This window comes from Coturnix japonica, chromosome 9, assembly GCF_054131305.1.
Source record: "Coturnix japonica strain WE chromosome 9, WE-NBRP24, whole genome shotgun sequence".
NCBI lineage: Eukaryota > Metazoa > Chordata > Aves > Galliformes > Phasianidae > Coturnix > Coturnix japonica.
The window spans coordinates 20,919,188-20,986,684 of NC_140671.1; the positions used below are offsets into that span (position 1 = coordinate 20,919,188).

At 49.4% G+C, this 67,497-nt stretch overlaps 7 protein-coding genes across 14 annotated transcripts in view; all 7 read left to right on the forward strand.

Moving 5' to 3' along the window:
* The window catches only part of LOC146759798 (E3 ubiquitin-protein ligase PHF7-like), a 2,893-nt gene extending 1,063 nt beyond the window's left edge, over positions 1 to 1,830 (forward strand). Inside the window, exons 5-9 of the mRNA XM_085509879.1 lie at positions 1 to 133; positions 235 to 341; positions 565 to 678; positions 804 to 922; positions 1,055 to 1,830. The exon at positions 1 to 133 is cut by the window's left edge and continues 30 nt beyond it. Of these exons, the coding sequence (XP_085366005.1) occupies positions 1 to 133; positions 235 to 341; positions 565 to 678; positions 804 to 922; positions 1,055 to 1,773 (1,192 nt within the window). The 3' untranslated portion in view covers positions 1,774 to 1,830. The remainder of the gene's footprint in view (positions 134 to 234; positions 342 to 564; positions 679 to 803; positions 923 to 1,054) is intronic.
* Positions 1,831 to 9,961: 8,131 nt separating this feature from the next.
* On the forward strand, positions 9,962 to 13,003 carry LOC146759799 (E3 ubiquitin-protein ligase PHF7-like). Of its 4 annotated transcripts, XM_085509312.1 has the most exons (9): positions 9,962 to 10,044; positions 10,372 to 10,463; positions 10,559 to 10,660; positions 10,837 to 10,961; positions 11,149 to 11,311; positions 11,408 to 11,514; positions 11,738 to 11,851; positions 11,977 to 12,095; positions 12,228 to 13,003. In XM_085509312.1, exons 1-9 carry the CDS (start codon positions 9,993 to 9,995, stop codon positions 12,944 to 12,946), a joined length of 1,593 nt encoding a protein of 530 aa, XP_085365438.1. In that variant the 5' UTR covers positions 9,962 to 9,992; the 3' UTR covers positions 12,947 to 13,003. The 4 variants fall into 4 exon arrangements, with proteins under 4 accessions (XP_085365438.1, XP_085365437.1, XP_085365436.1 ...); XM_085509311.1 differs by having other exon boundaries at positions 11,149 to 11,514; XM_085509310.1 differs by having other exon boundaries at positions 10,372 to 10,660; positions 11,149 to 11,514.
* Positions 13,004 to 18,658: 5,655 nt separating this feature from the next.
* Positions 18,659 to 21,700, forward strand: LOC146759800 (E3 ubiquitin-protein ligase PHF7-like). Of its 2 annotated transcripts, XM_085509314.1 has the most exons (9): positions 18,659 to 18,741; positions 19,069 to 19,160; positions 19,256 to 19,357; positions 19,534 to 19,658; positions 19,846 to 20,008; positions 20,105 to 20,211; positions 20,435 to 20,548; positions 20,674 to 20,792; positions 20,925 to 21,700. In XM_085509314.1, exons 1-9 carry the CDS (start codon positions 18,690 to 18,692, stop codon positions 21,641 to 21,643), a joined length of 1,593 nt encoding a protein of 530 aa, XP_085365440.1. In that variant the 5' UTR covers positions 18,659 to 18,689; the 3' UTR covers positions 21,644 to 21,700. The 2 variants fall into 2 exon arrangements, with proteins under 2 accessions (XP_085365440.1, XP_085365439.1); XM_085509313.1 differs by having other exon boundaries at positions 19,846 to 20,211.
* A 17,653-nt stretch (positions 21,701 to 39,353) lies between these two features.
* LOC146759801 (uncharacterized) lies at positions 39,354 to 42,956 on the forward strand. Its single transcript, XM_085509881.1, has 11 exons — positions 39,354 to 39,426; positions 39,653 to 39,761; positions 39,873 to 39,997; positions 40,106 to 40,416; positions 40,512 to 40,613; positions 40,790 to 40,914; positions 41,102 to 41,264; positions 41,361 to 41,467; positions 41,691 to 41,804; positions 41,930 to 42,048; positions 42,181 to 42,956. The coding sequence occupies exons 1-11, from the start codon at positions 39,354 to 39,356 to the stop codon at positions 42,897 to 42,899; spliced, it is 2,067 nt and encodes a 688-aa protein (XP_085366007.1). The 3' UTR covers positions 42,900 to 42,956.
* A 1,746-nt stretch (positions 42,957 to 44,702) lies between these two features.
* Positions 44,703 to 46,568, forward strand: LOC146759802 (uncharacterized). Its single transcript, XM_085509315.1, has 5 exons — positions 44,703 to 44,876; positions 44,973 to 45,079; positions 45,303 to 45,416; positions 45,542 to 45,660; positions 45,793 to 46,568. The coding sequence occupies exons 1-5, from the start codon at positions 44,790 to 44,792 to the stop codon at positions 46,509 to 46,511; spliced, it is 1,146 nt and encodes a 381-aa protein (XP_085365441.1). The 5' UTR covers positions 44,703 to 44,789; the 3' UTR covers positions 46,512 to 46,568.
* Positions 46,569 to 52,220: 5,652 nt separating this feature from the next.
* LOC146759803 (E3 ubiquitin-protein ligase PHF7-like) lies at positions 52,221 to 55,262 on the forward strand. 4 transcript variants are annotated; one of them, XM_085509319.1, is made up of 9 exons: positions 52,221 to 52,303; positions 52,631 to 52,722; positions 52,818 to 52,919; positions 53,096 to 53,220; positions 53,408 to 53,570; positions 53,667 to 53,773; positions 53,997 to 54,110; positions 54,236 to 54,354; positions 54,487 to 55,262. In XM_085509319.1, the coding sequence occupies exons 1-9, from the start codon at positions 52,252 to 52,254 to the stop codon at positions 55,203 to 55,205; spliced, it is 1,593 nt and encodes a 530-aa protein (XP_085365445.1). In that variant the 5' UTR covers positions 52,221 to 52,251; the 3' UTR covers positions 55,206 to 55,262. The 4 variants fall into 4 exon arrangements, with proteins under 4 accessions (XP_085365445.1, XP_085365444.1, XP_085365443.1 ...); XM_085509318.1 differs by having other exon boundaries at positions 53,408 to 53,773; XM_085509317.1 differs by having other exon boundaries at positions 52,631 to 52,919; positions 53,408 to 53,773.
* A 330-nt stretch (positions 55,263 to 55,592) lies between these two features.
* Positions 55,593 to 58,874, forward strand: LOC146759804 (uncharacterized). The gene is made up of 10 exons (XM_085509882.1): positions 55,593 to 55,696; positions 55,791 to 55,915; positions 56,023 to 56,333; positions 56,429 to 56,530; positions 56,707 to 56,831; positions 57,020 to 57,182; positions 57,279 to 57,385; positions 57,609 to 57,722; positions 57,848 to 57,966; positions 58,099 to 58,874. Exons 1-10 carry the CDS (start codon positions 55,593 to 55,595, stop codon positions 58,815 to 58,817), a joined length of 1,989 nt encoding a protein of 662 aa, XP_085366008.1. The 3' UTR covers positions 58,818 to 58,874.
* Positions 58,875 to 67,497: the final 8,623 nt, after the last annotated feature.

The window sequence follows — 67,497 nt, forward strand, 5'->3', positions numbered from 1 at the left end:
GGCTGCGGAGGCGGCTCCAGAGCAGAATACCAACTGCATTATCTGCATGGAGCCAGTGGAGGACAAGAAGTCCTACCTCACACTGGTGTGCCCAGCCTGCAAGCACGCCTGGTTCCACCGGGCCTGCATCCAGGTAGGAGCCCTCTCCTCAAACAGCGGGCAAGAAGCAGCGGGCTGCCAACAGCACCCGAGCCTGCTCCCACTCCCACTGACTGTGTTTCTGCTATGATACAGGGACAGGCCATCCGTGCAGGCGTCAACTGCTTTCAGTGCCCCCTCTGCAGAGATACGGATGCCTTTCTATCCGACATGCTTGTCATGGGCATCCGAATCCCACTCAGGTTGGTGTTTTCTTGCCGGCTCTTGAAACATGAGGGTACCAGAGCTCTGCCTGCCCATGGAGTGCTCAGGCAGGCCGGGTCCCTGGCTGCCCATGAACCCTGGCTGCCCTCAGCCTCACAGAGAAGCTGGAAATGGGATTGGGGTAGAAGAACAGTTCTGCTCTGGGTCAACCTTAGTCCAGGGGCAGCGGGATCTAATCACGTATTCTCCATTCTCTGGCAGTGGGCCAATGTGGGAGGATGACAACGCATACGCATCGCTGGGATTGAGACACGAGCGCTGCGATGCCAGTGATTGCATTTACCCACTAGGCAGGGAGCAGGCAGAGGGAGAGGGGTGAGTTACCTCAGCAGCCCTCTGGGGCTACGCATGGGATCTCAGCCTCACCACAGGCTGTAGGAACAAGCATCCTTGGCTCAGCTGCCTTTGTCCTCACAGACACAACCCGTTTGTTTCTCCAGGCCCTGGGAGCTGCTCCTGTGCAGCTCTTGTGCTGCGGAAGGCACTCACCGGCACTGCTCCTACCTGAGCAACGACGCAGATGCTTGGGAGTGCAAAGCCTGTGCTGGTGTGGGCACCGGTAAGAAGCAAATAGCCAGGCGGGGGGCAGGCAAGGCCTGAAAGTGGGTATGTGGGGCAGCCTGGCCAAAGTCTCTCTGGCCACACCAGGGCAAGAGGTTCATCCTGCTGACTTTCCTGCCTCTGCTTACAGCCTCGAGTGTCAACTCAGAGGTCACCGTCCCCAGCACTGACAGCCAGCGTGGACTGCTGCCATCCCACGAATCCACATTACCGGTGAGCAGCAGCTCCAGCATTGACAGCCAGGCAGCAACAGGGCCTGTTCACAGTTCTCAGGTTCCTGAGAGCGGCAGCCAGTCCAGCCTGCCCGGGACAGCCCAAATGGATGAAGACATCCATAATCATCCCCGAGGTTACCATGGGAGCAGCCATGCTGACAGATGCCCCACAACATCATTCAGGCAGAGGGCATCACGGTCCTCAAGGGCTTCCCTGGCAGTTGGCTGCCGCAGGTCCAGACTGGGAGAGCGGACTCGGACACGAAGCCGCTCTCCAATACATTCTCAGGCCCTGGATTCCCACAGCCATCCCCAGAGGCTCTCCAGGAGGAGCCAGGCACCAGCTGCAAGGGCTGAGAGTGGCTCCCAACACTACACCAGAAGGGGAGCACTGTGGCCATCAGCGGATTCCCCAGCGGCTGGTCGCAGAGGACAGACCAGGCAGCAGGCCCAGACACGAAGCCGCTCCCCTGTGGAACATCGGCCTGCAGAATCCCGGGGCCAGCTCCATAGACACCACAGGAGCCAGTCCAGGCGACGAGGGCCAGCCCAGGTGCAAAGCCGCACCTGGGGACGTCAGGCTGAGAATGCCCACAGCCAGCCCCAAAGATGCCGCAGAAGTAGGCAAACGTGATCCCCTTGTGCTAACTCTGGTCCTCAGAGGCCAGCTCAATAAAAATTGAAGATCTCATAGACATTTCTCAGTGTGGTTATTCTATGCTTTTCACAAGGTAGTTTGCATCTGGGACTGGAAGCACAGGGTTGTCTTCTCCCAGGCACCTATCCCCCCATACCTTCCTTCCCATCCCTGGGTCTAGGCAGTGCTGGGTTCCAGCCCCAGCTCCACTGGGGCTCAGTATCTCCAGTGCCCACAAGCCAAGGCAGTTCTAGCAGGGGCAGCCCTGTTCTGGTGGTGCTTCTTGCCTTGGGGCTGTCACTGCAATCAGAGCATGCAAGTTAACTCCCCCACCAGCCAGCTGCGGGCTGAGCCAGGGCCTGCCTGGGCTCCCCTCCTGCATTGCTGCAATGCCAGCAGCTCTGAGTGGTGGTTCTGCTTTGGGGATGCTACAGCGCGTCGAGTGTCTGAAACACTAAGTTCTGTCCCAAAGATCTTTTATGCTTCCCATATGAGTCCCGTAGGCCTGCTTCAGGTACTCGAACATTGCTGAGTTCCACCCGACCAGCCTGTCCTTCAAGGCGAGGACATATATCCTTGGTGAAAGCACTATTCAGGAAGACCAGAAGCAGTGAATTCCAGTTATGTAAGCACGTATATCAGAAAATATTTATTGCATTTAGCACCAGAATTATGACTGATGTCAATTTAAATAAATGCAGAGCTCAGAGACTGGATTTAGCAACTATCTTTTGATTCTGATGAATGCATCTCATACAGTATATTTCTGATATCTTCTACACATACCTCTTCTTTTTCTTGTTTCATACAGGCTTGCTTCCATATTTCTTCAAATCATTCATCTGAAATGTTTGCACCAATGTTTTGAAGTATTTGTGCAACCTACAAAATAGTACGACTCCAGTTATTCTGATTAGTAATTTCTTTACACTGTAAAGTCTAGTTTTCACATACATTTGCATTGCACATCCTGGATCCTTAACCAAAGATGTTCCCATTTCAGTGAAATGGAATCTTATTCTAATGAAAACAATGGTGTACAAAACTCTTAATAAAGTTGATATAATTTTAATGTTGAAAAATCAAATACAAATACTACTGTACAGAGGATAAATGACTGTAAGTTCTCATAACTTTATTTATCAGTACTAAATTATTAAAATGTAACTGTGTCCTAATTCATCAACAGCCATAAAATAATCACTGACTAAACCCTACATTATCAAATGCACACGTAGTTTAATCTGGCTTTTACTATCAACATGATCATGTTGGCTATCAATTACATGCTATTACTCAGTCAAATAATTTCAGTCCTTTATTATAGACTGTTGAATTCCACTGAAGGAAACAGCATGTTTTTAAACACCGTTCTTTTGTAACGGGAAGAGTAACATTACAAAACTGCTTTACAGTCTGAATTCCCATTAATTACTACATGCCTATTCACAAACTGATATTATGACATGATTTTGAGTTTTCATATAATAATTTTGTTAGCTCCTAAATGTTTCAAGATATTAATGATCCATGTCAATACAAATCAAAGAACATCACCAACACTGAAGCAATCTATTTCATGAGTATTGGATGATTTAATGTACTCAGAGATAGTTCTGTACTGCACTCTGTATAGCCTGTATAGTCTGCAACAGGGGATGACATCTCAGGCCACACTATAACTCCAGAGATCTATCTGGTGCTTGACAGGTTTAATGGACTTTGCAGTGAAGCATAAATTCTATTTACTGTTTGCTATATTCTGCACACATGGATTTCCTTCTTGAGAGCTATGTTACAAAATGGTAAATGCTCATTAAAATGTTATTTTAAGTATATTTATGGAACACGAGACTAAATCTTTTACATCCCCACCACTAATTTGCAAGATTCTTTTATGTAAAATATATACACAAGTTCCAGATCTACTTTCAAATGACTGGATATTTATCTATTAAAATGGCTAGGAGAGTTTGTTAATGTTTCTTTTTCCATTTCAGTTCGGAATTTTACATTTTCCTATCACTGGCTCATAAATCATATCACAAGTAATCAAGTGATCTATTTTTCATTAAAAAATTCAGAGAAACAAAATAGAAAAACCATAAGCAACATCAAGTAAGGGGCAACACTGTTTTAGCATTTATGCTGGATGAACTTTGTGTTGGGAAACAGGAGTGCTAGCAGCCCCCAAAGATATCAACTAAAAAATGCTTGTAAATTGCTATTAACAAAACCTGGCAATTCAAGGGAAGACATTCCCCAGCGGCTGGTCGCAGAAGACAGACCAGGCAGCAGGCCCAGACACGAAGCCGCTCCCCTGTGGAACGTCGGCCTGCAGAATCCCGGGGTCAGCTCCATAGACACCACAGGAGCCAGTCCAGGCGACGAGGGCCAGCCCAGGTGCAAAGCCGCACCTGGGGACGTCAGGCTGAGAATGCCCACAGCCAGCCCCAAAGATGCCGCAGAAGTAGGCGAACGTGACCAACACATGTTAGCTCTGGTCCTCAGAGGCCAGCACAATAAAAACTGAAGATCTTATACACATTTCTCAGTGAGGTTCTTGTACGCTTTTCACAAGGTAGCATGTGCCTGGGGCTGGAAGCACAGGGTTGTGTTCTCCCAGGCACCTATCCCCCCATACCTTCCTTCCCATCCCTGGGTCTAGGCAGTGCTGGGTTCCAGCCCCAGCTCCACTGGGGCTCAGTATCTCCAGTGCCCACAGGTCAAGGCCGTGATAGAAGGGGCAGCTCTGTTCTGGTGGTGCTTCTGGCCTTGGGGCTGTCACTGCATTCATGGCATGAAAGTTGCCTCCCACACCACCCCACCAGCCAGCTGTGGGCTTGGCCAGTGCCTGCCTGTACTCTACTCATGCAATGGCATTGCTGCAATGGCAGCAGGTCTGAGTGGTGGTTCTGCTTTGGGGATGCTACAGTGTGTCGAGTGCCTGAACCACTAAGTTCTGTACCAAAGTCATTTTTATGCTTCCCATATGAGTCCTTTAGGCTTGCTTCAGGTACACCCGGGCTCCATCTCCAGGCAGAGGAGCCAGTTTATTCTCAGCCTTTTGGCAGAGAGGAGGTGTTGCAGCCTCTGATGATCTTCGTGGCCCTCTTCCAATGTCCTTGTGATGGATGCCCCGGAACTGGGTGCAGTATACCCACAAGAGCGGAGTAGAGGAGCAGAATCCTCTACTACTCTGTTGTTCCTGTATGAACACTACAGCTGATAACACTTCTTGTATATACAATGGCCACCCATCACCTTCTTGATGCAGCTGTCTGCAGAAATATCCCATGGGCCTGAAATATCTTCCATGAGCCAGTGTGTTCTTTTAGCACGTCCAGAACAGGGTGACACCTTCCGTGCACGTGTCAGTCAAAAGGCTTTTCGAGATTTGAAACGTTAGAGCTGCTTTCAATTGAATAAAGGCAGTTTGCCGTTCTAGGTTCCATTCCAAGAATTCTCCTTCTCCTTTATCGGCTTAAGCTCACAAAGGTTTAATGCTCAGTCCGTAACTTGTTATTCTTCATCTACACCATCCTGCTACACCTATCTTAAGAAAGCGTGCCATTCCTGTTTTGAGTTTGGCTCTGTTGGCTGATGCATTGCCTCCTTTCTCTCAGTCCCCAGGTTTTGGTTTCCTTGAGTGATGATACAACATACATACACCACAGGCTGGGATTTCTTCTTTGGTGAAGAAGAATTGTTTTGGGCTGCATATAATACACGTAATGTATCCAGTGTACTCAACCAACAGATTCTTTATGTTTTCATTGAAATACCTTCAAAAGAGAGAGCAACAAAAGATATAATAATAGTGGGAGACAATAACCTGTTCCTTGTGAAACTAATGCATCGGTCTACTTTGATGGAAGTGGTTACTTGTGTCTGTCTATGACGAAGTGATGGCATTGATTGACGAAGGGAAGGCGACCGATGTAATTTACCTGGACTTGAGCAAGGCCTTTAACACGGTTCCCTCACTGAATCCTCATCTCCAATTTGGAGGGATGTGGATTTGATGGGAGAATCACTTGATGGATAAGAAAGTGGTTGAAAGGCTGCAGACAGAGGGTGGTGATCAATGGCTCTATGTCCAGGTGGGGGCCAGTAACAAGTTGCATCCCCCAGGGATCTGTCCTGAGACCGGTTTTCTTTAACATCTCTATCAATGACATCTACGATGGAATGGAGTGCGCTCACAGCAAGTTTGCTGATGACACCAAGCTGAGCGATGTGGTGGACATGGAGGAAGGAAGGGATGCCATTCAGAGGGATCTTGACAGGCTTGAAAGGTGGGCCCGGGTAAACCTAATGAGGTTCTACATGGCAAAGTGCAAAGTTCTCCACTTGGGCTGGAAGAACCCCAGACACCTGTAAAGACTGGGGGGAGCAGTCCTTGAGAGCAGCTCGGCAGAGAAAGACCTGGGGGTCCTGATAGATGAGAAAATTAACATGAGTCAGCAGTGTGCTCTTGCAGTTTGGAAAGCAAATGGGATCCTAGGCTCCATCAGGAGAGGGGTGGCCAGCAGGGATAGGGAGGAGATTGTCCCTCTATACTCTGCTCTTGTGAGGCCCCATCTGCAATACTGTGTCCAGGTATGGAGCTCTCAGTACAAGAAAGACATAGAGCTGTTGGAGAGGGTCCAGAGGAGGGCCATGAGGATGGTCAGGGGGCTGGAGCACCTGTCCTATGAGGACAGGCTGAGGGAGCTGGGCTTGTTCAGCCTGGAGAAAAGAAGACTGCAGGGTGACCTCACTGCAGCCTTTCAGTACCTGAAGGGTACCTATAAACAGGGAGGGAGTAAACTCTTTGAAAGGACTGATAATAGTAGGACAAGGGGAAATGGTTTTAAGTGGAAAAATGGAGGATTTAGGTTGGATGTTAGGGGTAAGTTCTTTACTAGGAGAGTGGTGAGGTCCTGGAAAAGGCTTCCCAGGGATGTTGTGGATGACCCGTCGGTGGAGGTGTTCAAGGCCAGGTTGGATGGGGCCTTGGGCAACCTAATCTAGTAAACATGGAAGATTGGTGGCCCTGCCGGGCAGGGGTGTTGGAGTTTCATGATCCTTGAAGTCCCTTCCAACCCGGGTCATTCTGTGATTCTATTACAGTTCTTAGGGAGGTCTCAAGGAGTTGTTGGTCAGAGATCTTTGATGAGATTTTACTCTCTCTGTGGCTCATTCTTGAAAATAGATCCAAATGTATGCACGGCCAAAGAGCGATGACACATACAAGGCACGACTGGGAAGCCAGAGATTGTTTCTCTGGTAGGATGGGGCTTATAGGAACCTGGTAAAGAGACGCAATCAATTGTTTGATTTGAATATCTGATGGCAACTCCCTACATTCCATTTGAGAATGTCTTTAAGTCAACTGACAATGGAGACACAAATACTCCAAAAACATCAGTTATTTTTTAGGCACTCCTGAAAACCATTCCCAAATTGCTTAATTAAAATGGAATGCACAGGTGCGTATGTTTTGCTATTCACAGGACTGTGTTTATCCAGTGTATCAGAATTCATAAAATGATTTGCCATGATTTGAGTTAGCACTACGCTGCACCCTACTCACGCCCTGGTTGCAGCCCAGGCAGAACTGATCACACGTCAATGTTTAGACACAGGTGAACAGTTAGTGCTCTAAATGAAAGCTCTCCCAGGCTTTTCTGACCACATGGCCTGTGTTTCTATAGCACCTTCTAATATTCTTTAAAATATCTGATCTATTTTTCTTCACTGTCAATGTGAACACTATCAAAGTGAACGCTACCAACTAATAGCTGCCATAGACAATGGGAGTCCTCAGCAATGCTACTGGGCATTTAGATTTGTATTTCATTCATGGATTCTTAACAGAGGCTACATCATGACAACACTACAGGTCCAACACCCATGACTAAGTACCACAATGTGAAGCACCGCAACCTGTGGATTTTTAAGCACATCTAGTAACTTACCCTAGCCAGTTCTCTGCTATCACTTTGCTGACAAGAACTAACAGAACATTCAAAACATTGCTAGATGTCATTCCATTCAACGATAATAACACCGAAAATGTCTTAAAATTAATTAAAAGAAAAAAATAAATTAATAAAGGGGCTAGACCTAATGTGTTAGGAGCTGTATTTCAGGGAAAACAAACAAACAAATAAATAAATAAATAAATAAATGCAACAACAACAACAACAAAAGTAGAAAATATTGTAAGAATGCTGCATCCTCTTTTCTTCCTTCGGAAACTCACCGTAATGATGGCAGAAATAATCATATAGACACGAGGTGAAGGGGTGATTCTGAGAGATCAAAACCAGCACATTCTGGTTATGTAAGCACATCTTTCTAAAAATGATCAAAATAGGCAATTCCCAGCAATCTTAACTTACTGGGAAGAAAAAGAGAATATGGTCTTTAATCCTTTAACGACATACAGTTATGTTACCTGTGCAGCACCTATAGAGGCAAGGTCTACGTTTGCTTGTATTACACAGATTTCCATGGAACACGGTTGACCAGATCTTTCAGCATCCCAAAAACGAGTCATTGCACAGAGGCGCTGTTCCACTGGACAACAGTAAAGGGAATAACTGAGTCCAGCAGCTGCTTTACACAGCACAAGTCTCGGTCAAATCTGTCGTATCTATGTAATGCGTATCTACGCAATACTCACGTGCAGAAAATACCAAACAGAAACATAAAATTAGTAACACAGAACTTTGTATATTCAAAGCTTCAGCCCTAACTTTAACAGGTGCTCTCCACTACTGAAATTCGGTATTCCCGGCAAGGCGTTGGGAGAGAATAAAAGTCTTACAGGAAGGAAGCTCTTCCAACTCTGTCACTGGAAACTCAACACATTTCAAATCAAATAAAATCAAGAGGAGCTCTACTCCTTAAGTGGAACCAAGTAAAAACACATTATTTATAAAATATACCATTCCTTGGGTGAAACAGGTGGTGACTAGTGATGAAAAAAGAGAGTGTGCAAAGTGTCTGAATGGGCCGGGTCTTTTAGCCACTGTCTATTTTTACTAAAAGTCTAAGAAGGATATTTGACCAAATAATTTTAGAACTCACTATTTTGTTTTGTTATTACCAAAACAGGCAACTTTGTCAAGATTTCCTGATTACTTGTTCCATCTAAGAACTCTAAGTCAAGTTCTTCCCAGTCTCTCTGACCTTATAACACAGCCGCTATGTATAGAAAATGCACTCAACAGCAAAATATGAGTGTTTCTTCTCAGAAAGCTTAACTTTTCATTCACAGTGAACGTTGCTCTCCTCCTTTTCAAGAAAAGTTTGCCTTGGGCATTGCCCTTGCCCACAAGAAACACAGAAGTCGTGAGCTTGCATCTCTGAAGCTTATTAACCTATCATAAATTCATAAAGATAGAAAGTGTCAACAGTGAAATCAGAATATGTCCGCTGCAAGCCCAAAGCACTGAACAAAGGGAAGCAAATGACTGGGAAACTGCACAGACCTAACTGGCTGTGTCGCAGCAATTAAGACTTTCTGAGGTCTTGCATGCGTATTGCAATGGCAATCAAATACACAACAAGTAGACTTTGCTGCTGTGTGCAGCCATAATCCTTTCAAGCATGCGTGTCCACCATTTAAGCCACGCAAGGACCTGCCAAATCCATAATGAGTGAAGAAGAATGGCCTTTGACCACATGTAAAATACATGTCAGAGGTAGGTTACAGAAGAAAAGATATGTTGTTATTTTTTTAATGTGATTTTTATTAAAACATTCTGGATATGTCAGGAGGGTGCGTGAGTCACACAGTTCCTGTAGCAGCACAAACACATTTGGGCCCATCGGAGAAGAAATCAGGGAGAAGCCCAGCCCTTTAGTCTAGACACAGCCGACAGTGTCCTGCTTGGGTTCTGAGGGCCTTCACCTTCACCCCCCGGGCAGCGGCGACTCTGTCACAGTGGGTGGCAGGGAGCGGCCACTGTGACCCAGGCGCCTGCAAACAGAACAACCGTGGCCAAGCTCAGGCCCTGATTCAGTGCGACTTGGTGAGGTGCGGAGAGGGCAGGGACGAAGGGGCTGCCTGAGGCTGACAGTGGGAGGAGGGCTCCCACCCCTCAGAGGACTGAGCTGTAAACTCACCTTCATCCTGCTTCTCCCTCAGAGTTGGCAGAGGTGCGTGCGGAGGAGAAAGCCCAGCGCTGCCGGAGCTGAAACTCTGCAAGTGCTCGCTGACGATGCGCGCCACGTTCTCATGGATTCGGGACGCTCCCCGCTTGTGGGAACCTGGTGAGAGACAAGTATCCCTGTTAGCAGCAACCACGCTGCCAGGCACAGGCCTTATGATGCTCAGCCTGTGGCTAAGCGGGTAGGCAGGTGTGCTCTGGGACTCCCCAGCCACTGCAGGCAGGGCCCCTCTGCTCCTTGGCCTTGGGGGACCCGCTTGGCCTGTGGCTGCCTGCTGGGACCAATGGGCTCTCAATGCTCCGTTTCCCTGCACTGCCTTCAGCCCCATCCCTTATCCAGCAGGGCAGGCACAGTGCAGGCCCCTGGGGACAGCCCTCAGGGACACCTGGCCCTGCACCGTGCTCACTGCTTTTGCTCTCTCCTCTCCAGCATGCATGCTGTGCGGCCAGACCTATGCCGATCCGGACATCTGTGGGCCCAAGCAGCTGGAGTTTGGGATATGTGCTCATGTGTTCTGTATGGTGAGTTCCCCCGGGGCTCCCTCCTTTCGCCTTCCTCCAAGCAATGCTTCCTTCCTTTCTGTCCTCACACCATCCTGCTCTTTTCTCTTGAACAGGCATTTTCCAACGGCCTTTTCCAGCAGGCAAGAATTGTCGACAGAACGGCAGAGGTGACCCCAGAAGACGTCCAACGCGTAATCCAGGAAGCGGAGCACAAGGTGAGGACCTGACTGGAGCAGGCTGGTTTGGGCCAGGAGAGGCTCCTCAAGCTTAGCCTGGTCCTGAGAAAGCCTTCCCGGCCTGCATCCTGTGTCCTGAGCCCTGCCCAGAGGCAGGAGGTCCAGCAGCAAAGGCCCTGAGCTTGCTCCTGATGACGCTGCTCTGCTCCTTCCAGCACTGCTTCATTTGTGGCGAACTGGGGGCCCCCATCACCTGTGCAGAGACGGGCTGTGAACAGAGTTTCCATCTGTCCTGTACCCGGCAGGGTGAATGTGTCACCCAGTACTTTGGAGAGTACAGGTAAGGGCTGCCAGGCCTCACCTGAGCCTACAACCCCTGCTTTCAATACAAGCCAAGAAAGTGAGGAACCTGCTGTGACACCTCTCAGCAGCCTGCAGAGCCAGGGCCAAGGCCCAGGGCTCCTTCCTGTTCTTCTGCCCCACTTGCAGCTCTCCTCACCTTGCTTGTCCCTTCTGTCTTCCCCCAGTTCATTCTGCCAGCAGCACAGCCCTAAGCAGGCTGCGGAGGCGGCTCCAGAGCAGAATACCAACTGCATTATCTGCATGGAGCCAGTGGAGGACAAGAAGTCCTACCTCACCCTGGTGTGCCCAGCCTGCAAGCACGCCTGGTTCCACCGGGCCTGCATCCAGGTAGGAGCCCTCTCCTCAAACAGCGGGCAAGAAGCAGCGGGCTGCCAACAGCACCCGAGCCTGCTCCCACTCCCACTGACTGTGTTTCTGCTACAGGGACAGGCCATCCGTGCAGGCGTCAACTGCTTTCAGTGCCCCCTCTGCAGAGATACGGATGCCTTTCTATCCGACATGCTTGTCATGGGCATCCGAATCCCACTCAGGTTGGTGTTTTTCTTCTGGCTCTTGAGACATGAGGGCACCAGAGCTGCACCTGCCCAGGGAGTGCTCACGCAGGCAAAGCCCTAGGCTGCCCATGAACCCTGGCTGCCCTCAGTCTTACAGAGAAGCTGGAAATGGGATTGGGGTAGAAGAACAGTGCTGCTCTGGGTCAGCCTTAGTCCAGGGGCAGTGGGAGCTCATCACGTATTCTCCATTCTCTGGCAGCGGGCCAACGTGGGAGGATGACAACGCATACGCATCGCTGGGATTGAGACACGAGCGCTGCGATGCCAGTGATTGCCTTTACCCACTAGGCAGGGAGCAGGCAGAGGGAGAGGGGTGAGTTACCTCAGCAGCCCTCTGGGGCTACACATGGGATCTCAGCCTCACCACAGGCTATCGGAACGAGCATCCTTGGCTCAGCTGCCTTTGTCCTCACAGACACAACCCGTTTGTTTCTCCAGGCCCTGGGAGCTGCTCCTGTGCAGCTCTTGTGCTGCGGAAGGCACTCACCGGCGCTGCTCCTACCTGAGCAATGACGCAGATGCTTGGGAGTGCAAAGCCTGTGCTGGTGTGGGCACCGGTAAGAAGCAAATAGCCAGGCGGGGGGCAGGCAAGGCCTGACAGTGGGTGCATGGGGCAGCCTGGCCAGAGACTCTCTGGCCACAACAGGGCAAGAGGTCCATCCTGCTGACTTTCCTGCCTCTGCTTACAGCCTCCAGTGTAAACTCAGAGGTCACCGGCCCCAGCACTCTCAGCCAGCGTGGACTGCTGCCATCCCACGACACCACAGTTCCTGAGAGCAGCAGCTCCAGCACTGCCAGCCAGGCAGCAACAGGGCCTGTTCACAGTTCCCAGGTGCCTGAGAGCGGCAGCCAGTCCAGCCAGCCCGGGACAGCCCAAATGGATGAAGACATCCATAATCATCCCCGAGGTTGCCATGGGAGCAGCCATGCTGACAGATGCCCCACAACATCATCCAGGCAGAGGGCATCACTTTCTTCAAGGGCTTCCCTGGCAGTTGGCAGCTGCAGGTCCAGACTGGGTGAGCGGACTCGGACACGAAGCCGCACTCCAATACAATCTCAGGTCCTGGATTCCCACAGCCATCCCCGGAGGCTCTCCCGGAGGAGCCAGGCACCAGCTGCAAGGGCTGAGAGTGGCTTGCAACACTACACCAGAAGGGGAGCACTGCGGCCATCAGGGGATTCCCCAGCGGCTGGTCGCAGAAGACAGACCAGGCAGCAGGCCCAGACACGAAGCCGCTCCCCTGTGGAACGTCGGCCTGCAGAATCCCGGGGCCAGCTCCATAGACACCACAGGAGCCAGTCCAGGCGACGAGGGCCAGCCCAGGTGCAAAGCCGCACCTGGGGACGTCAGGCTGAGAATGCCCACAGCCAACCCCAAAGATGCCACAGAAGTAGGCGAACATGACCAACACATGTTAGCTCTGGTCCTCAGAGGCCAGCACAATAAAAACTGAAGATCTTATACACATTTCTCAGTGAGGTTCTTGTACGCTTTTCACAAGGTAGCATGTGCCTGGGGCTGGAAGCACAGGGTTGTGTTCTCCCAGGCACCTATCCCCCCATACCTTCCTTCCCATCCCTGGGTCTAGGCAGTGCTGGGTTCCAGCCCCAGCTCCACTGGGGCTCAGTATCTCCAGTGCCCACAGGTCAAGGCCGTGATAGAAGGGGCAGCTCTGTTCTGGTGGTGCTTCTGGCCTTGGGGCTGTCACTGCATTCATGGCATGAAAGTTGCCTCCCACACCACCCCACCAGCCAGCTGTGGGCTTGGCCAGTGCCTGCCTGTACTCTACTCATGCAATGGCATTGCTGCAATGGCAGCAGGTCTGAGTGGTGGTTCTGCTTTGGGGATGCTACGGTGTGTCGAGTGCCTGAACCACTAAGTTCTGTACCAAAGTCATTTTTATGCTTCCCATATGAGTCCTTTAGGCTTGCTTCAGGTACACCCGGGCTCCGTCTCCAGGCAGAGGAGCCAGTTTATTCTCAGCCTTTTGGCAGAGAGGAGGTGTTGCAGCCTCTGATGATCTTCGTGGCCCTCTTCCAATGTCCTTGTGATGGATGCCCCGGAACTGGGTGCAGTATACCCACAAGAGCGGAGTAGAGGAGCAGAATCCTCTACTACTCTGTTGTTCCTGTATGAACACTACAGCTGATAACACTTCTTGTATATACAATGGCCACCCATCACCTTCTTGATGCAGCTGTCTGCAGAAATATCCCATGGGCCTGAAATATCTTCCATGAGCCAGTGTGTTCTTTTAGCACGTCCAGAACAGGGTGACACCTTCCGTGCACGTGTCAGTCAAAAGGCTTTTCGAGATTTGAAACGTTAGAGCTGCTTTCAATTGAATAAAGGCAGTTTGCCGTTATAGGTTCCATTCCAAGAATTCTCCTTCTCCTTTATTGGCTTAAGCTCACAAAGGTTTAATGCTCAGTCCGTAACTTGTTATTCTTCATCTACACCATCCTGCTACACCTATCTTAAGAAAGCGTGCCATTCCTGTTTTGAGTTTGGCTCTGTTGGTTGATGCATTGCCTCCTTTCTCTCAGTCCCCAGGTTTTGGTTTCCTTGAGTGATGATACAACATACATACACCACAGGCTGGGATTTCTTCTTTGGTGAAGAAGAATTGTTTTGGGCTGCATATAATACACGTAATGTATCCAGTGTACTCAACCAACAGATTCTTTATGTTTTCATTGAAATACCTTCAAAAGAGAGAGCAACAAAAGATATAATAATAGTGGGAGACAATAACCTGTTCCTTGTGAAACTAATGCATCGGTCTACTTTGATGGAAGTGGTTACTTGTGTCTGTCTATGACGAAGTGATGGCATTGACTGACGAAGGGAAGGCGACCGATGTAATTTACCTGGACTTGAGCAAGGCCTTTAACACGGTTCCCTCACTGAATCCTCATCTCCAATTTGGAGGGATGTGGATTTGATGGGAGAATCACTTGATGGATAAGAAAGTGGTTGAAAGGCTGCAGACAGAGGGTGGTGATCAATGGCTCTATGTCCAGGTGGGGGCCAGTAACAAGTTGCATCCCCCAGGGATCTGTCCTGAGACCGGTTTTCTTTAACATCTCTATCAATGACATCTACGATGGAATGGAGTGCGCTCACAGCAAGTTTGCTGATGACACCAAGCTGAGCGATGTGGTGGACATGGAGGAAGGAAGGGATGCCATTCAGAGGGATCTTGACAGGCTTGAAAGGTGGGCCCGGGTAAACCTAATGAGGTTCTACATGGCAAAGTGCAAAGTTCTCCACTTGGGCTGGAAGAACCCCAGACACCTGTAAAGACTGGGGGGAGCAGTCCTTGAGAGCAGCTCGGCAGAGAAAGACCTGGGGGTCCTGATAGATGAGAAAATTAACATGAGTCAGCAGTGTGCTCTTGCAGTTTGGAAAGCAAATGGGATCCTAGGCTCCATCAGGAGAGGGGTGGCCAGCAGGGATAGGGAGGTGATTGTCCCTCTCTACTCTGCTCTTGTGAGGCCCCATCTGCAATACTGTGTCCAGGTATGGAGCTCTCAGTACAAGAAAGACATAGAGCTGTTGGAGAGGGTCCAGAGGAGGGCCATGAGGATGGTCAGGGGGCTGGAGCACCTGTCCTATGAGGACAGGCTGAGGGAGCTGGGCTTGTTCAGCCTGGAGAAAAGAAGACTGCAGGGTGACCTCACTGCAGCCTTTCAGTACCTGAAGGGTACCTATAAACAGGGAGGGAGAAAACTCTTTGAAAGGACTGATAATAGTAGGACAAGGGGAAATGGTTTTAAGTGGAAAAAGGGAAGATTTAGGTTGGATGTTAGGGGTAAGTTCTTTACTAGGAGAGTGGTGAGGTCCTGGAAAAGGCTTCCCAGGGATGTTGTGGATGACCCGTCGGTGGAGGTGTTCAAGGCCAGGTTGGATGGGGCCTTGGGCAACCTAATCTAGTAAACATGGAAGATTGGTGGCCCTGCCGGGCAGGGGTGTTGGAGTTTCATGATCCTTGAAGTCCCTTCCAACCCGGGTCATTCTGTGATTCTATTACAGTTCTTAGGGAGGTCTCAAGGAGTTGTTGGTCAGAGATCTTTGATGAGATTTTACTCTCTCTGTGGCTCATTCTTGAAAATAGATCCAAATGTATGCACGGCCAAAGAGCGATGACACATACAAGGCACGACTGGGAAGCCAGAGATTGTTTCTCTGGTAGGATGGGGCTTATAGGAACCTGGTAAAGAGACGCAATCAATTGTTTGATTTGAATATCTGATGGCAACTCCCTACATTCCATTTGAGAATGTCTTTAAGTCAACTGACAATGGAGACACAAATACTCCAAAAACATCAGTTATTTTTTAGGCACTCCTGAAAACCATTCCCAAATTGCTTAATTAAAATGGAATGCACAGGTGCGTATGTTTTGCTATTCACAGGACTGTGTTTATCCAGTGTATCAGAATTCATAAAATGATTTGCCATGATTTGAGTTAGCACTACGCTGCACCCTACTCACGCCCTGGTTGCAGCCCAGGCAGAACTGATCACACGTCAATGTTTAGACACAGGTGAACAGTTAGTGCTCTAAATGAAAGCTCTCCCAGGCTTTTCTGACCACATGGCCTGTGTTTCTATAGCACCTTCTAATATTCTTTAAAATATCTGATCTATTTTTCTTCACTGTCAATGTGAACACTATCAAAGTGAACGCTACCAACTAATAGCTGCCATAGACAATGGGAGTCCTCAGCAATGCTACTGGGCATTTAGATTTGTATTTCATTCATGGATTCTTAACAGAGGCTACATCATGACAACACTACAGGTCCAACACCCATGACTAAGTACCACAATGTGAAGCACCGCAACCTGTGGATTTTTAAGCACATCTAGTAACTTACCCTAGCCAGTTCTCTGCTATCACTTTGCTGACAAGAACTAACAGAACATTCAAAACAGTGCTAGATGTCATTCCATTCAACGATAATAACACCGAAAATGTCTTAAAATTAATTAAAAGAAAAAAATAAATTAATAAAGGGGCTAGACCTAATGTGTTAGGAGCTGTATTTCAGGGAAAACAAACAAACAAACAAACAAACAAATAAATAAATAAATACAACAACAACAACAACAACAAAAAAAGTAGAAAATATTGTAAGAATGCTGCATCCTCTTTTCTTCCTTCGGAAACTCACCGTAATGATGGCAGAAATAATCATATAGACACGAGGTGAAGGGGTGATTCTGAGAGATCAAAACCAGCACATTCTGGTTATGTAAGCACATCTTTCTAAAAAATGATCAAAATAGGCAATTCCCAGCAATCTTAACTTACTGGGAAGAAAAAGAGAATATGGTCTTTAATCCTTTAACGACATACAGTTATGTTACCTGTGCAGCACCTATAGAGGCAAGGTCTACGTTTGCTTGTATTACACAGATTTCCATGGAACACGGTTGACCAGATCTTTCAGCATCCCAAAAACGAGTCATTGCACAGAGGCGCTGTTCCACTGGACAACAGTAAAGGGAATAACTGAGTCCAGCAGCTGCTTTACACAGCACAAGTCTCGGTCAAATCTGTCGTATCTATGTAATGCGTATCTACGCAATACTCACGTGCAGAAAATACCAAACAGAAACATAAAATTAGTAACACAGAACTTTGTATATTCAAAGCTTCAGCCCTAACTTTAACAGGTGCTCTCCACTACTGAAATTCGGTATTCCCGGCAAGGCGTTGGGAGAGAATAAAAGTCTTACAGGAAGGAAGCTCTTCCAACTCTGTCACTGGAAACTCAACACATTTCAAATCAAATAAAATCAAGAGGAGCTCTACTCCTTAAGTGGAACCAAGTAAAAACACATTATTTATAAAATATACCATTCCTTGGGTGAAACAGGTGGTGACTAGTGATGAAAAAAGAGAGTGTGCAAAGTGTCTGAATGGGCCGGGTCTTTTAGCCACTGTCTATTTTTACTAAAAGTCTAAGAAGGATATTTGACCAAATAATTTTAGAACTCACTATTTTGTTTTGTTATTACCAAAACAGGCAACTTTGTCAAGATTTCCTGATTACTTGTTCCATCTAAGAACTCTAAGTCAAGTTCTTCCCAGTCTCTCTGACCTTATAACACAGCCGCTATGTATAGAAAATGCACTCAACAGCAAAATATGAGTGTTTCTTCTCAGAAAGCTTAACTTTTCATTCACAGTGAACGTTGCTCTCCTCCTTTTCAAGAAAAGTTTGCCTTGGGCATTGCCCTTGCCCACAAGAAACACAGAAGTCGTGAGCTTGCATCTCTGAAGCTTATTAACCTATCATAAATTCATAAAGATAGAAAGTGTCAACAGTGAAATCAGAATATGTCCGCTGCAAGCCCAAAGCACTGAACAAAGGGAAGCAAATGACTGGGAAACTGCACAGACCTAACTGGCTGTGTCGCAGCAATTAAGACTTTCTGAGGTCTTGCATGCGTATTGCAATGGCAATCAAATACACAACAAGTAGACTTTGCTGCTGTGTGCAGCCATAATCCTTTCAAGCATGCGTGTCCACCATTTAAGCCATGCAAGGACCTGCCAAATCCATAATGAGTGAAGAAGAATGGCCTTTGACCACATGTAAAATACATGTCAGAGGTAGGTTACAGAAGAAAAGATATGTTGTTATTTTTTTAATGTGATTTTTATTAAAACATTCTGGATATGTCAGGAGGGTGCGTGAGTCACACAGTTCCTGTAGCAGCACAAACACATTTGGGCCCATCGGAGAAGAAATCAGGGAGAAGCCCAGCCCTTTAGTCTAGACACAGCCGACAGTGTCCTGCTTGGGTTCTGAGGGCCTTCACCTTCACCCCCCGGGCAGCGGCGACTCTGTCACAGTGGGTGGCAGGGAGCGGCCACTGTGACCCAGGCGCCTGCAAACAGAACAACCGTGGCCAAGCTCAGGCCCTGATTCAGTGCGACTTGGTGAGGTGCGGAGAGGGCAGGGACGAAGGGGCTGCCTGAGGCTGACAGTGGGAGGAGGGCTCCCACCTCTCAGAGGACTGAGCTGTAAACTCACCTTCATCCTGCTTCTCCCTCAGAGTTGGCAGAGGTGCGTGCGGAGGAGAAAGCCCAGCGCTGCCGGAGCTGAAACTCTGCAAGTGCTCGCTGACGATGCGCGCCACGTTCTCATGGATTCGGGACGCTCCCCGCTTGTGGGAACCTGGTGAGAGACAAGTATCCCTGTTAGCAGCAACCACGCTGCCAGGCACAGGCCTTATGATGCTCAGCCTGTGGCTAAGCGGGTAGGCAGGTGTGCTCTGGGACTCCCCAGCCACTGCAGGCAGGGCCCCTCTGCTCCTTGGCCTTGGGGGACCCGCTTGGCCTGTGGCTGCCTGCTGGGACCAATGGGCTCTCAATGCTCCGTTTCCCTGCACTGCCTTCAGCCCCATCCCTTATCCAGCAGGGCAGGCACAGTGCAGGCCCCTGGGGACAGCCCTCAGGGACACCTGGCCCTGCACCGTGCTCACTGCTTTTGCTCTCTCCTCTCCAGCATGCATGCTGTGCGGCCAGACCTATGCCGATCCGGACATCTGTGGGCCCAAGCAGCTGGAGTTTGGGATATGTGCTCATGTGTTCTGTATGGTGAGTTCCCCCGGGGCTCCCTCCTTTCGCCTTCCTCCAAGCAATGCTTCCTTCCTTTCTGTCCTCACACCATCCTGCTCTTTTCTCTTGAACAGGCATTTTCCAACGGCCTTTTCCAGCAGGCAAGAATTGTCGACAGAACGGCAGAGGTGACCCCAGAAGACGTCCAACGCGTAATCCAGGAAGCGGAGCACAAGGTGAGGACCTGACTGGAGCAGGCTGGTTTGGGCCAGGAGAGGCTCCTCAAGCTTAGCCTGGTCCTGAGGAAGCCTTCCCGGCCTGCATCCTGTGTCCTGAGCCCTGCCCAGAGGCAGGAGGTCCAGCAGCAAAGGCCCTGAGCTTGCTCCTGATGACGCTGCTCTGCTCCTTCCAGCACTGCTTCATTTGTGGCGAACTGGGGGCCCCCATCACCTGTGCAGAGACGGGCTGTGAACAGAGTTTCCATCTGTCCTGTACCCGGCAGGGTGAATGTGTCACCCAGTACTTTGGAGAGTACAGGTAAGGGCTGCCAGGCCTCACCTGAGCCTACAACCCCTGCTTTCAATACAAGCCAAGAAAGTGAGGAACCTGCTGTGACACCTCTCAGCAGCCTGCAGAGCCAGGGCCAAGGCCCAGGGCTCCTTCCTGTTCTTCTGCCCCACTTGCAGCTCTCCTCACCTTGCTTGTCCCTTCTGTCTTCCCCCAGTTCATTCTGCCAGCAGCACAGCCCTAAGCAGGCTGCGGAGGCGGCTCCAGAGCAGAATACCAACTGCATTATCTGCATGGAGCCAGTGGAGGACAAGAAGTCCTACCTCACCCTGGTGTGCCCAGCCTGCAAGCACGCCTGGTTCCACCGGGCCTGCATCCAGGTAGGAGCCCTCTCCTCAAACAGCGGGCAAGAAGCAGCGGGCTGCCAACAGCACCCGAGCCTGCTCCCACTCCCACTGACTGTGTTTCTGCTACAGGGACAGGCCATCCGTGCAGGCGTCAACTGCTTTCAGTGCCCCCTCTGCAGAGATACGGATGCCTTTCTATCCGACATGCTTGTCATGGGCATCCGAATCCCACTCAGGTTGGTGTTTTTCTTCTGGCTCTTGAGACATGAGGGCACCAGAGCTGCACCTGCCCAGGGAGTGCTCACGCAGGCAAAGCCCTAGGCTGCCCATGAACTCTGGCTGCCCTCAGTCTTACAGAGAAGCTGGAAATGGGATTGGGGTAGAAGAACAGTGCTGCTCTGGGTCAGCCTTAGTCCAGGGGCAGTGGGAGCTCATCACGTATTCTCCATTCTCTGGCAGCGGGCCAACGTGGGAGGATGACAACGCATACGCATCGCTGGGATTGAGACACGAGCGCTGCGATGCCAGTGATTGCCTTTACCCACTAGGCAGGGAGCAGGCAGAGGGAGAGGGGTGAGTTACCTCAGCAGCCCTCTGGGGCTACACATGGGATCTCAGCCTCACCACAGGCTATTGGAACGAGCATCCTTGGCTCAGCTGCCTTTGTCCTCACAGACACAACCCGTTTGTTTCTCCAGGCCCTGGGAGCTGCTCCTGTGCAGCTCTTGTGCTGCGGAAGGCACTCACCGGCGCTGCTCCTACCTGAGCAATGACGCAGATGCTTGGGAGTGCAAAGCCTGTGCTGGTGTGGGCACCGGTAAGAAGCAAATAGCCAGGCGGGGGGCAGGCAAGGCCTGACAGTGGGTGCATGGGGCAGCCTGGCCAGAGACTCTCTGGCCACAACAGGGCAAGAGGTCCATCCTGCTGACTTTCCTGCCTCTGCTTACAGCCTCCAGTGTAAACTCAGAGGTCACCGGCCCCAGCACTCTCAGCCAGCGTGGACTGCTGCCATCCCACGACTCCACAGTTCCTGAGAGCAGCAGCTCCAGCACTGCCAGCCAGGCAGCAACAGGGCCTGTTCACAGTTCCCAGGTGCCTGAGAGCGGCAGCCAGTCCAGCCAGCCCGGGACAGCCCAAATGGATGAAGACATCCATAATCATCCCCGAGGTTGCCATGGGAGCAGCCATGCTGACAGATGCCCCACAACATCATCCAGGCAGAGGGCATCACGGTCCTCAAGGGCTTCCCTGGCAGTTGGCAGCTGCAGGTCCAGACTGGGTGAGCGGACTCGGACACGAAGCCGCACTCCAATACAATCTCAGGTCCTGGATTCCCACAGCCATCCCCGGAGGCTCTCCCGGAGGAGCCAGGCACCAGCTACAAGGGCTGAGAGTGGCTCCCAACACTACACCAGAAGGGGAGCACTGCGGCCATCAGGGGATTCCCCAGCGGCTGGTCGCAGAAGACAGACCAGGCAGCAGGCCCAGACACGAAGCCGCTCCCCTGTGGAACGTCGGCCTGCAGAATCCCGGGGCCAGCTCCATAGACACCACAGGAGCCAGTCCAGGCGACGAGGGCCAGCCCAGGTGCAAAGCCGCACCTGGGGACGTCAGGCTGAGAATGCCCACAGCCAACCCCAAAGATGCCACAGAAGTAGGCGAACATGACCAACACATGTTAGCTCTGGTCCTCAGAGGCCAGCACAATAAAAACTGAAGATCTTATACACATTTCTCAGTGAGGTTCTTGTACGCTTTTCACAAGGTAGCATGTGCCTGGGGCTGGAAGCACAGGGTTGTGTTCTCCCAGGCACCTATCCCCCCATACCTTCCTTCCCATCCCTGGGTCTAGGCAGTGCTGGGTTCCAGCCCCAGCTCCACTGGGGCTCAGTATCTCCAGTGCCCACAGGTCAAGGCCGTGATAGAAGGGGCAGCTCTGTTCTGGTGGTGCTTCTGGCCTTGGGGCTGTCACTGCATTCATGGCATGAAAGTTGCCTCCCACACCACCCCACCAGCCAGCTGTGGGCTTGGCCAGTGCCTGCCTGTACTCTACTCATGCAATGGCATTGCTGCAATGGCAGCAGGTCTGAGTGGTGGTTCTGCTTTGGGGATGCTACGGTGTGTCGAGTGCCTGAACCACTAAGTTCTGTACCAAAGTCATTTTTATGCTTCCCATATGAGTCCTTTAGGCTTGCTTCAGGTACACCCGGGCTCCGTCTCCAGGCAGAGGAGCCAGTTTATTCTCAGCCTTTTGGCAGAGAGGAGGTGTTGCAGCCTCTGATGATCTTCGTGGCCCTCTTCCAATGTCCTTGTGATGGATGCCCCGGAACTGGGTGCAGTATACCCACAAGAGCGGAGTAGAGGAGCAGAATCCTCTACTACTCTGTTGTTCCTGTATGAACACTACAGCTGATAACACTTCTTGTATATACAATGGCCACCCATCACCTTCTTGATGCAGCTGTCTGCAGAAATATCCCATGGGCCTGAAATATCTTCCATGAGCCAGTGTGTTCTTTTAGCACGTCCAGAACAGGGTGACACCTTCCGTGCACGTGTCAGTCAAAAGGCTTTTCGAGATTTGAAACGTTAGAGCTGCTTTCAATTGAATAAAGGCAGTTTGCCGTTATAGGTTCCATTCCAAGAATTCTCCTTCTCCTTTATTGGCTTAAGCTCACAAAGGTTTAATGCTCAGTCCGTAACTTGTTATTCTTCATCTACACCATCCTGCTACACCTATCTTAAGAAAGCGTGCCATTCCTGTTTTGAGTTTGGCTCTGTTGGTTGATGCATTGCCTCCTTTCTCTCAGTCCCCAGGTTTTGGTTTCCTTGAGTGATGATACAACATACATACACCACAGGCTGGGATTTCTTCTTTGGTGAAGAAGAATTGTTTTGGGCTGCATATAATACACGTAATGTATCCAGTGTACTCAACCAACAGATTCTTTATGTTTTCATTGAAATACCTTCAAAAGAGAGAGCAACAAAAGATATAATAATAGTGGGAGACAATAACCTGTTCCTTGTGAAACTAATGCATCGGTCTACTTTGATGGAAGTGGTTACTTGTGTCTGTCTATGACGAAGTGATGGCATTGACTGACGAAGGGAAGGCGACCGATGTAATTTACCTGGACTTGAGCAAGGCCTTTAACACGGTTCCCTCACTGAATCCTCATCTCCAATTTGGAGGGATGTGGATTTGATGGGAGAATCACTTGATGGATAAGAAAGTGGTTGAAAGGCTGCAGACAGAGGGTGGTGATCAATGGCTCTATGTCCAGGTGGGGGCCAGTAACAAGTTGCATCCCCCAGGGATCTGTCCTGAGACCGGTTTTCTTTAACATCTCTATCAATGACATCTACGATGGAATGGAGTGCGCTCACAGCAAGTTTGCTGATGACACCAAGCTGAGCGATGTGGTGGACATGGAGGAAGGAAGGGATGCCATTCAGAGGGATCTTGACAGGCTTGAAAGGTGGGCCCGGGTAAACCTAATGAGGTTCTACATGGCAAAGTGCAAAGTTCTCCACTTGGGCTGGAAGAACCCCAGACACCTGTAAAGACTGGGGGGAGCAGTCCTTGAGAGCAGCTCGGCAGAGAAAGACCTGGGGGTCCTGATAGATGAGAAAATTAACATGAGTCAGCAGTGTGCTCTTGCAGTTTGGAAAGCAAATGGGATCCTAGGCTCCATCAGGAGAGGGGTGGCCAGCAGGGATAGGGAGGTGATTGTCCCTCTCTACTCTGCTCTTGTGAGGCCCCATCTGCAATACTGTGTCCAGGTATGGAGCTCTCAGTACAAGAAAGACATAGAGCTGTTGGAGAGGGTCCAGAGGAGGGCCATGAGGATGGTCAGGGGGCTGGAGCACCTGTCCTATGAGGACAGGCTGAGGGAGCTGGGCTTGTTCAGCCTGGAGAAAAGAAGACTGCAGGGTGACCTCACTGCAGCCTTTCAGTACCTGAAGGGTACCTATAAACAGGGAGGGAGAAAACTCTTTGAAAGGACTGATAATAGTAGGACAAGGGGAAATGGTTTTAAGTGGAAAAAGGGAAGATTTAGGTTGGATGTTAGGGGTAAGTTCTTTACTAGGAGAGTGGTGAGGTCCTGGAAAAGGCTTCCCAGGGATGTTGTGGATGACCCGTCGGTGGAGGTGTTCAAGGCCAGGTTGGATGGGGCCTTGGGCAACCTAATCTAGTAAACATGGAAGATTGGTGGCCCTGCCGGGCAGGGGTGTTGGAGTTTCATGATCCTTGAAGTCCCTTCCAACCCGGGTCATTCTGTGATTCTATTACAGTTCTTAGGGAGGTCTCAAGGAGTTGTTGGTCAGAGATCTTTGATGAGATTTTACTCTCTCTGTGGCTCATTCTTGAAAATAGATCCAAATGTATGCACGGCCAAAGAGCGATGACACATACAAGGCACGACTGGGAAGCCAGAGATTGTTTCTCTGGTAGGATGGGGCTTATAGGAACCTGGTAAAGAGACGCAATCAATTGTTTGATTTGAATATCTGATGGCAACTCCCTACATTCCATTTGAGAATGTCTTTAAGTCAACTGACAATGGAGACACAAATACTCCAAAAACATCAGTTATTTTTTAGGCACTCCTGAAAACCATTCCCAAATTGCTTAATTAAAATGGAATGCACAGGTGCGTATGTTTTGCTATTCACAGGACTGTGTTTATCCAGTGTATCAGAATTCATAAAATGATTTGCCATGATTTGAGTTAGCACTACGCTGCACCCTACTCACGCCCTGGTTGCAGCCCAGGCAGAACTGATCACACGTCAATGTTTAGACACAGGTGAACAGTTAGTGCTCTAAATGAAAGCTCTCCCAGGCTTTTCTGACCACATGGCCTGTGTTTCTATAGCACCTTCTAATATTCTTTAAAATATCTGATCTATTTTTCTTCACTGTCAATGTGAACACTATCAAAGTGAACGCTACCAACTAATAGCTGCCATAGACAATGGGAGTCCTCAGCAATGCTACTGGGCATTTAGATTTGTATTTCATTCATGGATTCTTAACAGAGGCTACATCATGACAACACTACAGGTCCAACACCCATGACTAAGTACCACAATGTGAAGCACCGCAACCTGTGGATTTTTAAGCACATCTAGTAACTTACCCTAGCCAGTTCTCTGCTATCACTTTGCTGACAAGAACTAACAGAACATTCAAAACAGTGCTAGATGTCATTCCATTCAACGATAATAACACCGAAAATGTCTTAAAATTAATTAAAAGAAAAAAATAAATTAATAAAGGGGCTAGACCTAATGTGTTAGGAGCTGTATTTCAGGGAAAACAAACAAACAAACAAACAAACAAATAAATAAATAAATACAACAACAACAACAACAAAAAAAAAAGTAGAAAATATTGTAAGAATGCTGCATCCTCTTTTCTTCCTTCGGAAACTCACCGTAATGATGGCAGAAATAATCATATAGACACGAGGTGAAGGGGTGATTCTGAGAGATCAAAACCAGCACATTCTGGTTATGTAAGCACATCTTTCTAAAAAATGATCAAAATAGGCAATTCCCAGCAATCTTAACTTACTGGGAAGAAAAAGAGAATATGGTCTTTAATCCTTTAACGACATACAGTTATGTTACCTGTGCAGCACCTATAGAGGCAAGGTCTACGTTTGCTTGTATTACACAGATTTCCATGGAACACGGTTGACCAGTGTCACGGGTTACTTAGATTTACCTATGCCCGTGACAGGGGAAGCCACCCCGTGGGCCCCCCTCCCGGGGCCCGGAAAGGAGGGGGAAAAAGGGAGTGGGATAAAACAGCGACAATCTAAGGAGGAAAAACTTATTTTACTAAATATGATACCGAAATACAAGATAACACAATATAATATAATTGAGGCTAACAAATTGAACGAAACAGAGAGAGAGAGTCCCCGAAAACCGAGAGGCCTACTGTGAACTCTAGGCGACACGGCTGGAACGCTTCCCACTCTCCGAGAAGTTCGAGAGAAGAAGGAGGGCACTCCAGCCTGGGAACGAGATTATACAGCGTCCTGGTCCCGTGACTTATCATTAACCCTGTTGTTCTCTGGGATATGTAGTCTTCTTCTGTGGACTGCACATCCAATAGAAGTATCCATACTTTACATGATGTTATGATGTGGAATACTGATACTGATAGCAAAATTACAAAACCATGACATTCCACCCCTTATTCTACATTATTACATCATGGTAAATATATATATACATATATATACACGTATGTAAAATTATGATAGCTAAACAGTAGAATTACATGTAACATAACTAAATGTACAACTATAATAACTAAAATACACTACACATGCAAACATATATACATATAAATACATAAAATTATTGACTGCACTCCCCCAGCATCAAATTCCCTTGTGGCACACATTGAACATCCCCATCCTTCTGCATTACCCACCAAGTGCACCCAGGTCCCTGGGCAAAGACAGTTCCACGGATAGGTTTGCCCTTTCCAGAAGCTGGAAGGACCCAAACAGCTTTTCCCAACATGTTCTTTACATGTACAACAGGGACCTTATCTCCTTCTACAGTGTGTAGGGGGCTAGATTGACTAGGACCATCACGATTGACAGATCCTCTAGTATTCACCAACCAAGTGGCTTCTGCCAGATTCTTCTCCCAGTGCTTAAATGTTCCGCCACCCATTGCTTTCAACATAGTTTTCAACAACCCATTATATCGTTCAATTTTACCAGAAGCTGGTGCATGGTAGGGAATATGATAAATCCACTCAATGCCATGATCTTTGGCCCAAGTATTTATAAGGGAATTTTTAAAATGTGTCCCATTATCAGATTCAATTCTTTCTGGGGTGCCATGTCGCCACAGGACTTGTTTCTCAAGACCTAATATGGTGTTTCGAGCAGTTGCATGGGGTACTGCGTATGTTTCAAGCCACCCAGTGGTTGCCTCTACCATAGTGAGTACATAACACTTACCACTGCGAGATCGTGGCAAGGTGATATAATCAACCTGCCATGCCTCCCCATATTTATACTTTTGCCACCGCCCTTCCTCCCTGAGAGGTTTCATCCTTTTGGCTTGTTTAATTATGGCACATGTTTCACAATCATGAATAATCTGCGCAATAGCGTCCATGGTTAAGTCCACCCCTCGGTCTCTGGCCCACTTATATGTCGCGTCTCTTCCTTGATGACCTGAGGTCTCATGAGCCCATCGAGCTAGAAATAATTCACCCTTATTCTGCCAGTCCAAGTCAATTTGAGCCACCTCAATTTTGGCAGCTTTATCTACCTGATGGTTGTTTTGTTGTTCTTCAGTAGCCCGACTTTTGGGCACATGTGCATCCACATGACGCACCTTTACAACCATATTCTTTGTTCGGGCAGCAATGTCCTTCCATAATTCAGCGGCCCAAACAGATTTACCCTTCCGTTGCCAGTTGTTTTGTTCCCACCTCTGTAACCACCCCCATAAGGCATTTGCCACCATCCATGAGTCAGTATAAAGATACAGCATTGGCCACTTCTCCCGTTCAGCAACATCTAAGGCCAGCTGGACAGCTTTTACCTCTGCAAACTGACTTGATTCTCCCTTACCTTCGGTGGCCTCTGCAACCTGTCGTGTGGGGCTCCACACAGCAGCTTTCCATTTGCGATGCTTCCCTACAATGCGACATGATCCGTCTGTGAATAGGGCATATTTCTTTTCATTTTCTGGTAATTCGTTGTATGGTGGGGCCTCTTTAGCACGTGATACCTCTTCTGCTGGTGATGTTCCAAACCTTTTATCTTCAGGCCAGTCCATGATTACCTCTAGGATTCCTGGACGATTGAGGTTTCCCATTCGCGCTCGCTGTGTAATCAGCGTAATCCACTTGCTCCAGGTGACATCGGTAGCATGATGAGTGAAGGGAACCTGTCCTTTGAACATCCAGTTCAGCACTGGCAGTCGAGGTGCCAAAAGGAGCTGTGTTTCAGTCCCGACTACTTCGGAAGCAGCCCGAACCCCCTCATACGCGGCTAAGATCTCCTTCTCAGTTGGAGTGTAGCACTCTTCAGACCCCTTATATGATCGACTCCAGAATCCCAGGGGTCGGCCTCGGGTCTCTCCTGAGGCTCTTTGCCACAAACTCCAAGTGGGGCCTTTCTCTCCAGCAGCAGTATAGAGGATGTTCTTTACATCCTGTCCAGTCCGTACTGGCCCCAGAGCTACAGCTCGGGCTATCTCTTGTTTAATCTGTTCAAAAGCCTGCTGCTGCTCAGGGCCCCATGCAAAATCGTTCTTCTTCCGCGTCACCTGATAAAGGGGGCTTACAATGAGGCTGTAGTTTGGAATGTGCATCCTCCAAAAGCCTACTGCACCCAGGAAAGATTGTGTCTCTTTCTTGCTAGTTGGTGGAGACATGGCAGTGATTTTGTCGATCACATCTGCTGGGATGTGACGACGTCCATCCTGCCACTTTATACCTAAGAACTGAATTTCCTGGGCAGGTCCTTTTACTTTGCTTCGCTTAATAGCAAAGCCGGCTTGTAGAAGAATTTGGATGATCTGCTCTCCTTTTGTGAAAACCTCTTCTGCTGTATCACCCCACACAACAATGTCATCAATGTACTGCAGGTGTTCAGGAGCACCACCTTGTTCCAGTACAGTTTGGACCAACCCATGGCAAATTGTTGGGCTGTGTTTCCACCCCTGGGGCAAACGGTTCCAAGTATACTGAATGCCCCTCCAGGTGAAGGCAAACTGTGGCTTACATTCTGCAGCCAAAGGAATAGAGAAGAAGGCATTGGCAATGTCAATGGTGGCATACCATTTGGCTGCTTTTGACTCCAGCTCGTACTGGAGTTCCAACATGTCCGGCACAGCAGCGCTCAATGGGGGTGTGACCTCATTCAGGCCACGGTAGTCTACTGTCAGCCTCCATTCTCCACTGGCTTTACGCACTGGCCATATGGGACTGTTAAAAGGTGAGTGAGTTTTACTGATCACTCCCTGATTCTCCAACTGGCGAATCAAATCATGAATGGGGAGCAAGGAATCCCTGTTGGTGCGATACTGCCGTCTGTGCACTGTCTTTGTAGCAATCGGTACCTGCTGCTCTTTTACTCGTAGCAGCCCCACAACAGACGGGTCCTCTGACAGGCCAGGCAAAACAGACAGCTGCTTAATGTTGTCCATATCTACAGCAGCTATCCCAAAGGCCCATCGATACCCCTTAGGATCCTTGAAATGCCCCCTTCTGAGGTAATCAATACCCAGTATACATGGAGCCCCTGGGCCAGTCACAATAGGATGTTTTTGCCAGTCTTTGCCAGTGAGGCTTATTTCAGCCTCCAGCACAGTCAATTCTTGAGAGCCCCCAGTCACTCCAGAAATATGGATTGATTCTGTCCCTTCATGACTGGAGGGCATTAGGGTGCACTGTGCACCGGTATCCACCAGTGCCTTATATTGCTGTGGTTCTGATGTGCCAGGCCATCGAATCCACACAGTCCAATAAACTCTATTATCCCTTTCCCTCCCCTGACTGAGGGCAGGGCCCCTCTATTGGTTACCTGTGATGACTGGAGCAACTCCACTGGTGGTTGGTATGTCTAGTAGTTCTTTCACCCGTGCTCGTAGTGCAGAAGTAGGCTGATCATGCCACTTCCTCATGTCTTCTCCACGGTCACGTAGGTAGCGCCACATGGAAACACGCGGTGCAATCGTACTGTTGTTCTTTGCTCGAGCTGGGAAGCGTGTGCGTTTAACAGCTGAGACTTTTGATGATGCAGGTGAGGAGTAGGACTGGAATACTTTGATCAGATCCTTCATTAGACCTGGTGGCCCGTACGAGGATTGACCTTCATCAGTTGTTTCTGATACTATTACGGGATCATCATTACGATTAGTTGATGGAAACAATTTCTTGCACATTTCATCTACTCGGTTTTCTAGCCGTGAGATGGCAGAAACTGCGGCATGCAGTTGAGGGAGCTGCTGATCGGTGGTTTGAAGCATTATAATCAGCTCAACAACTCGGGGCCATCTGTCCACGAACCCTTTAGAACCTGTTACCAATGACTGTGCCATTCTCTCTGGTGCTGTACTTGTGATTTTCTGCCACATGTCAGGATCGGCCCTCACTCTCTCAGGGTCAAGTTCGCTTGGATCAGGGCTGTACAACATTTTCGCCATGGCCAATTCCCTCAGGCGCTGAATACCTTTTTGGACGGTATTCCAACTATCAAATTTAGGCTTCAAAGCATCCTTATAGGGGTACCTTTCTCTCACGGCTTCTAACAGCCGCAACCAGAGAGTGGCAGCTCCATCCGAACATCTGCTAATCCCTCTGTCGATACCTGCATCTTGGGCAATGTTTCCTAGTTGGCGAGCTTCATTACCATCTAGAGACAAGCTGTTGGCCCCGTTGTCCCAGCAGCGAAGCAACCAAGCAAGGATACCTTCATCTTGACGCCGTGTGAACTCCTTTCTTGAGCCTTGGATTTCAGTCAGCTTCAGAGGTCGACAATAGGTGATTTCCTCCTCATCATCAGTCTCTTCTTCATGCCTCTTGGTTTTTGCCTTTGCTTTTTTCGGTACTGCTCCATGCCCGGCACCTGGGTCTTCTGCAGCCCCCCCCTGTGCTTCTCCTTCTTTTCGTTCTAGACGCGTGGACACCCGTTTCCATTTCTTGCCTTCCACAGGGGCAACTGATATTGCTACTGATGCCTCCTGTGACTGATAAGAATTAACTTGGGCTTGAATCTCAGATCGGAAACTCTCTCTCTCCAGAATAGTATGATACAAAGCACGGTATGCATAAGCCAAACCCCACATAAGGTTTACCTCCTTAGATCTCTGACCCAAATACTCACTTAATTTCTTAGGGTCCCTTAGGTGTTCAAGAGTGAAATCCCATGACACTGCGGGTCCCCATGCTTCTAAGACTTTTCCTAAACCTTTCCATATTCCCTGCCAGTCATCATTCTCTGGTTCTGGAGGAGACTTCCGCATAGAACGAATGCATAGGAACATATATGCATTCATTAATAGTGATAACATGGATGCAAGTATGAACCCTATCTCAGTTATTGAAAGGCGTGTGGAAATCTGAGAGTACAACCTAAATAAAAAGGGTTTTTTTAGCCTGTACAATGAATTAAACATGGTGGTGTTTGTAAAATTGCCTGTTCCATCTGGGATGCAAGTACTTGTAAGATTCGCAATTCCATCTGGGATGCAAGTGTTTGTAAGATTCACAATTCCATCTGGGATGTAGGTGCCAAAATTCTGACCATACCACATCTCATAAAAGTACCAGGCAGGTGTCTCCATCAGTATCCACCTTATTAGGCTATATACCTGCACAATTCCACAACACCAAATTATGGTGTTAATAGTTGACCAATACTTTAAGAAGATCATAATTGCTTTCAATCCCTTAAACAGAGCAACTGGGATGAAGAGTGGATTCATAGCTGGCAGGCTCTGTAAAAGTCAGAGCTAGCTAGCTTTGCTCTAAGGGAGAAAGAAATCCCTTTTTTTCTACACAAAAGTTAGATAGCAGTGCTGAGAATGTACAGCAGCCCTTAATGTTGACAATTTGTCTGGTATTTCAAGGTCACGTTCTCAGTGAGCAGCTACGAAAAGATAACACTCCCCTAACGAAGCTCTTTAAGAGTAAAGAGAGAGTTGTTCTAAAAGCTAAAAAGCTCTATGCCCGCATTCTCCACCAAAAAATCTGTCACGGGTTACTTAGATTTACCTATGCCCGTGACAGGGGAAGCCACCCCGTGGGCCCCCCTCCCGGGGCCCGGAAAGGAGGGGGAAAAAGGGAGTGGGATAAAACAGCGACAATCTAAGGAGGAAAAACTTATTTTACTAAATATGATACCGAAATACAAGATAACACAATATAATATAATTGAGGCTAACAAATTGAACGAAACAGAGAGAGAGAGTCCCCGAAAACCGAGAGGCCTACTGTGAACTCTAGGCGACACGGCTGGAACGCTTCCCACTCTCCGAGAAGTTCGAGAGAAGAAGGAGGGCACTCCAGCCTGGGAACGAGATTATACAGCGTCCTGGTCCCGTGACTTATCATTAACCCTGTTGTTCTCTGGGATATGTAGTCTTCTTCTGTGGACTGCACATCCAATAGAAGTATCCATACTTTACATGATGTTATGATGTGGAATACTGATACTGATAGCAAAATTACAAAACCATGACATTCCACCCCTTATTCTACATTATTACATCATGGTAAATATATATATACATATATATACACGTATGTAAAATTATGATAGCTAAACAGTAGAATTACATGTAACATAACTAAATGTACAACTATAATAACTAAAATACACTACACATGCAAACATATATACATATAAATACATAAAATTATTGACTGCACTCCCCCAGCATCAAATTCCCTTGTGGCACACATTGAACATCCCCATCCTTCTGCATTACCCACCAAGTGCACCCAGGTCCCTGGGCAAAGACAGTTCCACGGATAGGTTTGCCCTTTCCAGAAGCTGGAAGGACCCAAACAGCTTTTCCCAACATGTTCTTTACATGTACAACAGGGACCTTATCTCCTTCTACAGTGTGTAGGGGGCTAGATTGACTAGGACCATCACGATTGACAGATCCTCTAGTATTCACCAACCAAGTGGCTTCTGCCAGATTCTTCTCCCAGTGCTTAAATGTTCCGCCACCCATTGCTTTCAACATAGTTTTCAACAACCCATTATATCGTTCAATTTTACCAGAAGCTGGTGCATGGTAGGGAATATGATAAATCCACTCAATGCCATGATCTTTGGCCCAAGTATTTATAAGGGAATTTTTAAAATGTGTCCCATTATCAGATTCAATTCTTTCTGGGGTGCCATGTCGCCACAGGACTTGTTTCTCAAGACCTAATATGGTGTTTCGAGCAGTTGCATGGGGTACTGCGTATGTTTCAAGCCACCCAGTGGTTGCCTCTACCATAGTGAGTACATAACACTTACCACTGCGAGATCGTGGCAAGGTGATATAATCAACCTGCCATGCCTCCCCATATTTATACTTTTGCCACCGCCCTTCCTCCCTGAGAGGTTTCATCCTTTTGGCTTGTTTAATTATGGCACATGTTTCACAATCATGAATAATCTGCGCAATAGCGTCCATGGTTAAGTCCACCCCTCGGTCTCTGGCCCACTTATATGTCGCGTCTCTTCCTTGATGACCTGAGGTCTCATGAGCCCATCGAGCTAGAAATAATTCACCCTTATTCTGCCAGTCCAAGTCAATTTGAGCCACCTCAATTTTGGCAGCTTTATCTACCTGATGGTTGTTTTGTTGTTCTTCAGTAGCCCGACTTTTGGGCACATGTGCATCCACATGACGCACCTTTACAACCATATTCTTTGTTCGGGCAGCAATGTCCTTCCATAATTCAGCGGCCCAAACAGATTTACCCTTCCGTTGCCAGTTGTTTTGTTCCCACCTCTGTAACCACCCCCATAAGGCATTTGCCACCATCCATGAGTCAGTATAAAGATACAGCATTGGCCACTTCTCCCGTTCAGCAACATCTAAGGCCAGCTGGACAGCTTTTACCTCTGCAAACTGACTTGATTCTCCCTTACCTTCGGTGGCCTCTGCAACCTGTCGTGTGGGGCTCCACACAGCAGCTTTCCATTTGCGATGCTTCCCTACAATGCGACATGATCCGTCTGTGAATAGGGCATATTTCTTTTCATTTTCTGGTAATTCGTTGTATGGTGGGGCCTCTTTAGCACGTGATACCTCTTCTGCTGGTGATGTTCCAAACCTTTTATCTTCAGGCCAGTCCATGATTACCTCTAGGATTCCTGGACGATTGAGGTTTCCCATTCGCGCTCGCTGTGTAATCAGCGTAATCCACTTGCTCCAGGTGACATCGGTAGCATGATGAGTGAAGGGAACCTGTCCTTTGAACATCCAGTTCAGCACTGGCAGTCGAGGTGCCAAAAGGAGCTGTGTTTCAGTCCCGACTACTTCGGAAGCAGCCCGAACCCCCTCATACGCGGCTAAGATCTCCTTCTCAGTTGGAGTGTAGCACTCTTCAGACCCCTTATATGATCGACTCCAGAATCCCAGGGGTCGGCCTCGGGTCTCTCCTGAGGCTCTTTGCCACAAACTCCAAGTGGGGCCTTTCTCTCCAGCAGCAGTATAGAGGATGTTCTTTACATCCTGTCCAGTCCGTACTGGCCCCAGAGCTACAGCTCGGGCTATCTCTTGTTTAATCTGTTCAAAAGCCTGCTGCTGCTCAGGGCCCCATGCAAAATCGTTCTTCTTCCGCGTCACCTGATAAAGGGGGCTTACAATGAGGCTGTAGTTTGGAATGTGCATCCTCCAAAAGCCTACTGCACCCAGGAAAGATTGTGTCTCTTTCTTGCTAGTTGGTGGAGACATGGCAGTGATTTTGTCGATCACATCTGCTGGGATGTGACGACGTCCATCCTGCCACTTTATACCTAAGAACTGAATTTCCTGGGCAGGTCCTTTTACTTTGCTTCGCTTAATAGCAAAGCCGGCTTGTAGAAGAATTTGGATGATCTGCTCTCCTTTTGTGAAAACCTCTTCTGCTGTATCACCCCACACAACAATGTCATCAATGTACTGCAGGTGTTCAGGAGCACCACCTTGTTCCAGTACAGTTTGGACCAACCCATGGCAAATTGTTGGGCTGTGTTTCCACCCCTGGGGCAAACGGTTCCAAGTATACTGAATGCCCCTCCAGGTGAAGGCAAACTGTGGCTTACATTCTGCAGCCAAAGGAATAGAGAAGAAGGCATTGGCAATGTCAATGGTGGCATACCATTTGGCTGCTTTTGACTCCAGCTCGTACTGGAGTTCCAACATGTCCGGCACAGCAGCGCTCAATGGGGGTGTGACCTCATTCAGGCCACGGTAGTCTACTGTCAGCCTCCATTCTCCACTGGCTTTACGCACTGGCCATATGGGACTGTTAAAAGGTGAGTGAGTTTTACTGATCACTCCCTGATTCTCCAACTGGCGAATCAAATCATGAATGGGGAGCAAGGAATCCCTGTTGGTGCGATACTGCCGTCTGTGCACTGTCTTTGTAGCAATCGGTACCTGCTGCTCTTTTACTCGTAGCAGCCCCACAACAGACGGGTCCTCTGACAGGCCAGGCAAAACAGACAGCTGCTTAATGTTGTCCATATCTACAGCAGCTATCCCAAAGGCCCATCGATACCCCTTAGGATCCTTGAAATGCCCCCTTCTGAGGTAATCAATACCCAGTATACATGGAGCCCCTGGGCCAGTCACAATAGGATGTTTTTGCCAGTCTTTGCCAGTGAGGCTTATTTCAGCCTCCAGCACAGTCAATTCTTGAGAGCCCCCAGTCACTCCAGAAATATGGATTGATTCTGTCCCTTCATGACTGGAGGGCATTAGGGTGCACTGTGCACCGGTATCCACCAGTGCCTTATATTGCTGTGGTTCTGATGTGCCAGGCCATCGAATCCACACAGTCCAATAAACTCTATTATCCCTTTCCCTCCCCTGACTGAGGGCAGGGCCCCTCTATTGGTTACCTGTGATGACTGGAGCAACTCCACTGGTGGTTGGTATGTCTAGTAGTTCTTTCACCCGTGCTCGTAGTGCAGAAGTAGGCTGATCATGCCACTTCCTCATGTCTTCTCCACGGTCACGTAGGTAGCGCCACATGGAAACACGCGGTGCAATCGTACTGTTGTTCTTTGCTCGAGCTGGGAAGCGTGTGCGTTTAACAGCTGAGACTTTTGATGATGCAGGTGAGGAGTAGGACTGGAATACTTTGATCAGATCCTTCATTAGACCTGGTGGCCCGTACGAGGATTGACCTTCATCAGTTGTTTCTGATACTATTACGGGATCATCATTACGATTAGTTGATGGAAACAATTTCTTGCACATTTCATCTACTCGGTTTTCTAGCCGTGAGATGGCAGAAACTGCGGCATGCAGTTGAGGGAGCTGCTGATCGGTGGTTTGAAGCATTATAATCAGCTCAACAACTCGGGGCCATCTGTCCACGAACCCTTTAGAACCTGTTACCAATGACTGTGCCATTCTCTCTGGTGCTGTACTTGTGATTTTCTGCCACATGTCAGGATCGGCCCTCACTCTCTCAGGGTCAAGTTCGCTTGGATCAGGGCTGTACAACATTTTCGCCATGGCCAATTCCCTCAGGCGCTGAATACCTTTTTGGACGGTATTCCAACTATCAAATTTAGGCTTCAAAGCATCCTTATAGGGGTACCTTTCTCTCACGGCTTCTAACAGCCGCAACCAGAGAGTGGCAGCTCCATCCGAACATCTGCTAATCCCTCTGTCGATACCTGCATCTTGGGCAATGTTTCCTAGTTGGCGAGCTTCATTACCATCTAGAGACAAGCTGTTGGCCCCGTTGTCCCAGCAGCGAAGCAACCAAGCAAGGATACCTTCATCTTGACGCCGTGTGAACTCCTTTCTTGAGCCTTGGATTTCAGTCAGCTTCAGAGGTCGACAATAGGTGATTTCCTCCTCATCATCAGTCTCTTCTTCATGCCTCTTGGTTTTTGCCTTTGCTTTTTTCGGTACTGCTCCATGCCCGGCACCTGGGTCTTCTGCAGCCCCCCCCTGTGCTTCTCCTTCTTTTCGTTCTAGACGCGTGGACACCCGTTTCCATTTCTTGCCTTCCACAGGGGCAACTGATATTGCTACTGATGCCTCCTGTGACTGATAAGAATTAACTTGGGCTTGAATCTCAGATCGGAAACTCTCTCTCTCCAGAATAGTATGATACAAAGCACGGTATGCATAAGCCAAACCCCACATAAGGTTTACCTCCTTAGATCTCTGACCCAAATACTCACTTAATTTCTTAGGGTCCCTTAGGTGTTCAAGAGTGAAATCCCATGACACTGCGGGTCCCCATGCTTCTAAGACTTTTCCTAAACCTTTCCATATTCCCTGCCAGTCATCATTCTCTGGTTCTGGAGGAGACTTCCGCATAGAACGAATGCATAGGAACATATATGCATTCATTAATAGTGATAACATGGATGCAAGTATGAACCCTATCTCAGTTATTGAAAGGCGTGTGGAAATCTGAGAGTACAACCTAAATAAAAAGGGTTTTTTTAGCCTGTACAATGAATTAAACATGGTGGTGTTTGTAAAATTGCCTGTTCCATCTGGGATGCAAGTACTTGTAAGATTCGCAATTCCATCTGGGATGCAAGTGTTTGTAAGATTCACAATTCCATCTGGGATGTAGGTGCCAAAATTCTGACCATACCACATCTCATAAAAGTACCAGGCAGGTGTCTCCATCAGTATCCACCTTATTAGGCTATATACCTGCACAATTCCACAACACCAAATTATGGTGTTAATAGTTGACCAATACTTTAAGAAGATCATAATTGCTTTCAATCCCTTAAACAGAGCAACTGGGATGAAGAGTGGATTCATAGCTGGCAGGCTCTGTAAAAGTCAGAGCTAGCTAGCTTTGCTCTAAGGGAGAAAGAAATCCCTTTTTTTCTACACAAAAGTTAGATAGCAGTGCTGAGAATGTACAGCAGCCCTTAATGTTGACAATTTGTCTGGTATTTCAAGGTCACGTTCTCAGTGAGCAGCTACGAAAAGATAACACTCCCCTAACGAAGCTCTTTAAGAGTAAAGAGAGAGTTGTTCTAAAAGCTAAAAAGCTCTATGCCCGCATTCTCCACCAAAAAATCTGTCACGGGTTACTTAGATTTACCTATGCCCGTGACAGGGGAAGCCACCCCGTGGGCCCCCCTCCCGGGGCCCGGAAAGGAGGGGGAAAAAGGGAGTGGGATAAAACAGCGACAATCTAAGGAGGAAAAACTTATTTTACTAAATATGATACCGAAATACAAGATAACACAATATAATATAATTGAGGCTAACAAATTGAACGAAACAGAGAGAGAGAGTCCCCGAAAACCGAGAGGCCTACTGTGAACTCTAGGCGACACGGCTGGAACGCTTCCCACTCTCCGAGAAGTTCGAGAGAAGAAGGAGGGCACTCCAGCCTGGGAACGAGATTATACAGCGTCCTGGTCCCGTGACTTATCATTAACCCTGTTGTTCTCTGGGATATGTAGTCTTCTTCTGTGGACTGCACATCCAATAGAAGTATCCATACTTTACATGATGTTATGATGTGGAATACTGATACTGATAGCAAAATTACAAAACCATGACAACCAGATCTTTCAGCATCCCAAAAACGAGTCATTGCACAGAGGCGCTGTTCCACTGGACAACAGTAAAGGGAATAACTGAGTCCAGCAGCTGCTTTACACAGCACAAGTCTCGGTCAAATCTGTCGTATCTATGTAATGCGTATCTACGCAATACTCACGTGCAGAAAATACCAAACAGAAACATAAAATTAGTAACACAGAACTTTGTATATTCAAAGCTTCAGCCCTAACTTTAACAGGTGCTCTCCACTACTGAAATTCGGTATTCCCGGCAAGGCGTTGGGAGAGAATAAAAGTCTTACAGGAAGGAAGCTCTTCCAACTCTGTCACTGGAAACTCAACACATTTCAAATCAAATAAAATCAAGAGGAGCTCTACTTAAGTGGAACCAAGTAAAAACACATTATTTATAAAATATACCATTCCTTGGGTGAAACAGGTGGTGACTAGTGATGAAAAAAGAGAGTGTGCAAAGTGTCTGAATGGGCCGGGTCTTTTAGCCACTGTCTATTTTTACTAAAAGTCTAAGAAGGATATTTGACCAAATAATTTTAGAACTCACTATTTTGTTTTGTTATTACCAAAACAGGCAACTTTGTCAAGATTTCCTGATTACTTGTTCCATCTAAGAACTCTAAGTCAAGTTCTTCCCAGTCTCTCTGACCTTATAACACAGCCGCTATGTATAGAAAATGCACTCAACAGCAAAATATGAGTGTTTCTTCTCAGAAAGCTTAACTTTTCATTCACAGTGAACGTTGCTCTCCTCCTTTTCAAGAAAAGTTTGCCTTGGGCATTGCCCTTGCCCACAAGAAACACAGAAGTCGTGAGCTTGCATCTCTGAAGCTTATTAACCTATCATAAATTCATAAAGATAGAAAGTGTCAACAGTGAAATCAGAATATGTCCGCTGCAAGCCCAAAGCACTGAACAAAGGGAAGCAAATGACTGGGAAACTGCACAGACCTAACTGGCTGTGTCGCAGCAATTAAGACTTTCTGAGGTCTTGCATGCGTATTGCAATGGCAATCAAATACACAACAAGTAGACTTTGCTGCTGTGTGCAGCCATAATCCTTTCAAGCATGCGTGTCCACCATTTAAGCCATGCAAGGACCTGCCAAATCCATAATGAGTGAAGAAGAATGGCCTTTGACCACATGTAAAATACATGTCAGAGGTAGGTTACAGAAGAAAAGATATGTTGTTATTTTTTTAATGTGATTTTTATTAAAACATTCTGGATATGTCAGGAGGGTGCGTGAGTCACACAGTTCCTGTAGCAGCACAAACACATTTGGGCCCATCGGAGAAGAAATCAGGGAGAAGCCCAGCCCTTTAGTCTAGACACAGCCGACAGTGTCCTGCTTGGGTTCTGAGGGCCTTCACCTTCACCCCCCGGGCAGCGGCGACTCTGTCACAGTGGGTGGCAGGGAGCGGCCACTGTGACCCAGGCGCCTGCAAACAGAACAACCGTGGCCAAGCTCAGGCCCTGATTCAGTGCGACTTGGTGAGGTGCGGAGAGGGCAGGGACGAAGGGGCTGCCTGAGGCTGACAGTGGGAGGAGGGCTCCCACCCCTCAGAGGACTGAGCTGTAAACTCACCTTCATCCTGCTTCTCCCTCAGAGTTGGCAGAGGTGCGTGCGGAGGAGAAAGCCCAGCGCTGCCGGAGCTGAAACTCTGCAAGTGCTCGCTGACGATGCGCGCCACGTTCTCATGGATTCGGGACGCTCCCCGCTTGTGGGAACCTGGTGAGAGACAAGTATCCCTGTTAGCAGCAACCACGCTGCCAGGCACAGGCCTTATGATGCTCAGCCTGTGGCTAAGCGGGTAGGCAGGTGTGCTCTGGGACTCCCCAGCCACTGCAGGCAGGGCCCCTCTGCTCCTTGGCCTTGGGGGACCCGCTTGGCCTGTGGCTGCCTGCTGGGACCAATGGGCTCTCAATGCTCCGTTTCCCTGCACTGCCTTCAGCCCCATCCCTTATCCAGCAGGGCAGGCACAGTGCAGGCCCCTGGGGACAGCCCTCAGGGACACCTGGCCCTGCACCGTGCTCACTGCTTTTGCTCTCTCCTCTCCAGCATGCATGCTGTGCGGCCAGACCGATGCCGATCCGGACATCTGTGGGCCCAAGCAGCTGGAGTTTGGGATATGTGCTCATGTGTTCTGTATGGTGAGTTCCCCCGGGGCTCCCTCCTTTCGCCTTCCTCCAAGCAATGCTTCCTTCCTTTCTGTCCTCACACCATCCTGCTCTTTTCTCTTGAACAGGCATTTTCCAACGGCCTTTTCCAGCAGGCAAGAATTGTCGACAGAACGGCAGAGGTGACCCCAGAAGACGTCCAACGCGTAATCCAGGAAGCGGAGCACAAGGTGAGGACCTGACTGGAGCAGGCTGGTTTGGGCCAGGAGAGGCTCCTCAAGCTTAGCCTGGTCCTGAGGAAGCCTTCCCGGCCTGCATCCTGTGTCCTGAGCCCTGCCCAGAGGCAGGAGGTCCAGCAGCAAAGGCCCTGAGCTTGCTCCTGATGACGCTGCTCTGCTCCTTCCAGCACTGCTTCATTTGTGGCGAACTGGGGGCCCCCATCACCTGTGCAGAGACGGGCTGTGAACAGAGTTTCCATCTGTCCTGTACCCGGCAGGGTGAATGTGTCACCCAGTACTTTGGAGAGTACAGGTAAGGGCTGCCAGGCCTCACCTGAGCCTACAACCCCTGCTTTCAATACAAGCCAAGAAAGTGAGGAACCTGCTGTGACACCTCTCAGCAGCCTGCAGAGCCAGGGCCAAGGCCCAGGGCTCCTTCCTGTTCTTCTGCCCCACTTGCAGCTCTCCTCACCTTGCTTGTCCCTTCTGTCTTCCCCCAGTTCATTCTGCCAGCAGCACAGCCCTAAGCAGGCTGCGGAGGCGGCTCCAGAGCAGAATACCAACTGCATTATCTGCATGGAGCCAGTGGAGGACAAGAAGTCCTACCTCACCCTGGTGTGCCCAGCCTGCAAGCACGCCTGGTTCCACCGGGCCTGCATCCAGGTAGGAGCCCTCTCCTCAAACAGCGGGCAAGAAGCAGCGGGCTGCCAACAGCACCCGAGCCTGCTCCCACTCCCACTGACTGTGTTTCTGCTACAGGGACAGGCCATCCGTGCAGGCGTCAACTGCTTTCAGTGCCCCCTCTGCAGAGATACGGATGCCTTTCTATCCGACATGCTTGTCATGGGCATCCGAATCCCACTCAGGTTGGTGTTTTTCTTCTGGCTCTTGAGACATGAGGGCACCAGAGCTGCACCTGCCCAGGGAGTGCTCACGCAGGCAAAGCCCTAGGCTGCCCATGAACCCTGGCTGCCCTCAGTCTTACAGAGAAGCTGGAAATGGGATTGGGGTAGAAGAACAGTGCTGCTCTGGGTCAGCCTTAGTCCAGGGGCAGTGGGAGCTCATCACGTATTCTCCATTCTCTGGCAGCGGGCCAACGTGGGAGGATGACAACGCATACGCATCGCTGGGATTGAGACACGAGCGCTGCGATGCCAGTGATTGCCTTTACCCACTAGGCAGGGAGCAGGCAGAGGGAGAGGGGTGAGTTACCTCAGCAGCCCTCTGGGGCTACACATGGGATCTCAGCCTCACCACAGGCTATTGGAACGAGCATCCTTGGCTCAGCTGCCTTTGTCCTCACAGACACAACCCGTTTGTTTCTCCAGGCCCTGGGAGCTGCTCCTGTGCAGCTCTTGTGCTGCGGAAGGCACTCACCGGCGCTGCTCCTACCTGAGCAATGACGCAGATGCTTGGGAGTGCAAAGCCTGTGCTGGTGTGGGCACCGGTAAGAAGCAAATAGCCAGGCGGGGGGCAGGCAAGGCCTGACAGTGGGTGCATGGGGCAGCCTGGCCAGAGACTCTCTGGCCACAACAGGGCAAGAGGTCCATCCTGCTGACTTTCCTGCCTCTGCTTACAGCCTCCAGTGTAAACTCAGAGGTCACCGGCCCCAGCACTCTCAGCCAGCGTGGACTGCTGCCATCCCACGACTCCACAGTTCCTGAGAGCAGCAGCTCCAGTACTGCCAGCCAGGCAGCAACAGGGCCTGTTCACAGTTCCCAGGTGCCTGAGAGCGGCAGCCAGTCCAGCCAGCCCGGGACAGCCCAAATGGATGAAGACATCCATAATCATCCCCGAGGTTGCCATGGGAGCAGCCATGCTGACAGATGCCCCACAACATCATCCAGGCAGAGGGCATCACGGTCCTCAAGGGCTTCCCTGGCAGTTGGCAGCTGCAGGTCCAGACTGGGTGAGCGGACTCGGACACGAAGCCGCACTCCAATACAATCTCAGGTCCTGGATTCCCACAGCCATCCCCGGAGGCTCTCCCGGAGGAGCCAGGCACCAGCTGCAAGGGCTGAGAGTGGCTCCCAACACTACACCAGAAGGGGAGCACTGCGGCCATCAGGGGATTCCCCAGCGGCTGGTCGCAGAAGACAGACCAGGCAGCAGGCCCAGACACGAAGCCGCTCCCCTGTGGAACGTCGGCCTGCAGAATCCCGGGGCCAGCTCCATAGACACCACAGGAGCCAGTCCAGGCGACGAGGGCCAGCCCAGGTGCAAAGCCGCACCTGGGGACGTCAGGCTGAGAATGCCCACAGCCAACCCCAAAGATGCCACAGAAGTAGGCGAACATGACCAACACATGTTAGCTCTGGTCCTCAGAGGCCAGCACAATAAAAACTGAAGATCTTATACACATTTCTCAGTGAGGTTCTTGTACGCTTTTCACAAGGTAGCATGTGCCTGGGGCTGGAAGCACAGGGTTGTGTTCTCCCAGGCACCTATCCCCCCATACCTTCCTTCCCATCCCTGGGTCTAGGCAGTGCTGGGCTCCAGCCCCAGCTCCACTGGGGCTCCGTATCTCCAGTGCCCACAGGTCAAGGCCGTGATAGAAGGGGCAGCTCTGTTCTGGTGGTGCTTCTGGCCTTGGGGCTGTCACTGCATTCATGGCATGAAAGTTGCCTCCCACACCACCCCACCAGCCAGCTGTGGGCTTGGCCAGTGCCTGCCTGTACTCTACTCATGCAATGGCATTGCTGCAATGGCAGCAGGTCTGAGTGGTGGTTCTGCTTTGGGGATGCTACAGTGTGTCGAGTGCCTGAACCACTAAGTTCTGACTTGGTGAGGTGCGGAGAGGGCAGGGACGAAGGGGCTGCCTGAGGCTGCCCACCCCTCAGAGGACTGAGCTGTAAACTCACCTTCATCCTGCTTCTCCCTCAGAGTTGGCAGAGGTGCGTGCGGAGGAGAAAGCCCAGCGCTGCCGGAGCTGAAACTCTGCAAGTGCTCGCTGACGATGCGCGCCACGTTCTCATGGATTCGGGACGCTCCCCGCTTGTGGGAACCTGGTGAGAGACAAGTATCCCTGTTAGCAGCTCCACGCTGCCAGGCACAGGCCTTATGATGCTCAGCCTGTGGCTAAGCGGGTAGGCAGGTGTGCTCTGGGACTCCCCAGCCACTGCAGGCAGGGCCCCTCTGCTCCTTGGCCTTGGGGGACCCGCTTGGCCTGTGGCTGCCTGCTGGGACCAATGGGCTCTCAATGCTCCGTTTCCCTGCACTGCCTTCAGCCCCATCCCTTATCCAGCAGGGCAGGCACAGTGCAGGCCCCTGGGGACAGCCCTCAGGGACACCTGGCCCTGCACCGTGCTCACTGCTTTTGCTCTCTCCTCTCCAGCATGCATGCTGTGCGGCCAGACCGATGCCGATCCGGACATCTGTGGGCCCAAGCAGCTGGAGTTTGGGATATGTGCTCATGCATTCTGTATGGTGAGTTCCCCCGGGGCTCCCTCCTTTCGCCTTCCTCCAAGCAATGCTTCCTTCCTTTCTGTCCTCACACCATCCTGCTCTTTTCTCTTGAACAGGCATTTTCCAACGGCCTTTTCCAGCAGGCAAGAATTGTCGACAGAACGGCAGAGGTGACCCCAGAAGACGTCCAACGCGTAATCCAGGAAGCGGAGCACAAGGTGAGGACTTGACTGGAGCAGGCTGGTTTGGGCCAGGAGTGGCTCCTCAAGCTCAGCCTGGTCCTGAGGAAGCCATCCCGGCCTGCATCCTGTGTCCTGAGCCCTGCCCAGAGGCAGGAGGTCCAGCAGCAAAGGCCCTGAGCTTGCTCCTGATGACGCTGCTCTGCTCCTTCCAGCACTGCTTCATTTGTGGCGAACTGGGGGCCCCCATCACCTGTGCAGAGACGGGCTGTGAACAGAGTTTCCATCTGTCCTGTACCCGGCAGGGTGAATGTGTCACCCAGTACTTTGGAGAGCACAGGTAAGGGCTGCCAGGCCTCACCTGAGCCTACAACCCCTGCTTTCAGTACAAGCCAAGAAAGTGAGGAACCTGCTGTGACACCTCTCAGCAGCCTGCAGAGCCAGGGCCAAGGCCCAGGGCTCCTTCCTGTTCTTCTGCCCCCCCTTGCAGCTCTCCTCACCTTGCTTGTCCCTTCTGTCTTCCCCCAGTTCATTCTGCCAGCAGCACAGCCCTAAGCAGGCTGCGGAGGCGGCTCCAGAGCAGAATACCAACTGCATTATCTGCATGGAGCCAGTGGAGGACAAGAAGTCCTACCTCACCCTGGTGTGCCCAGCCTGCAAGCACGCCTGGTTCCACCGGGCCTGCATCCAGGTAGGAGCCCTCTCCTCAAACAGCGGGCAAGAAGCAGCGGGCTGCCAACAGCACCCGAGCCTGCTCCCACTCCCACTGACTGTGTTTCTGCTACAGGGACAGGCCATCCGTGCAGGCGTCAACTGCTTTCAGTGCCCCCTCTGCAGAGATACGGATGCCTTTCTATCCGACATGCTTGTCATGGGCATCCGAATCCCACTCAGGTTGGTGTTTTTCTTCTGGCTCTTGAGACATGAGGGCACCAGAGCTGCACCTGCCCAGGGAGTGCTCACGCAGGCAAAGCCCTAGGCTGTCCATGAACCCTGGCTGCCCTCAGTCTTACAGAGAAGCTGGAAATGGGATTGGGGTAGAAGAACAGTGCTGCTCTGGGTCAGCCTTAGTCCAGGGGCAGTGGGAGCTCATCACGTATTCTCCATTCTCTGGCAGCGGGCCAACGTGGGAGGATGACAACGCATACGCATCGCTGGGATTGAGACACGAGCGCTGCGATGCCAGTGATTGCCTTTACCCACTAGGCAGGGAGCAGGCAGAGGGAGAGGGGTGAGTTACCTCAGCAGCCCTCTGGGGCTACACATGGGATCTCAGCCTCACCACAGGCTATCAGAACGAGCATCCTTGGCTCAGCTGCCTTTGTCCTCACAGACACAACCCGTTTGTTTCTCCAGGCCCTGGGAGCTGCTCCTGTGCAGCTCTTGTGCTGCGGAAGGCACTCACCGGCGCTGCTCCTACCTGAGCAATGACGCAGATGCTTGGGAGTGCAAAGCCTGTGCTGGTGTGGGCACCGGTAAGAAGCAAATAGCCAGGCGGGGGGCAGGCAAGGCCTGACAGTGGGTGCATGGGGCAGCCTGGCCAGAGACTCTCTGGCCACAACAGGGCAAGAGGTCCATCCTGCTGACTTTCCTGCCTCTGCTTACAGCCTCCAGTGTAAACTCAGAGGTCACCGGCCCCAGCACTCTCAGCCAGCGTGGACTGCTGCCATCCCACGACTCCACAGTTCCTGAGAGCAGCAGCTCCAGCACTGCCAGCCAGGCAGCAACAGGGCCTGTTCACAGTTCCCAGGTGCCTGAGAGCGGCAGCCAGTCCAGCCAGCCCGGGACAGCCCAAATGGATGAAGACATCCATAATCATCCCCGAGGTTGCCATGGGAGCAGCCATGCTGACAGATGCCCCACAACATCATCCAGGCAGAGGGCATCACGGTCCTCAAGGGCTTCCCTGGCAGTTGGCAGCTGCAGGTCCAGACTGGGTGAGCGGACTCGGACACGAAGCCGCACTCCAATACAATCTCAGGTCCTGGATTCCCACAGCCATCCCCGGAGGCTCTCCCGGAGGAGCCAGGCACCAGCTGCAAGGGCTGAGAGTGGCTCCCAACACTACACCAGAAGGGGAGCACTGCGGCCATCAGGGGATTCCCCAGCGGCTGGTCGCAGAAGACAGACCAGGCAGCAGGCCCAGACACGAAGCCGCTCCCCTGTGGAACGTCGGCCTGCAGAATCCCGGGGCCAGCTCCATAGACACCACAGGAGCCAGTCCAGGCGACGAGGGCCAGCCCAGGTGCAAAGCCGCACCTGGGGACGTCAGGCTGAGAATGCCCACAGCCAACCCCAAAGATGCCACAGAAGTAGGCGAACATGACCAACACATGTTAGCTCTGGTCCTCAGAGGCCAGCACAATAAAAACTGAAGATCTTATACACATTTCTCAGTGAGGTTCTTGTACGCTTTTCACAAGGTAGCATGTGCCTGGGGCTGGAAGCACAGGGTTGTGTTCTCCCAGGCACCTATCCCCCCATACCTTCCTTCCCATCCCTGGGTCTAGGCAGTGCTGGGTTCCAGCCCCAGCTCCACTGGGGCTCAGTATCTCCAGTGCCCACAGGTCAAGGCCGTGATAGAAGGGGCAGCTCTGTTCTGGTGGTGCTTCTGGCCTTGGGGCTGTCACTGCATTCATGGCATGAAAGTTGCCTCCCACACCACCCCACCAGCCAGCTGTGGGCTTGGCCAGTGCCTGCCTGTACTCTACTCATGCAATGGCATTGCTGCAATGGCAGCAGGTCTGAGTGGTGGTTCTGCTTTGGGGATGCTACGGTGTGTCGAGTGCCTGAACCACTAAGTTCTGTACCAAAGTCATTTTTATGCTTCCCATATGAGTCCTTTAGGCTTGCTTCAGGTACACCCGGGCTCCGTCTCCAGGCAGAGGAGCCAGTTTATTCTCAGCCTTTTGGCAGAGAGGAGGTGTTGCAGCCTCTGATGATCTTCGTGGCCCTCTTCCAATGTCCTTGTGATGGATGCCCCGGAACTGGGTGCAGTATACCCACAAGAGCGGAGTAGAGGAGCAGAATCCTCTACTACTCTGTTGTTCCTGTATGAACACTACAGCTGATAACACTTCTTGTATATACAATGGCCACCCATCACCTTCTTGATGCAGCTGTCTGCAGAAATATCCCATGGGCCTGAAATATCTTCCATGAGCCAGTGTGTTCTTTTAGCACGTCCAGAACAGGGTGACACCTTCCGTGCACGTGTCAGTCAAAAGGCTTTTCGAGATTTGAAACGTTAGAGCTGCTTTCAATTGAATAAAGGCAGTTTGCCGTTATAGGTTCCATTCCAAGAATTCTCCTTCTCCTTTATTGGCTTAAGCTCACAAAGGTTTAATGCTCAGTCCATAACTTGTTATTCTTCATCTACACCATCCTGCTACACCTATCTTAAGAAAGCGTGCCATTCCTGTTTTGAGTTTGGCTCTGTTGGTTGATGCATTGCCTCCTTTCTCTCAGTCCCCAGGTTTTGGTTTCCTTGAGTGATGATACAACATACATACACCACAGGCTGGGATTTCTTCTTTGGTGAAGAAGAATTGTTTTGGGCTGCATATAATACACGTAATGTATCCAGTGTACTCAACCAACAGATTCTTTATGTTTTCATTGAAATACCTTCAAAAGAGAGAGCAACAAAAGATATAATAATAGTGGGAGACAATAACCTGTTCCTTGTGAAACTAATGCATCGGTCTACTTTGATGGAAGTGGTTACTTGTGTCTGTCTATGACGAAGTGATGGCATTGACTGACGAAGGGAAGGCGACCGATGTAATTTACCTGGACTTGAGCAAGGCCTTTAACACGGTTCCCTCACTGAATCCTCATCTCCAATTTGGAGGGATGTGGATTTGATGGGAGAATCACTTGATGGATAAGAAAGTGGTTGAAAGGCTGCAGACAGAGGGTGGTGATCAATGGCTCTATGTCCAGGTGGGGGCCAGTAACAAGTTGCATCCCCCAGGGATCTGTCCTGAGACCGGTTTTCTTTAACATCTCTATCAATGACATCTACGATGGAATGGAGTGCGCTCACAGCAAGTTTGCTGATGACACCAAGCTGAGCGATGTGGTGGACATGGAGGAAGGAAGGGATGCCATTCAGAGGGACCTTGACAGGCTTGAAAGGTGGGCCCGGGTAAACCTAATGAGGTTCTACATGGCAAAGTGCAAAGTTCTCCACTTGGGCTGGAAGAACCCCAGACACCTGTAAAGACTGGGGGGAGCAGTCCTTGAGAGCAGCTCGGCAGAGAAAGACCTGGGGGTCCTGATAGATGAGAAAATTAACATGAGTCAGCAGTGTGCTCTTGCAGTTTGGAAAGCAAATGGGATCCTAGGCTCCATCAGGAGAGGGGTGGCCAGCAGGGATAGGGAGGTGATTGTCCCTCTCTACTCTGCTCTTGTGAGGCCCCATCTGCAATACTGTGTCCAGGTATGGAGCTCTCAGTACAAGAAAGACATAGAGCTGTTGGAGAGGGTCCAGAGGAGGGCCATGAGGATGGTCAGGGGGCTGGAGCACCTGTCCTATGAGGACAGGCTGAGGGAGCTGGGCTTGTTCAGCCTGGAGAAAAGAAGACTGCAGGGTGACCTCACTGCAGCCTTTCAGTACCTGAAGGGTACCTATAAACAGGGAGGGAGAAAACTCTTTGAAAGGACTGATAATAGTAGGACAAGGGGAAATGGTTTTAAGTGGAAAAAGGGAAGATTTAGGTTGGATGTTAGGGGTAAGTTCTTTACTAGGAGAGTGGTGAGGTCCTGGAAAAGGCTTCCCAGGGATGTTGTGGATGACCCGTCGGTGGAGGTGTTCAAGGCCAGGTTGGATGGGGCCTTGGGCAACCTAATCTAGTAAACATGGAAGATTGGTGGCCCTGCCGGGCAGGGGTGTTGGAGTTTCATGATCCTTGAAGTCCCTTCCAACCCGGGTCATTCTGTGATTCTATTACAGTTCTTAGGGAGGTCTCAAGGAGTTGTTGGTCAGAGATCTTTGATGAGATTTTACTCTCTCTGTGGCTCATTCTTGAAAATAGATCCAAATGTATGCACGGCCAAAGAGCGATGACACATACAAGGCACGACTGGGAAGCCAGAGATTGTTTCTCTGGTAGGATGGGGCTTATAGGAACCTGGTAAAGAGACGCAATCAATTGTTTGATTTGAATATCTGATGGCAACTCCCTACATTCCATTTGAGAATGTCTTTAAGTCAACTGACAATGGAGACACAAATACTCCAAAAACATCAGTTATTTTTTAGGCACTCCTGAAAACCATTCCCAAATTGCTTAATTAAAATGGAATGCACAGGTGCGTATGTTTTGCTATTCACAGGACTGTGTTTATCCAGTGTATCAGAATTCATAAAATGATTTGCCATGATTTGAGTTAGCACTACGCTGCACCCTACTCACGCCCTGGTTGCAGCCCAGGCAGAACTGATCACACGTCAATGTTTAGACACAGGTGAACAGTTAGTGCTCTAAATGAAAGCTCTCCCAGGCTTTTCTGACCACATGGCCTGTGTTTCTATAGCACCTTCTAATATTCTTTAAAATATCTGATCTATTTTTCTTCACTGTCAATGTGAACACTATCAAAGTGAACGCTACCAACTAATAGCTGCCATAGACAATGGGAGTCCTCAGCAATGCTACTGGGCATTTAGATTTGTATTTCATTCATGGATTCTTAACAGAGGCTACATCATGACAACACTACAGGTCCAACACCCATGACTAAGTACCACAATGTGAAGCACCGCAACCTGTGGATTTTTAAGCACATCTAGTAACTTACCCTAGCCAGTTCTCTGCTATCACTTTGCTGACAAGAACTAACAGAACATTCAAAACAGTGCTAGATGTCATTCCATTCAACGATAATAACACCGAAAATGTCTTAAAATTAATTAAAAGAAAAAAATAAATTAATAAAGGGGCTAGACCTAATGTGTTAGGAGCTGTATTTCAGGGAAAACAAACAAACAAACAAACAAACAAATAAATAAATAAATACAACAACAACAACAACAACAAAAAAAGTAGAAAATATTGTAAGAATGCTGCATCCTCTTTTCTTCCTTCGGAAACTCACCGTAATGATGGCAGAAATAATCATATAGACACGAGGTGAAGGGGTGATTCTGAGAGATCAAAACCAGCACATTCTGGTTATGTAAGCACATCTTTCTAAAAAATGATCAAAATAGGCAATTCCCAGCAATCTTAACTTACTGGGAAGAAAAAGAGAATATGGTCTTTAATCCTTTAACGACATACAGTTATGTTACCTGTGCAGCACCTATAGAGGCAAGGTCTACGTTTGCTTGTATTACACAGATTTCCATGGAACACGGTTGACCAGATCTTTCAGCATCCCAAAAACGAGTCATTGCACAGAGGCGCTGTTCCACTGGACAACAGTAAAGGGAATAACTGAGTCCAGCAGCTGCTTTACACAGCACAAGTCTCGGTCAAATCTGTCGTATCTATGTAATGCGTATCTACGCAATACTCACGTGCAGAAAATACCAAACAGAAACATAAAATTAGTAACACAGAACTTTGTATATTCAAAGCTTCAGCCCTAACTTTAACAGGTGCTCTCCACTACTGAAATTCGGTATTCCCGGCAAGGCGTTGGGAGAGAATAAAAGTCTTACAGGAAGGAAGCTCTTCCAACTCTGTCACTGGAAACTCAACACATTTCAAATCAAATAAAATCAAGAGGAGCTCTACTTAAGTGGAACCAAGTAAAAACACATTATTTATAAAATATACCATTCCTTGGGTGAAACAGGTGGTGACTAGTGATGAAAAAAGAGAGTGTGCAAAGTGTCTGAATGGGCCGGGTCTTTTAGCCACTGTCTATTTTTACTAAAAGTCTAAGAAGGATATTTGACCAAATAATTTTAGAACTCACTATTTTGTTTTGTTATTACCAAAACAGGCAACTTTGTCAAGATTTCCTGATTACTTGTTCCATCTAAGAACTCTAAGTCAAGTTCTTCCCAGTCTCTCTGACCTTATAACACAGCCGCTATGTATAGAAAATGCACTCAACAGCAAAATATGAGTGTTTCTTCTCAGAAAGCTTAACTTTTCATTCACAGTGAACGTTGCTCTCCTCCTTTTCAAGAAAAGTTTGCCTTGGGCATTGCCCTTGCCCACAAGAAACACAGAAGTCGTGAGCTTGCATCTCTGAAGCTTATTAACCTATCATAAATTCATAAAGATAGAAAGTGTCAACAGTGAAATCAGAATATGTCCGCTGCAAGCCCAAAGCACTGAACAAAGGGAAGCAAATGACTGGGAAACTGCACAGACCTAACTGGCTGTGTCGCAGCAATTAAGACTTTCTGAGGTCTTGCATGCGTATTGCAATGGCAATCAAATACACAACAAGTAGACTTTGCTGCTGTGTGCAGCCATAATCCTTTCAAGCATGCGTGTCCACCATTTAAGCCACGCAAGGACCTGCCAAATCCATAATGAGTGAAGAAGAATGGCCTTTGACCACATGTAAAATACATGTCAGAGGTAGGTTACAGAAGAAAAGATATGTTGTTATTTTTTTAATGTGATTTTTATTAAAACATTCTGGATATGTCAGGAGGGTGCGTGAGTCACACAGTTCCTGTAGCAGCACAAACACATTTGGGCCCATCGGAGAAGAAATCAGGGAGAAGCCCAGCCCTTTAGTCTAGACACAGCCGACAGTGTCCTGCTTGGGTTCTGAGGGCCTTCACCTTCACCCCCCGGGCAGCGGCGACTCTGTCACAGTGGGTGGCAGGGAGCGGCCACTGTGACCCAGGCGCCTGCAAACAGAACAACCGTGGCCAAGCTCAGGCCCTGATTCAGTGCGACTTGGTGAGGTGCGGAGAGGGCAGGGACGAAGGGGCTGCCTGAGGCTGACAGTGGGAGGAGGGCTCCCACCCCTCAGAGGACTGAGCTGTAAACTCACCTTCATCCTGCTTCTCCCTCAGAGTTGGCAGAGGTGCGTGCGGAGGAGAAAGCCCAGCGCTGCCGGAGCTGAAACTCTGCAAGTGCTCGCTGACGATGCGCGCCACGTTCTCATGGATTCGGGACGCTCCCCGCTTGTGGGAACCTGGTGAGAGACAAGTATCCCTGTTAGCAGCAACCACGCTGCCAGGCACAGGCCTTATGATGCTCAGCCTGTGGCTAAGCGGGTAGGCAGGTGTGCTCTGGGACTCCCCAGCCACTGCAGGCAGGGCCCCTCTGCTCCTTGGCCTTGGGGGACCCGCTTGGCCTGTGGCTGCCTGCTGGGACCAATGGGCTCTCAATGCTCCGTTTCCCTGCACTGCCTTCAGCCCCATCCCTTATCCAGCAGGGCAGGCACAGTGCAGGCCCCTGGGGACAGCCCTCAGGGACACCTGGCCCTGCACCGTGCTCACTGCTTTTGCTCTCTCCTCTCCAGCATGCATGCTGTGCGGCCAGACCTATGCCGATCCGGACATCTGTGGGCCCAAGCAGCTGGAGTTTGGGATATGTGCTCATGTGTTCTGTATGGTGAGTTCCCCCGGGGCTCCCTCCTTTCGCCTTCCTCCAAGCAATGCTTCCTTCCTTTCTGTCCTCACACCATCCTGCTCTTTTCTCTTGAACAGGCATTTTCCAACGGCCTTTTCCAGCAGGCAAGAATTGTCGACAGAACGGCAGAGGTGACCCCAGAAGACGTCCAACGCGTAATCCAGGAAGCGGAGCACAAGGTGAGGACCTGACTGGAGCAGGCTGGTTTGGGCCAGGAGAGGCTCCTCAAGCTTAGCCTGGTCCTGAGGAAGCCTTCCCGGCCTGCATCCTGTGTCCTGAGCCCTGCCCAGAGGCAGGAGGTCCAGCAGCAAAGGCCCTGAGCTTGCTCCTGATGACGCTGCTCTGCTCCTTCCAGCACTGCTTCATTTGTGGCGAACTGGGGGCCCCCATCACCTGTGCAGAGACGGGCTGTGAACAGAGTTTCCATCTGTCCTGTACCCGGCAGGGTGAATGTGTCACCCAGTACTTTGGAGAGTACAGGTAAGGGCTGCCAGGCCTCACCTGAGCCTACAACCCCTGCTTTCAATACAAGCCAAGAAAGTGAGGAACCTGCTGTGACACCTCTCAGCAGCCTGCAGAGCCAGGGCCAAGGCCCAGGGCTCCTTCCTGTTCTTCTGCCCCACTTGCAGCTCTCCTCACCTTGCTTGTCCCTTCTGTCTTCCCCCAGTTCATTCTGCCAGCAGCACAGCCCTAAGCAGGCTGCGGAGGCGGCTCCAGAGCAGAATACCAACTGCATTATCTGCATGGAGCCAGTGGAGGACAAGAAGTCCTACCTCACCCTGGTGTGCCCAGCCTGCAAGCACGCCTGGTTCCACCGGGCCTGCATCCAGGTAGGAGCCCTCTCCTCAAACAGCGGGCAAGAAGCAGCGGGCTGCCAACAGCACCCGAGCCTGCTCCCACTCCCACTGACTGTGTTTCTGCTACAGGGACAGGCCATCCGTGCAGGCGTCAACTGCTTTCAGTGCCCCCTCTGCAGAGATACGGATGCCTTTCTATCCGACATGCTTGTCATGGGCATCCGAATCCCACTCAGGTTGGTGTTTTTCTTCTGGCTCTTGAGACATGAGGGCACCAGAGCTGCACCTGCCCAGGGAGTGCTCACGCAGGCAAAGCCCTAGGCTGCCCATGAACCCTGGCTGCCCTCAGTCTTACAGAGAAGCTGGAAATGGGATTGGGGTAGAAGAACAGTGCTGCTCTGGGTCAGCCTTAGTCCAGGGGCAGTGGGAGCTCATCACGTATTCTCCATTCTCTGGCAGCGGGCCAACGTGGGAGGATGACAACGCATACGCATCGCTGGGATTGAGACACGAGCGCTGCGATGCCAGTGATTGCCTTTACCCACTAGGCAGGGAGCAGGCAGAGGGAGAGGGGTGAGTTACCTCAGCAGCCCTCTGGGGCTACACATGGGATCTCAGCCTCACCACAGGCTATTGGAACGAGCATCCTTGGCTCAGCTGCCTTTGTCCTCACAGACACAACCCGTTTGTTTCTCCAGGCCCTGGGAGCTGCTCCTGTGCAGCTCTTGTGCTGCGGAAGGCACTCACCGGCGCTGCTCCTACCTGAGCAATGACGCAGATGCTTGGGAGTGCAAAGCCTGTGCTGGTGTGGGCACCGGTAAGAAGCAAATAGCCAGGCGGGGGGCAGGCAAGGCCTGACAGTGGGTGCATGGGGCAGCCTGGCCAGAGACTCTCTGGCCACAACAGGGCAAGAGGTCCATCCTGCTGACTTTCCTGCCTCTGCTTACAGCCTCCAGTGTAAACTCAGAGGTCACCGGCCCCAGCACTCTCAGCCAGCGTGGACTGCTGCCATCCCACGACTCCACAGTTCCTGAGAGCAGCAGCTCCAGTACTGCCAGCCAGGCAGCAACAGGGCCTGTTCACAGTTCCCAGGTGCCTGAGAGCGGCAGCCAGTCCAGCCAGCCCGGGACAGCCCAAATGGATGAAGACATCCATAATCATCCCCGAGGTTGCCATGGGAGCAGCCATGCTGACAGATGCCCCACAACATCATCCAGGCAGAGGGCATCACGGTCCTCAAGGGCTTCCCTGGCAGTTGGCAGCTGCAGGTCCAGACTGGGTGAGCGGACTCGGACACGAAGCCGCACTCCAATACAATCTCAGGTCCTGGATTCCCACAGCCATCCCCGGAGGCTCTCCCGGAGGAGCCAGGCACCAGCTGCAAGGGCTGAGAGTGGCTCCCAACACTACACCAGAAGGGGAGCACTGCGGCCATCAGGGGATTCCCCAGCGGCTGGTCGCAGAAGACAGACCAGGCAGCAGGCCCAGACACGAAGCCGCTCCCCTGTGGAACGTCGGCCTGCAGAATCCCGGGGCCAGCTCCATAGACACCACAGGAGCCAGTCCAGGCGACGAGGGCCAGCCCAGGTGCAAAGCCGCACCTGGGGACGTCAGGCTGAGAATGCCCACAGCCAACCCCAAAGATGCCACAGAAGTAGGCGAACATGACCAACACATGTTAGCTCTGGTCCTCAGAGGCCAGCACAATAAAAACTGAAGATCTTATACACATTTCTCAGTGAGGTTCTTGTACGCTTTTCACAAGGTAGCATGTGCCTGGGGCTGGAAGCACAGGGTTGTGTTCTCCCAGGCACCTATCCCCCCATACCTTCCTTCCCATCCCTGGGTCTAGGCAGTGCTGGGCTCCAGCCCCAGCTCCACTGGGGCTCCGTATCTCCAGTGCCCACAGGTCAAGGCCGTGATAGAAGGGGCAGCTCTGTTCTGGTGGTGCTTCTGGCCTTGGGGCTGTCACTGCATTCATGGCATGAAAGTTGCCTCCCACACCACCCCACCAGCCAGCTGTGGGCTTGGCCAGTGCCTGCCTGTACTCTACTCATGCAATGGCATTGCTGCAATGGCAGCAGGTCTGAGTGGTGGTTCTGCTTTGGGGATGCTACAGTGTGTCGAGTGCCTGAACCACTAAGTTCTGACTTGGTGAGGTGCGGAGAGGGCAGGGACGAAGGGGCTGCCTGAGGCTGCCCACCCCTCAGAGGACTGAGCTGTAAACTCACCTTCATCCTGCTTCTCCCTCAGAGTTGGCAGAGGTGCGTGCGGAGGAGAAAGCCCAGCGCTGCCGGAGCTGAAACTCTGCAAGTGCTCGCTGACGATGCGCGACACGTTCTCATGGATTCGGGACGCTCCCCGCTTGTGGGAACCTGGTGAGAGACAAGTATCCCTGTTAGCAGCTCCACGCTGCCAGGCACAGGCCTTATGATGCTCAGCCTGTGGCTAAGCGGGTAGGCAGGTGTGCTCTGGGACTCCCCAGCCACTGCAGGCAGGGCCCCTCTGCTCCTTGGCCTTGGGGGACCCGCTTGGCCTGTGGCTGCCTGCTGGGACCAATGGGCTCTCAATGCTCCGTTTCCCTGCACTGCCTTCAGCCCCATCCCTTATCCAGCAGGGCAGGCACAGTGCAGGCCCCTGGGGACAGCCCTCAGGGACACCTGGCCCTGCACCGTGCTCACTGCTTTTGCTCTCTCCTCTCCAGCATGCATGCTGTGCGGCCAGACCGATGCCGATCCGGACATCTGTGGGCCCAAGCAGCTGGAGTTTGGGATATGTGCTCATGCGTTCTGTATGGTGAGTTCCCCCGGGGCTCCCTCCTTTCGCCTTCCTCCAAGCAATGCTTCCTTCCTTTCTGTCCTCACACCATCCTGCTCTTTTCTCTTGAACAGGCATTTTCCAACGGCCTTTTCCAGCAGGCAAGAATTGTCGACAGAACGGCAGAGGTGACCCCAGAAGACGTCCAACGCGTAATCCAGGAAGCGGAGCACAAGGTGAGGACTTGACTGGAGCAGGCTGGTTTGGGCCAGGAGTGGCTCCTCAAGCTCAGCCTGGTCCTGAGGAAGCCATCCCGGCCTGCATCCTGTGTCCTGAGCCCTGCCCAGAGGCAGGAGGTCCAGCAGCAAAGGCCCTGAGCTTGCTCCTGATGACGCTGCTCTGCTCCTTCCAGCACTGCTTCATTTGTGGCGAACTGGGGGCCCCCATCACCTGTGCAGAGACGGGCTGTGAACAGAGTTTCCATCTGTCCTGTACCCGGCAGGGTGAATGTGTCACCCAGTACTTTGGAGAGCACAGGTAAGGGCTGCCAGGCCTCACCTGAGCCTACAACCCCTGCTTTCAGTACAAGCCAAGAAAGTGAGGAACCTGCTGTGACACCTCTCAGCAGCCTGCAGAGCCAGGGCCAAGGCCCAGGGCTCCTTCCTGTTCTTCTGCCCCCCCTTGCAGCTCTCCTCACCTTGCTTGTCCCTTCTGTCTTCCCCCAGTTCATTCTGCCAGCAGCACAGCCCTAAGCAGGCTGCGGAGGCGGCTCCAGAGCAGAATACCAACTGCATTATCTGCATGGAGCCAGTGGAGGACAAGAAGTCCTACCTCACCCTGGTGTGCCCAGCCTGCAAGCACGCCTGGTTCCACCGGGCCTGCATCCAGGTAGGAGCCCTCTCCTCAAACAGCGGGCAAGAAGCAGCGGGCTGCCAACAGCACCCGAGCCTGCTCCCACTCCCACTGACTGTGTTTCTGCTACAGGGACAGGCCATCCGTGCAGGCGTCAACTGCTTTCAGTGCCCCCTCTGCAGAGATACGGATGCCTTTCTATCCGACATGCTTGTCATGGGCATCCGAATCCCACTCAGGTTGGTGTTTTTCTTCTGGCTCTTGAGACATGAGGGCACCAGAGCTGCACCTGCCCAGGGAGTGCTCACGCAGGCAAAGCCCTAGGCTGCCCATGAACCCTGGCTGCCCTCAGTCTTACAGAGAAGCTGGAAATGGGATTGGGGTAGAAGAACAGTGCTGCTCTGGGTCAGCCTTAGTCCAGGGGCAGTGGGAGCTCATCACGTATTCTCCATTCTCTGGCAGCGGGCCAACGTGGGAGGATGACAACGCATACGCATCGCTGGGATTGAGACACGAGCGCTGCGATGCCAGTGATTGCCTTTACCCACTAGGCAGGGAGCAGGCAGAGGGAGAGGGGTGAGTTACCTCAGCAGCCCTCTGGGGCTACACATGGGATCTCAGCTTCACCACAGGCTATCGGAACGAGCATCCTTGGCTCAGCTGCCTTTGTCCTCACAGACACAACCCGTTTGTTTCTCCAGGCCCTGGGAGCTGCTCCTGTGCAGCTCTTGTGCTGCGGAAGGCACTCACCGGCACTGCTCCTACCTGAGCAACGACGCAGATGCTTGGGAGTGCAAAGCCTGTGTTGGTGTGGGCACCGGTAAGAAGCAAATAGCCAGGCGGGGGGCAGGCAAGGCCTGACAGTGGGTATGTGGGGCAGCCTGGCCAAAGTCTCTCTGGCCACACCAGGGCAAGAGGTCCATCCTGCTGACTTTCCTGCCTCTGCTTACAGCCTCGAGTGTCAACTCAGAGGTCACCGTCCCCAGCACTGACATCCAGCGTGGACTGCTGCCATCCCACGAATCCACATTACCGGTGAGCAGCAGCTCCAGCATTGACAGACAGGCAGCAACAGGGCCTGTTCACAGTTCTCAGGTTCCTGAGAGCGGCAGCCAGTCCAGCCTGCCCGGGACAGCCCAAATGGATGAAGACATCCATAATCATCCCCGAGGTTACCATGGGAGCAGCCATGCTGACAGATGCCCCACAACATCATCCAGGCAGAGGGCATCACGGTCCTCAAGGGCTTCCCTGGCAGTTGGCTGCCGCAGGTCCAGACTGGGAGAGCGGACTCGGACACGAAGCCGCTCTCCAATACATTCTCAGGCCCTGGATTCCCACAGCCATCCCCAGAGGCTCTCCAGGAGGAGCCAGGCACCAGCTGCAAGGGCTGAGAGTGGCTCCCAACACTACACCAGAAGGGGAGCACTGTGGCCATCAGCGGATTCCCCAGCGGCTGGTCGCAGAAGACAGACCAGGCAGCAGGCCCAGACACGGAGCCGCTCCCCTGTGGAACATCGGCCTCCAGAATCCCGGGGCCAGCTCCATAGACACCACAGGAGCCAGTCCAGGCGACGAGGGCCAGCCCAGGTGCAAAGCCGCACCTGGGGACGTCAGGCTGAGAATGCCCACAGCCAGCCCCAAAGATGCCGCAGAAGTAGGCAAACGTGATCCCCTTGTGCTAACTCTGGTCCTCAGAGGCCAGCTCAATAAAAATTGAAGATCTCATAGACATTTCTCAGTGTGGTTATTCTATGCTTTTCACAAGGTAGTTTGCATCTGGGACTGGAAGCACAGGGTTGTCTTCTCCCAGGCACCTATCCCCCCATACCTTCCTTCCCATCCCTGGGTCTAGGCAGTGCTGGGTTCCAGCCCCAGCTCCACTGGGGCTCAGTATCTCCAGTGCCCACAAGCCAAGGCAGTTCTAGCAGGGGCAGCCCTGTTCTGGTGGTGCTTCTTGCCTTGGGGCTGTCACTGCAATCAGAGCATGCAAGTTAACTCCCCCACCAGCCAGCTGCAGGCTGAGCCAGGGCCTGCCTGGGCTCCACTCCTGCATTGCTGCAATGCCAGCAGCTCTGAGTGGTGGTTCTGCTTTGGGGATGCTACAGCGCGTCGAGTGTCTGAAACACTAAGTTCTGTCCCAAAGATCTTTTATGCTTCCCATATGAGTCCCGTAGGCCTGCTTCAGGTACTCGAACATTGCTGAGTTCCACCCGACCAGCCTGTCCTTCAAGGCGTGGACATATATCCTTGGTGAAAGCACTATTCAGGAAGACCAGAAGCAGTGAATTCCAGTTATGTAAGCACGTATATCAGAAAATATTTATTGCATTTAGCACCAGAATTATGACTGATGTCAATTTAAATAAATGCAGAGCTCAGAGACTGGATTTAGCAACTATCTTTTGATTCTGATGAATGCATCTCATACAGTATATTTCTGATATCTTCTACACATACCTCTTCTTTTTCTTGTTTCATACAGGCTTGCTTCCATATTTCTTCAAATCATTCATCTGAAATGTTTGCACCAATGTTTTGAAGTATTTGTGCAACCTACAAAATAGTATGACTCCAGTTATTCTGATTAGTAATTTCTTTACACTGTAAAGTCTAGTTTTCACATACATTTGCATTGCACATCCTGGATCCTTAACCAAAGATGTTCCCATTTCAGTGAAATGGAATCTTATTCTAATGAAAACAATGGTGTACAAAACTCTTAATAAAGTTGATATAACTTTAATGTTGAAAAATCAAATACAAATACTACTGTACAGAGGATAAATGACTGTAAGTTCTCATAACTTTATTTATCAGTACTAAATTATTAAAATGTAACTGTGTCCTAATTCATCAACAGCCATAAAATAATCACTGACTAAACCCTACATTATCAAATGCACACGTAGTTTAATCTGGCTTTTACTATCAACATGATCATGTTGGCTATCAATTACATGCTATTACTCAGTCAAATAATTTCAGTTCTTTATTATAGACTGTTGAATTCCACTGAAGGAAACAGCATGTTTTTAAACACCGTTCTTTTGTAACAGGAAGAGTAACATTACAAAACTGCTTTACAGTCTGAATTCTCTTTAATTACTACAGGCCTATTCAAAACTGATATTATGACATGACTTTGGTTTTTCATATAATAATTTTGTTAGCTCCTAAATGTTTCAAGATATTAATGATCCATGTCAATACAAATCAGAGAACATCACCAACACTGAAGCTATCTGTTTAATGAGTACTGGATGATTTAAGGCACACAGAGATAGTTCTGTACTGCACTCTGTATAGCCTGTGTAGTCTACAACAGGGGATGACATCTCAGGCCACACTGTAACTCCAGAGATCTATCTGGTGCTTGACAGGTTTAATGGACTTTGCAGTGAAGCATAAATTCTATTTACTGTTTGCTATATTCTGCACACATGGATTTCCTTCTTGAGAGCTATGTTACAAAATGGTAAATGCTCATTAAAATGCTATTTTAAGTATATTTATGGAACATGACACTAAATCTTTTACGTCCCCACCACTAATTAGCAAGATTCTTTTATGTAAAATATATACACAAGTTCCAGATCTACTTTCAAATGACTGGATATTTATCTATTAAATGGCTAGGAGAGTTTGTTAATGTTTTTTTTTCCGTTTCAGGTTGGAATTTTACATTTTCCTATCACTGGCTCATAAATCATATTACAAGTAATCAAGTGATCTATTTTTCATTAGAAAATGCAGAGAAATAAAATAGAAAAACCATAAGCAACATCAAGTAAGGGGCAACACTGTTTTAGCATTTATGCTGGATGAACTTTGTGTTGGGAAACAGGAGTGGTAGCAGTCCCCAAAGATATCAACTAAAAAAATAGCTTGGAAATTGCTATTAACAAAACCTGGCAATTCAAGGGAAGACAATCTGGCTAAAGTTTTCCACTGAACATTCCTGTGTGATAGAAACTAGTTTTACACATCTGTAAGATTCTTTCTCTAGGAAAACAAAAACATTAACAACAAGAACTGCAAACCCTATTTATATATTTCTTTTTATATAGACAACATACTGTATCTACTAATAGAATTATACAATAATTTATGTGGAAGAGATTTTGGAGATAATCCACCTAACCATACAATTGAAGCAGGGCTAAATTGACCACTAAACCACGTTCCTTGGGATGTGGCTCAGAATTTGAATACATCCAAAGATGGAAATCTAAAATCTGTTCTGCATTACAGAATCACAGGTTCATAGGGATTAGAAAGGACCTCTGCAGATCATCTTGTTCAACCCCTCTGCTAAAGCACGTTCACTACAGTAAGCTGCATAGGCAAGAGTGAAGACATGTTTTGAGTATCAATACAGGAGTCTCCACAAGCTTGTTCCAGTGCTCTGTCACACTCAAAGTAAAGACATTTTTCTCCATGTTCACATGGAATTTCCTGTGTTCCTGTTTGTGCCTGTTTGATCCTTCTCCTAGCACTGGACACCACTGACAAAAGCTTAGCCGCAGCTTCTCGTCACCCACCCTGCAGATATTTACAAGCATTAATAAAATCCCCTCAGTCTTCTCTTCCCCAGGTTGAACTGGCCCACATCTCTCAGCCTTTCAGTCTCTCAGGGAGATGCTCCACACCCCTAAACATCTTCATGGCCCTTGACTGAACTCTCTCCAGTAGTTTCCTGTTTTTCTTGAACTGAAGAACCCAGAACTGCATGCAGTACTACAGGTTTAAGAGACGGAACACCTCCTCTGTGAAGAGAGGCTGAGAGAACTGGGGCTGTTAAGACTGGAGAAGGCTCTGAGGAGACCTGATAGCAGCCTTTCAGTATTGAAAGAGGGGCTTTAAGAAAGGAGACAGACTCTTTATCAGCCTCTGTTGTGAGGCTGGTAGGAGAAGGGGAAATGGTTTCATACTATAAGAGTTGAGATTTAGATTGGACATAAGAAAGGTTTTCCAATGACAAGGGTAGTGAAGCACTAGAGCAATGTGTCCAAAGAGGTCCTTTTTCTGGAGTGTCCGCAGAAAATGGCAAAACTAGTCGGTTCCCAAAGCCGGAGCTGGAAATCCCACTGACACCTCTGCAACCTGATAAGACGGAGATAAAGCAGCACGGCAGCATGATACCTTTAGGAGTGAAAATGCCTAAGGCAAAAAAGAAAAGAAGTGATGACATGGATGAGGTATGACCTAGACCCAACAGAAAACAAAATATCTGATGCCTTTTTACCATTCTCATTTAAGCATTAAAAAAATGCTATTTCTACCTCAGTAAAGTAGTTGAAGAATTTAATCAATGAACTGCTTTAATGAACAAAACTAACAGCCAAGCTCATTGATAATGGTTAAAGAGAAGGGAATTTCTCTTAACTCCATTGTGTATTTTCTTTGAAACCTGTAGACATAAATCAGCTTTTTAGACATCATGAGATGTCTAATACTGATATCTTAATGTCCTGTTTTTATAATTGAATGCTTATTTATTATTTGACTTACAGTGGAATAGTTACCACTAGCAAATACTTCCCTACTATTAGCAAAAGTGTTTAAAGTGTTCACTTTTGTGACATCAATTGTTCTTTCCAAAAGAATCATGGCTGAAACTTGTCCTATTTTCCCAGGATTTTGTGAAAAGTGAGAACACGAAAAATACAAAATCTGTCATGGCTTTTAATTCACCCTCTGCAAGTGACGAGAAAATGGTTGGTTTTTGTTCTAGTTTTGAAGCTAGCTTGGGACGTCCTGTAATTGTGTGGTCACACGAAAGAAGCAGTGTCTTATCCTTATGTGTATACCTGAATGGGAATCTTACATGCTTATGAGCTCTTCCTATTAAATTCCATAAGCTAACCAAAGGGCAAGTCAGTCTGTCCCCAGAGCGTGTAATGGCTGTACTGTGTAATGATTTGGAGGGAAGGATATTGCACACTGAATAGTTGGGAAGAGAAGCTTTAGTGTATTATCGTGTGCTTTTGTAAGTGAAGCCCTTGTATTAAACTAAGGTTCATATCATAAATATGCATGTCAGTTATTAAAAACAGATGTTCACATGTGATAGCAGTATCCTTGGAATGGTCAGAGTATGAGTAGTAGATTTTTCCCATCTGTTGTCTTCTGTTTTGTATGTTTGTTTGTTTTATGTAATTAGAACAGCTTATGTAAGAAACAACTCCACAGCTTGGGAGCTACTTTTAAAGAAACTACTGCCTTATTAAGAAACTTTAAGAAACGTATGCCTTGAAATAGCTGAGATTTTGACAACTCCCTAAAGGGTGTAAAATTGTCTACATTACTTGCCGTTGTGGTATCATCAGCATAATGAACAGAGGTGTCAGTAGTAAAGCTCAAAATGTCAACTTAAAATAACGTTGAACTAAAATGAAGTTTAAACAATGCTCTTGTTTCACATGTTCACATCTCTGTTGAACAGAAATCCGGAAAAGACTACTTCCTGAGAAAGCGAGTACATGCTTCAAGACTGACTAAAAAGAAGGATGAAACACTGCAAAAAGTTGGAGATTTTATTCAAAGCTCTCCTTCTATTATACACTCTAAAGGTTGGTGTAGAATAAGTTTTATTCCATGTTTTCTAGACATTGTAGAATGGCTTGTTTCTGCTGTAGGCTATTAATGTATGTGTTCTTAGACTTGTCTGCCATGTTAAGTTGTCCTTTGATTTATGAATAAATGCATTTATTCGTCTCTTCAGAGATTCATTATTACATTTGTGAAAACCTACAAGTATACAGAGAAAGTTGGTTCTGTCTTGTGCTTCTGTCAGCACGAAAGTTAGGCCTGTTGTTTAACTCCTGCTGAAGTTTCTGACTTCCAGCGACTTCTGAGCCATGATTGTCTTTCATACTCCATTTTAATGCGTGCTTTAAGCTGCCATACCTGAAGCTATAAACTGTTTCAGCTATAGAAGCAATAAAGAACCTCGATGAACAAATACAATTTCTGAGTATTTTCACTTAAATTTTACGTGTCATTTATAAACCAAGTTTGTTACGAAGCTTTTTTTGCATTCAGTGATTTAAAGACTCACAAAACCAGTAAGTTGATTGGTTTCTGTATCAAAACAAATTTCTTCTAGCCAAGAAGCTGATGTCAGCAGTAAGTTCTCCTAAATCAAATGAACCTGAAAGTCTCGAAGAAGGAGAGACCAAGCCAAAACGATGCAAAAGGAAGCTGTATTCCACTGTCGTTTCTGGCCCTCTAGATATACCTGCTTCTTCGGTAAGCGATTATACTGTAGTCTTGGCTTAAAATAAACTACTAAGGAGTCCAAACAGACTGGAGGTTTCATCTATTTGCAGGAGGAGGTTGAAAGTACTGAGGTATTTCTTTATTCTACCAAGTCATTCTTGTTGGTCTTCCTGCTGTTCTGTTTTATTTTGTCCTCAAAGATCTCTGTGTTTGGCTGGCTTACAGTTTACTAAGTAGGTGATGTAGCAATCACGGAGATGTCTTCTAATTTGGAATCATAGATAATTTCAGTGTGTCGGAGTGGGATTATTCTACTACACGCTTTTCTAGAGCACAATTTAGACAGCTTTTTAGGTATGCTTAAACTATGATCTCCTGTCTAAGCCAACTTGCAAAGGATCTGATGTGCCAGTTTCATGACTCTGTCGGCAGCTATTGTGCTAAGAACATTCTTGCTCTGTTGGAACTGCATCTTTTTATTATGTTAGAGTCCTTTTTCTGTTCAGCATAGTGATCTTTTGCCCATACTGTAATATCCCTCTGAATTTTTTGATGATTTGACGAATGATAGGGGCAGAAACCAAAATGTTATTTTTTTTTGTTAGAGGATGAAAAAGATGAGAATTTCTTTTCTCACTATAGTTCTGAGAACATGGAACTGAACCGAGAACTGAAATTCTGGGCAAGTCATAGCTACAGGGATTGAGGCTAAAAATGTTTTCTGAACGCTTCATGTTTCACAAAACAAGTATTATAATACTCTTTTGAAAACAAGTATTTCAAAATGAAAGCTGCCTTCAGGCTTTCCTCAGATGTGTGTGCTTTTTTAAGATAAACAGGATTTTGTACATTCTCCATATTTGTTCCTTGTGATTAAGCTGCATTAAAATGATCTCGGTATCCCATAGTTTTCTGAATAAAATATAATAAGCGAATGCCATTCTGAAATCCATTTAGGGGAAGAAATATGTTTGCGTGGGTCAAGAAGAGCTTGTCAGTCTTGTGTGAAAAGATGAGTAACTTTTGAAATGTTTTCTTCAGGAATCTGAGGAACAAAAGAAGGAAAGTGATCATCTGATCATCAAACGACGGCTGAGATCCAGAACAGCTAAAAAACCTTGAAGAAGCTGGTTTGTTCCCCTTTCTCAGGACATACTTTTATCGTATTATTAAAACTGGTTGTTAATAAACAGTAACAGTTACTCCGTTGTGTTCTTAAATTTGTATATAGGTGTTTGTTGCAGAATGGCGGGAGAAAAGCAGACGACCACACCTGTCATTGACATATGATCAGCGAATCTCATTTATTCCTTGGCTGTGTGTACCTTTATAATACGGATAATTAGCTCATACATATTGCAACATATCTCTGTTTCGTTTGATTTGTTGGCCTCAATTATATTATATTGTGTTATCTTGTATTTCGATATCATATTTAGTAAAGTAAGTTTTTCCTCCTTAGATTGCCGCTGTTTTATCCCATTCTCCTTTTCCCCCTCCTTTCCGGGCCCCGGGGGGGGGGGCCCACATGGTGGCTTCCCCTGTCACGGGCACAGGTAAATCTAAGTAACCCGTGACACCATCCAAAGCCAATCTTCCCTCTTTCTGCCTGAAACTGTTTCCCCTCCTCCTATCCCAAGTGACCCTGCTAACAGCTTTAGAAAGCCTTCCTGCAACATGAAAACGTGCCTGTGAGCAAACAAGCAAGCAGCAAGGATTGCTGTTGCACTGCGTCACGCCGCTCACTGCCCTCTCCTCCCTTACAGGTTTCAAATGGAATTGGTCCCCAAACTGCCGCCCCTGATACACCGCAAGTCCTCCGGGAGCTTCTCTGGGGCATGGAAGCCAAAAAAAGATGAGACTTTGCCACCTCTTTCCAAGGGCAGGAAAGGTAAAGTGGCTTCCAGCTCCTTTCCACGGCACAGGCAACCAACTGGAGGTGGGCAGTCTCTTGCTGACCATCATCCCAGGGCTCTCACTTGTTTCAAACCTTCCTGCCGGCTCAGCATGGCTTCTTCCCCTTAGATAATGGTTGGCCTGTCCAAAAGGGAAGTGCTGGGTGTGACGTACCCCCATCCCTGGCTATGGCAGGAGGATGTGGGGATCTCAGGCCCTGCCCTCCCCCACTGGAGGGCATTCTGCTGCCTTCTTGTCACCAGCCAGGTCCTCTTTCCCATAGCCAATGTCCCTCCTGCAGCCCCAAAACAGAGCTGAGCTGCAGAAAGGAGGAGTGGGGACAGAGATGGTTTCAGGGCTGGCTCTGGGAACAGGCCTGAGTGCTGCTAGTGAGCGAGCCAAAGGCTTGATGGCGAATCTCCTCTTCCTTCCCAACTGCAGTGAGATTTGACATGACTCCAACCTACACCAGAAGCCTGAGCACTGCAAGTGTTGACAGCGGGCAGTTGCGAAGGAGACGGAGCTCTCTGCAGAGGGAGAGCATTGCCTACAGGTGAGGCTGGAGGCTGTGGGCTGGGATGTGCATGGGGGTGACCCAATGAGAGCCCATTCCCTAACGCCAAAGGATCGCTGTTTGTTTGTGGCTGCCCGAGAGAGGGATGGGGAGGCCAGGAGCCCCCCAGTTCACAGGGCTGGTCCCTCTCCACGTCTCCAGAGAGCCATGGGGCAGCCCATCAGCTGTCTGTGGGGAAGGCTGCATTACAGCCCAGGCTCCTGGCTCAGGCTGGCGGGATGCGGCCCCAAAGCCATCAGCCACTCAGGCAGACCCCTCCCGCTCTGTCCTTTCAGTCTTCTGCCACCCATCGGGGCTGTGCTTGAAGCCCCACGCCCCTTCCCCTTCAACCCAATTTGGTTCCAAAGAGACCCCCCCGCCCCCCCCCATTAAACTGGGGTCTTAGAGTGCCCCCACTGACTCCAAATACCTCCCCCAACCCACCCTATAGATCCCAAACCCACCCCACTGCACCCTAATCCCACCCCACAGCCCCCAAACACACCCCCAAGCCCACCTTAAAACCCCCAAAGGCCACCCCATAACCCCCAGATACCCCCCAAACCCACCCTATGGACCCCAAATCCACCCCTCAGCCCCCAAATACACCCAAAACCCACCCTATGGACGCCAAATCCACCCCTTAGCCCCAAAATACCCCCTTAAACCATGCTGGAG

Excerpts from the sequence above, each read along its gene's own strand:
- LOC146759800 (XM_085509313.1), top strand. The coding sequence starts at position 18,690 with ATGCGCGCCACGTTCTCATGGATTCGGGACGCTCCCCGCTTGTGGGAA. Across the intron at positions 19,358-19,533 it reads TCCAGGAAGCGGAGCACAAG|CACTGCTTCATTTGTGGCGA; the intron begins GTGAGGACCTGA and ends TGCTCCTTCCAG. Across the intron at positions 20,212-20,434 it reads GGCATCCGAATCCCACTCAG|CGGGCCAACGTGGGAGGATG; the intron begins GTTGGTGTTTTT and ends ATTCTCTGGCAG.
- LOC146759801 (XM_085509881.1), top strand. The coding sequence starts at position 39,354 with ATGCAAGGACCTGCCAAATCCATAATGAGTGAAGAAGAATGGCCTTTG. Across the intron at positions 39,427-39,652 it reads ATGTAAAATACATGTCAGAG|CGGCGACTCTGTCACAGTGG; the intron begins GTAGGTTACAGA and ends CCCCCCGGGCAG. Across the intron at positions 39,762-39,872 it reads ATTCAGTGCGACTTGGTGAG|AGTTGGCAGAGGTGCGTGCG; the intron begins GTGCGGAGAGGG and ends CTTCTCCCTCAG.
- LOC146759804 (XM_085509882.1), top strand. The coding sequence starts at position 55,593 with ATGCAATGGCATTGCTGCAATGGCAGCAGGTCTGAGTGGTGGTTCTGC. Across the intron at positions 55,916-56,022 it reads TCCCCGCTTGTGGGAACCTG|CCACTGCAGGCAGGGCCCCT; the intron begins GTGAGAGACAAG and ends GGGACTCCCCAG. Across the intron at positions 57,723-57,847 it reads GAGCAGGCAGAGGGAGAGGG|GCCCTGGGAGCTGCTCCTGT; the intron begins GTGAGTTACCTC and ends TTGTTTCTCCAG.
- LOC146759803 (XM_085509316.1), top strand. The coding sequence starts at position 52,485 with ATGGGCTCTCAATGCTCCGTTTCCCTGCACTGCCTTCAGCCCCATCCC. Across the intron at positions 53,774-53,996 it reads GGCATCCGAATCCCACTCAG|CGGGCCAACGTGGGAGGATG; the intron begins GTTGGTGTTTTT and ends ATTCTCTGGCAG. Across the intron at positions 54,355-54,486 it reads CTGTGCTGGTGTGGGCACCG|CCTCCAGTGTAAACTCAGAG; the intron begins GTAAGAAGCAAA and ends CTCTGCTTACAG.
- LOC146759802 (XM_085509315.1), top strand. The coding sequence starts at position 44,790 with ATGGAGCCAGTGGAGGACAAGAAGTCCTACCTCACCCTGGTGTGCCCA. Across the intron at positions 44,877-44,972 it reads TCCACCGGGCCTGCATCCAG|GGACAGGCCATCCGTGCAGG; the intron begins GTAGGAGCCCTC and ends TTTCTGCTACAG. Across the intron at positions 45,417-45,541 it reads GAGCAGGCAGAGGGAGAGGG|GCCCTGGGAGCTGCTCCTGT; the intron begins GTGAGTTACCTC and ends TTGTTTCTCCAG.
- LOC146759799 (XM_085509309.1), top strand. The coding sequence starts at position 10,226 with ATGGGCTCTCAATGCTCCGTTTCCCTGCACTGCCTTCAGCCCCATCCC. Across the intron at positions 10,661-10,836 it reads TCCAGGAAGCGGAGCACAAG|CACTGCTTCATTTGTGGCGA; the intron begins GTGAGGACCTGA and ends TGCTCCTTCCAG. Across the intron at positions 10,962-11,148 it reads CAGTACTTTGGAGAGTACAG|TTCATTCTGCCAGCAGCACA; the intron begins GTAAGGGCTGCC and ends GTCTTCCCCCAG.